The sequence below is a fragment of the Miscanthus floridulus genome, chromosome 9 (genome assembly GCF_019320115.1).
Source record: "Miscanthus floridulus cultivar M001 chromosome 9, ASM1932011v1, whole genome shotgun sequence".
Taxonomy (NCBI): domain Eukaryota; kingdom Viridiplantae; phylum Streptophyta; class Magnoliopsida; order Poales; family Poaceae; genus Miscanthus; species Miscanthus floridulus.
The window spans coordinates 62,623,838-62,695,926 of NC_089588.1; the positions used below are offsets into that span (position 1 = coordinate 62,623,838).

The window sequence follows — 72,089 nt, forward strand, 5'->3', positions numbered from 1 at the left end:
GCAACATTGGTTGGTTGAAGTACTTGCACTTGATTGCTTACATTTGATAGATCACTTGATTGAGATGATGAACTAGCCACTTGTTGTTGATCTTGCACTTTGTCATCACTAGTTCTTGCTTGAACTTGATCATGAGAACCACTAGGTTGCACATTTGAGTTAGAGAGCACTTGATTCTTGTCATCTCCAACATCAATCGCCTCTCTAGGCCTTATATCACCAATGTCCATGTTCTTCATTGCATTGATCAATTGAGTGCCTCTTACATCATCTAGATTCTCATCTTCCTCTTGGGAACCATTTGTTTCATCAAACTTCACATCATGAGCCTCCTCAAGAGTACCACTAGCCAAATTCCAAACTCTATAAGCCTTGCTAGTAGTGGAGTAACCAAGCAAGAAACCTTCATCACATTTCTTTTCAAACTTGCTCAATCTAGTGCCTTTCTTCAATATGTAGCATTTACAACCAAAAACCCGAAAGTATGCTATGTTGGGCTTTCTTCCATTTAAAAGCTCATAAGGTGTCTTCTCCATCATGGGGTGACAATAGAGTCGGTTGCTATAATAGCAAGCCGTGTTGATTGCTTCGGCCCAAAATGAATGACTCACATTGTACTCACTCAACATTGATCTTGCCATGTCAATCAAAGTTCTATTCTTCCTTTCAACTAAGCCATTTGATTGAGGAGTGTACTTTGCCAAGAATTGATGTCTAATTCCAAATTCATCACACAACTCATCAATTCTAGTGTTCTTGAATTCACTACCATTGTCACTTCTAACTTTCTTGATGGTTGTTTCAAACTCATTGTGAATGCCCTTGACAAATGATTTGAATGTTGCAAACACATCACTCTTGTCAACAAAAAAGAATACCCATGTGTATCTAGTGAAATCATCCACAATCACAAATCCATATTCGTTTCCACCAATGCTTGTGTATGTGGTTGGTCCAAATAAGTCCATGTGCATCAACTCAAATGCCTTAGATGTGCTCATCATGCTCTTCTTATGATGTGTGTTACCAACTTGGTTTCTGGCTTGACATGCACTACATAGCTTATCCTTCTCAAATGTGACATTTTTCAAGCCTCTAACTAAGTCATGCTTAATCAACTTGTTCAATTGTTTCATTACAACATGACCAAGCCTTTTATGCCATAACCAACCCATGCTAGACTTAGTGATCAAACATGTTGTCAATTGAGCTTCTCTAGCATTGAAATCAACCAAGTATAGATTTTCATATCTAAATCCTTTGAATATCAAGTTAGAGCCATCTACACTTATAATCTCTACATCATCCACACCAAATATGCACTTGAAACCAAGATCACACAATTGAGCTACCGACAAAAGGTTGAAGTTCAAGCTCTCTACTAATAGCACATTGGAGATGCTCAAATCATTGGATATTGCAATCTTACCAAGCCCTTTGACCTTACCTTTGCCATTGTCACCAAATATGATACTATCAATCCCATTGCTCTTGTTTTCATTGATTGAATTGAACATTCTTGGATCACCGGTCATATGTTGTGTGCACCCACTATCAAGCACCCAATGCCTTCCTCCGGCTTTAAAATTGACCTACAAAAGAAGAGCCATCACTATCCCAAGTGACCACATAGCCTCTACCCTTCTTCTTCTTTTGGAAGGTCATTCTCTTCTCCTTCTTCTCCTTCTTTTCTTTCTTATCCTTCTTGTGCTTCTTCTTCTCATCCTCGTCATTGTCACTATTGTAGGGACAATTTGCTACAACGTGATCGGGACTCTTACAATTGTAGCATCTTCTCACATATTCTTTGCTTTTGGTGTGATCTCTTCTCTTTCTTGCACCATAGCCCTTCTTCTTCATGAATTTTCCCATCTTGTGTACAAAGAGGGCCATAGCTTCATCATCAATATCACTAAGATCATCATCATCACTTGATTCTTTCTTGGACTTGCCCTTGTTCTTGGATGATGATGAGCTAGCCTTGAATGTTATACTCTTCTTCTTCTTTTCTTCTTCTTCCTTCTTGTCATCCTTGTCATCCCCCTCCCTTTCCACACAGTATGTCTCTTGGGTCATGACATCACCTAGTACTTGGTTAGGGGTAATCTCCTTCAATCCTTCTCTTATGATAAGCAATATCAACATCTCAAATCAAGGAGGTAAGCACATCAAGAACCGATGAGAGACATCATCATCCTTGATCTTCTCTCCCAAGGCCTTTAAGTCATTTACAATCACTTGCAACCGATGGAACATTTCTAGAATGCTCTCATCTTCCTTCATCTTGAAGCTTGTCAACTTATCCTTGAGAATGTACAACTTAGCACTCTTCACTGCCGGTGTGCCCTCATATGTTTCCTCCAATCTCCTCCACACCTCATTTGCTCTTTCACAATCCTTAATTTGCTCAAACACCTTGGAATCAATGGCATTGTATATGGTGTTGAGAGCCATTGTATTGCATTGCTTGTTGGTCTTATCTTGGTTGGTGGGGTCATCGGGATCAATGATAGCATAGTCATTCTCGGTCACCTCCCATACTTGATCATTCATTGAACTAAGATACATCCTCATCTTTCTCTTCCAATAATCATAGCATGTGCCATCAAAGAATGGTGGTTTGCCCCCCACATGGTTGAACACAACTTGAGCCATAATTTGACATCGATGTTGTTAAGCCTTCAATCAAACGGTGACCATGGCTCTGATACCACTTGAAAAGGTCCTAATATGGCTAGAGGGGGGTGAATAGCCTATTTAAAATTCTACAAATTAACTAGAGAAATTTGATTAGTAAGACAAATAGCGAAATGCAAACTTGCTCTAGCTCTACGAGGGTTGCAAGCCACCTATCCAACAATTCTAGTTGCAATGATTACTAGACACACAACTTGCTATGGAACTACTCACTAAGAGCTCTCAATCTTACTATACTAAAGAGCTCCACTAGATGAACTTAAATAACAAATCAAGCTCTCAATTCTAATTACACTAAAGAGCTTGCCACAACTAGTTTGCAAGAATATACAAGAGTGAGTAGGGTGATTATACCGCCGTGTAGAGGGATGAACCAATCACAAGATGAAGATGAAATCAATCACCGAGAGAATGCCAAATGGCAAGAGACAACCAATTTTCTCCCGAGGTTCATGTGCTTGCCAACACGCTACGTCCCCGTTGTGTCGACCAACACTTGGTGGTTCGGCGGCTAAGAGGTGTTGCACAAACCTCGTCCACACGATTGGACACCGCAAGAACCTACCCACAAGTGAGGTAACTCAATGACACGAGCAATCCACTAGAGTTACCTTTCGGCGCTCCACCGGGGAAGGTACAAATCCCCTCACAATCACTGGAGATGGCCACGAACAATCACCGACTCGTGCTAATCCTCCACCGTTGCACCAAGCCATCTTGGTGGTGACAACCACCAAGAGCAACAAGCGAATCCCGCAGCAAAACACAAATACCAAGTGCCTCTAGATGCAATCACTCAAGCAATGCACTTAAATTCTCTCACAATCTCACAATGATGATGAATCAATGATGGAGATGAGTGGGAGGGCTTTGGCTAAGCTCACAAGGTTGCTATGTCAATGCAAATGGCCAAGAGACCGAGCTTCAACCGGCCATGGGGCTTAAATAGAAGCCCCCATGAAATAGAGCCGTTGTACCCCTTCACTGGGCACAACGCGGGTGACAGGACGCTCCGGTCCAATCGACCAGACGCTAGCCCTCAGCGTCCGGTCACGTGATACACACCACGTGTCCCCTCTCTTTGAATACTGTTCGCCCAATCTCAATGGTCAATAGTCAACCGAACGCAGCAGCTAACAGTGACCGGACGCTGAACCCCCAGTGTCCGGTTATTTCTAGTAAGCTTCCAAAAATGATTTTCCCGACCGAACGCGTCCGGTCATGCTTGACCGGACCCTGCCAGCGTCTAGTCTCACAGTGACTTTCTTCTGCGCTGCCCGACAATAGGACCGGACGCTGGACCTTAGCGTCTGGTTAGTCCAAGACCCAGCGTCTGGTCGATGACCGACGCTGGCGTCTACGCTGCCACACTTGATCGGACGTGCCGGTTCCTCTGAGACCAGCGTCCGGTCACTCAGTGACCAGCAAGACTAACCCCTTTTCACCTTTAACTTCTTCACCCTTGCTTAGATGTTCCAACCACCAAGTGTATCACCTTGTGCACATGTGTTAGCATATTTTCACAAACATTTTCAAGGGTGTTAGCACTCCACTAGATCCTAAATGCATATGCAATGAGTTAGAGCATCTAGTGGCACTTTGATAACCGCATTTCGATACGAGTTTCACCCCTGTTAATAGTACGGCTATCGATCCTAAATGTGATCACACTCGCTAAGTGTCTCGATCACTAAAACAAAATGGCTCCTACAATTTTTACCTTTGCCTTAAGCTTTTTGTTTTTCTCTTTCTTCTTTTCCAAGTTTAAGCATTTGATCATCACCATGCCATCACCATCTTCATGATCTTCGCCATTGCTTCATCACTTGGAGTAGTGCTACCTATCTCATAATCACTTTGATAAACCAGGTTAGCACTTAGGGTTTCATCAATTAACCAAAACCAAACTAGAGCTTTCAGGTGGCCAACCTTCGAGTCGGGGAGAAGGACGCTCATAATGACGCTCGTGAGGCCAAGGAGAAGCTCGCAGCCCTAATCGAGTGGGCACGCACGGACGCCGTGGAGGCTGAACGGCTACAGAAGGAGCGGGACGATTTGCTCTAGGCTATAGAGGAGCTCCGCGCGGGGACTGAGCTGGCTCGCTAGGAGCACGCCAACGCTCAACAGCAGGTCGGCCACCTCGAGAAGGAGCTCCGGAGGGAGAGGGACTTGAAGGTTGCAGTCGAGGGCGTGTCCGCCGGGCTCACCATGGAGGTCAGGCAGCGCCAAGAGGAGGTCCGGTGCCTGGAGGCTGAGGTGACCCGACAGCGCGATGAGGTGCGCAGGCTTTGGGTGGATGTGAATGGTAAGTCTTCGGTTTCTCTCATTGTCCTTTCTCCCTGGAATCCATGGTGAGCCTTCTGACACAGTCGGTACGTGACTTGGGTAGGTCTTGATGACAAGCTCGAGGTGGAGGTGGTGAAGAGCCATGTCCTAGAGAAGGAGCTTAGCGAGGTGAATGACACCCTCTAGAAGGAGAGCGACGAACACGACAGCCTACATGTTATGGTCTAGCTGGTCTACGACAAGATTGAGCTAGCCCCAGAGCAGGAGACAAGCTCCCTCGCAGTTCACGCCACCTGGATTATGGACTAGGCACATGATATGGCGAGGGGCGCGCTTCGCTTTGGCGTTCATCTATCGTTCACGATCGCCTGTTCTCATTATGAGAACATCGATCTAGCAATGATGAGCTAACGCTTCATGCCCATCTATACCGACCCCAAGCTGGACGTCATCGAGGAGGAGGTGCCCCCCTAGCGCATGACCTTTCTGCCAAGATAGAAGATGAAATCACCCCCTAGGGGTTAGTTTAGTCAAATAGGTCAAGCTGCGTATTTGTAATAAGTGGAAAAGTTCCATCCCTTTTGTTTCGTTTGAACAAGTCTGTTCTTTTGTTTCAGTTGAACAAGTCTATTCTTTTGTTTCGGTTGAACAAATTTGTTCTTTCTCCCTTTTTATGTGTAAAAGGGGTTAAAGCGCTCTGACCCTTCCTATTGTTAAGACTATAGAGCTCGAGGTGTGGGCAAGAAAACTCTGGTCATGCTGGTAAGCAAGGGTGACGTAGCCGCTAGGGCGTAGGTTTCTTGCAGTCCGACCAGTTTTACTCGGCGTTCGTTTTCGCAACCCTTGCCTCTAGTTTTTTAACGTGAGAAACGGTCGGGCACGGCGACTGTTTCAGAAAGGGTATGATAGCGAGGAGATGATAGCGAAATTAGTAGGAGAAAGCATCTCTTGTTTTAGAAACGTTATTCTTAGTTTTCGTACGTACCCCTCCCTAGGATCCGAGCCATCATTCTATGACCGCGCATTTGGTCTCCTTGTGTGTCCAACTTTCCTCGAGCCCCATCTGTGGTTTTTGCAACTGGAGGGGTTGAGCTAACGTCACTTGCCTCGATGGCTCGAGTGTCGCGCTCGGTGAGCTCGCTAACAGGCATGTCCGAGTGAAATCCGGGTCCATCGTTCGTAATGGGGTTGGCATAGCTCTCATGTCGGGGTGCTCTAGATGAGTTATTTCGGGGAGAGCGGCTCTCCTCCGGGAAGCTGCGTCATGACGTTAGCGAATGAGAAGGTGAGGTGATGCAGGTCCTTCTGGGACGGTCGGGGTCCCAGGAAGGCGTCGAGCTGGCGCTCTAGCCTCCCGTACTCAAAGCCGAGGAGCTGGTCGCACCTGGGGGCGCGGGCCTTCGGTGCATGTAGCTGCAACTCCTCAAGCATCTCGGCGATCGCGTCGAGGCCGGCAGAGTGAAGAGGTTGGACGGCGGCGGGAGCCTACGCCAACTCTCCCTCCATCATAATGATGAAGTCCAGGTTCCCGAAGTGCACGTGTGCGCCAGGGACCCAGCTGACGCCGTGACTAGCCATTCGAGGCCTGATGTGGACTTCGAGACACGCAAAAGGCCCCTACCTGGCGCGCCAACTGTCAGTGTTTTTGGACCACCGACGAGTAAATTTGTATCTGCCCGTCTGGCTCGGATGGTGTGCTCGGAGGAGACAAGGGTTTATATTGATTCGAGCGGAACGTCCCTACGTCCAGTTTGCTGCTGCTCGTGTTACCGGCACTTGGTTTGCAATAGAGGTTACAAACGCGCGAGAGAGGGATAGGATCCCAAGTCTCTAGTGGAAGGAGTGAACGGGTGCTAAGAGATCGATTGCTGCTCAGCCGTGTGTTCGTGTCGTGCTCTTGCATTTTCTATCTCGTGGTTCGGTCTCGTGTGGATCTAGATCCCTGGTAGGGGTGCCCTGCTTGCCCTTTTATAGGTGAAGGGAAAGCGCATGTTATAGAGGAGGAAGAGGAGAAGAACGAGAGAGAGAGAGAAAAAAGGCTTCTAGGATCACCGGGTCCTTCTTCTCCTTCATGCGGGTCCTGCCGATCCTATATATGTCAACAGGGACGGCTCCACGTTGCGACCCTGTTCGTCACTAGCGCCATGCGCAAGCGTCATCTGCCGGTCATGACGTTCCATTCCGTCCCAGCGAACGTTGTGGTGAGCTGACGCGTCTGTCAGCGTTCGTACGAGGGTTAGGCAGAACAGCACCAGCACGCCCGACGCTGTTTTTGATGTGAATCCTCAGGTATTGCCCATCATGACCACGGGTTACATCGAGTCGTGCCAATTTCTTCCCTCGTGTCAGAGTTTTGACCCAGGCCCATACGCTTGAACCTGGAGTGGTTGACGACGGTATGGGTCCCTGTCGGACGAGACAGAACCCGCGTCCTTGGGGTCTGGCGAGACGGAGCCCGTACCCAAGGGTCGGGTGAGACGGAGCCCGCACCCAAGGGTCGGACAAGACGGAGCCCGCGTCCTTAGGGTCAGGCGAGACGGAGCCCGCACCCGAGGGGTCGGACGAGACGGAACACGCACCCAAGGGGTCGGGCGAGACGGAGTCCGCACCCAAGGGTCGGGCGAGACAGAGCACGAACCCAAGGGGTCGGGCGAGACGGAGCCCGCGGCCTTGGGGTCGGGCGAGACGTAGCCCATGGCCTCGAGGTCGGGCGAGACGGAGCCCGCGGCCTTAGGGTCGGACGAGACTTTTTAATACGTCTTGCTCCATCCGGGGAAGTCAGCGTGGGCGCTAACTTCCTTGCTTTGGGTATCCCTATTATCGATACCCGAGAGTTTGGCTGATGGTTTTTGCGGCTAATAAGCCAGCTGATGCTGTTTTGTTGTGAGATAAAAACATTGTACCATACTCCCAGGCTGATAAGTTCAAACGAACAGGACGAATGCTACGAAGGTATAGAAGGCATTAGTTTTACTAGATATATACTCACAATCATTACCTGTTCATGTCCAGTTGAGAAGTCGGTTTTGGATGGTTCGTTTCCCACACCTGCAGGCTTTTCATTTATATCCACCTAATTAAAACATGAGAAATCTACAAGACAATTTATCAAAAGCAAGTCCGAGCAACAGCAACAATGCACAGCCCCAGACATATAGGCCATGTTTGGTTACCTCTCCTAAAAGTTTTAGGAGCTAAAATTTAGATATAATTTGCCTAAAGAACCAAACACCTTCTCATAATAGCTTCTAAAAATTTTAGGAGAGATTAAAAACTTTAGGAGCTTTACCCCCTCCTAAAAGCTCCTAAAGTCCATCCTGGACCCTCACTGCCTCTCCTTTATTGCCCTGCCCACTAAAAGCTCCTAAAGAGGAGGGCTGCATGGTCTATTTGCTAGTGAATTTATTGCTTTTAGTCAGTTTTAGGAGACAGAACCAAACACTCTTTTAGGAGATTTTGGTAGCCTCATAAAAGCTCCTAAAACTTTTAGATAAAAGCTCCTAAAACTTTTAGCTCCTAAAAATTTTAGGAGCTTGGAATCAAACAGGACCATAGATGCGTACAATTATCATCATGACCACACGCATGCAAACACACAAAAAGACAGATCTAAAAGGTAGCATTTGTAGGTGAATAGAGCACTGAAAATGACACAGCATTGAGCACCATCATTTTCTTGAGTTTGAGGGGCGGCTGCAGCAGACACCATGCATCATCTGAACTTACCCATCAGATTACCTCTAATCTCGGTATCAGATTTGCTGGGTCGGCCACTGCGGTCACTCTTAAGGCGCATAAAACACAGGAGGCACAGTGTTACCCAGCTCCATTACAGCAAATCAATCGACATCAAATGGTTTGTTACAAACTCGACCAGCAGAGTACAGCTCAATTTGTTTTCTTGCATACCCAGGAAAGTGCCCCAGAAAAACCCTACTCACACCCTCTAGGAGATAATAGTACAGACTCACCAAGAAAAATATTTAGTTGACCAATTACTCCAAAGGACAGGGCTAATTGTCCAAGGTACAGCGAGAGCTCTCTGCACTGGGTACGCCCTTTAATAAGATGACCAATTTCACTCTAAATAGGCTCTGAATTTAAGTTTGTGCCCTTGATTTCATCAGGGATTAGCATTATGATCTTTGAAGTGACATAGTGCAGTCTACTTTTCTGAATTTCCCAGAGTCCACTTGGAGCACAAGCAGACAGCTTGACATGCATGGTTCATGTTCCGAAATGAAATTTGACAATCTTGACAATGTATCCTTCATCAAATCTCACTCATGGATTATAGGCCGGAAACCGAAAAGGAGCGCAGCTGCAGCCACCCAGGTGATTGCCTCAACATCAACACTAGTACAGCTCTAGACAAAGTCTTGAAAAACAAGGCTTGGATGCTGTACCTCACGTCATAGCAGTCTCTGCGACGTGAATTCTCATGAGCGATTGTCAGTGCGTCAAGTCCCTTTCTGGCAGTTGTGCTGCAAGTCCTTGTAATGTCTAGCTGCTGTCCACACAAGCACAAATCAAATTGAAATTCGATGGAGCTTATGACCTGAAATGACTAAATCAAAGATGCGTTAATGGCACGCTGATATGGGAAAATAATGTAGGCGGAAATGTGAGGAGACTGACTTTTTTCTATGGTCAGAAATAAACAACAACAACAACAAATAATAATATTCACTCTGCACACGATTTAGAAAAACAACTTGTCAGACCAGACTATTTAGACCAAATTATAAACTAACAGGAACCAGTTTAATCAGAAAACTAACAGGAACCACTTTAACCTCCCTTGACTATACTGAAGATTAATATATCTTATGAGCAACGGAGATACCACAAAAGTATAAGCTCCTCTTGTCCCAGTAAGTTGTGTACATTCTTTTGCGAGAAAATATTGTAAACTGTTCTTCATATTGTTTTACAATATAAACACCATACCACACCTGTCTAGAAACACACACGAGGTCACACAAGAACTGACACTTTTTGATGCCCAAGCCAAGATTTCCAAGGCCTTGTTTAGATTGCTTCAAAGTTCAAAGTTTTTTCACTCTCTCTCCATTACATCGAATCTAGGGACACATGCATGCAGCAGTAAATGTAGATAAAAAAATAACTAATTACACAGTTTGATTATAAATTACGAGACGAATCTTTTGAGCCTAGTTAGTCCATGATTGAACAATAATTATCAAATACAAACGAAAGTGCTACAGTGCTAAATTTTTCTAACTCTAGCAATCTAAACAAGGCCCAAATCAGTTCCCATGGCAGCACCTACAAAGGACACATAAGCTGATCATGCCGTGTACCTCGATCAGGTTCCCCAGGCCACCTGTGCTTAACCTGTACCTCGATCAGGTTGTAGGACCACGACCACCTTTGTTAGGAGGTCTGGAATGTAAGGTATTCCAGTATTGAAGCCACGAATGTTCTGAACTCTGCCGCATCCTATTCCTTCCGTGGCCTCCTGGACTGTACATTTGTTGACCCATTGCTTTGAAACCTCCTGGACTGAACAGATGGTGTGTAGGATTAGCCACCTGGCTGTCCAGAACAGAATGTTACTTCTATTATGTAAGTTGGTAACCAATGCAACTGAGAACAATGCCTCGACATTAGGATGCACTGCCACCATGAACAATACGATCCACGATTGGCTTCACTAATGCCTTTGTCAACTTCTTAAATGGGCAGTGGCAAGCTGAGAAATTTACAAGGAAATTTTCTTTACTTCATACGGCATATGCAGCTGGATCGGATCAGTGCGAGATCATCCGGGGTACGTCGAATTGGAGTGATGCTACTCTTCTGGATGTTTGTTTTTAGCCCAGATGCCGTTACAAACAGATGTAAGATACCCTAGATCAGCTTCAAATCCGATGCCACAGCCGGCCACAGAAATAACCACGTAGTCAGTGTATAAGAGACTGATAAAGGGGTAAGTTGGACAAAGGCTGCAAATGCAATAGTCCGATGTTTTGGATGAGCAGTTGAGTACGTCCATGACAAGTGATAAAATTAAAGAGCATTGAAGCCTGGTGCATCATGTTGTGCCCTATTGTTTCCCGTTTTCCAGCTTTAGGAGTTTTGACATGAGCCTGTTACCAGGTGTTCTTACTAGTTACTAGTTACCACATACCTAGGTGCCAGTAAACAGCATGCAGCTACAAATTAAAATATAGAATGATGCATACCATGGTTACTGTAGCGAGCTTCAATATTTCAAGTGCCTGCGAAAATGGGTCAAACTAAAAATTAAGCCTTCCTGAAGAGTCTAGAGCTTCAACCATATAGGTACTAGATCGTCAACAACAGATGACCATGAAGGTTTCCTACTTCATTATCCATCAGTTGAAAAAAAAAACTAGATCATAGGAGAAGACTCCCCTATGTCTTTGAAATAAGGTGTCAGGCTTGGAACCCGGGTCGGACGGGAGAGTTATCCATCAGCTAAAACCTGATTAATAGTTAAACGATGCATCCTAGACATGACCTATCAAAATAGATAGAATTAGGTTTCTAGAAACAGTTGGCGACTATCTAAAATGTAAGATCAGTTCAACATTATGGGGATCAACTGATGGATTTCAGAACCTATATCCTCTGAAGAAGCAGAAATCCTGAGTGGTTTAATGATGGCATCCCAATAATGGTCTGATGGATTTCAGCCAACACCTAGTGATCTATGCAACTATGCACAATAATTTTGCATGAGCCCTTTTTGTTAGTTATTAGGTGCAATAATTCAAACTTAATGTATTAATTTTGAATCACATAGCTGAGTTGCTAACCTGCTGCAACCATCATTGTGCACCATGCGGTTTTTGGCCAGGACCATTAGTCCATTACGAGTTGCATCATGACTTCCTAGGTGTTGTTTACAAGAAGTTAGTTTAATGGTTAAAAAACAGTCATTATCTGTGAGTAATTTGTCACCAATATGGATTATTTTCTTGAAAGAAAGTTTGGTTTCTGTTTCTTTCCTCTTCGAAGAAAATCAATTGTGCATCATTTTTTTTAGCCTGGACTCCTAGTGTACAAGTTAGAGCATCTCCAAGAGTTTGCTATCTCAACTTGACATCCATATAATTTTGGCAAAACAAGAAAAAATAACCTCCAACAGTTTGGCAAAACAACTTGGCATCAATAGCAACTTGGCAAATCTTCCCTCCGCACGCGCAAATATACGCGCGCGTATACGGCTTGGCATCCGGGGCTCTTCGTTTCTTAGCGGGGCTCTTCGTTCGCTTAGCGGGCCTCTTCGTTTTGTTAACGGGTTTTTTTATTTTACCAAGTCAAAAATGCCAAACTCTTGGAGATGGATTGTTTTTTTACTTGCATATAATTTTAGGAGTTGGCAAATCACAAGATTTGCCAAGTAAAATTTGATAAACTCTTGAAGATGCTCTTATAGTATCTGTACTCTACACAACACACTCACACCACCACACACACGCACACCCCTAGAAGCTACAACCTATACACCTCAAACGTCCTTCTGGAGATCACCGAAGCCACACGAGCCTCGTAGATGACGGACACGTCATAGTCCCATTGTAGCGCCACACGAGTGTCCAGGACCTGCACAGGAAATTATTTGCTTGCACGAAGCAAGCGGTGCAGAACCGGGGTTCGAACCCCGGCCGGACAGCTCTCACCACCAGAGCTTTGCCACTGCGCTAGCAACATAGAAACATACGGTATGATCTCTATGATGACAGCTAAAAAGATCTAGTTAAACATGGATATGATTGTAGTTCAGTTATGTTAAAAATATCAAGATGCTTCTTTGTTCTACTTCTGCAAACCTCCTATGAGGTTACGTGGCCAAGCATTTTTCATCTAGTACCAGAATTCATCTGGTCGTACATTGGCTATTTGTGTCTCATGCTGATGAAACTTCTTCGAGGCAGATGTGACCTGTGAGTTCCTGTGCGACACTAATAGTGCAAGGCATGAGCATCTTGTCAAATACTACTAGTAGTCTACTATTTCAACTCAACCATAATGTTCTCAAGTAGGAAGGAATGGTTTTACAAGTTTCACCTATATTGAATCAAAAATGCATGATGCGTTTTGCAGGAGAATAAAGGGTGCTAAAGACTAAAGAGCCATAAAGCATCAAATGGATCCTCTAACTTAGTTATTGAAACTTTATTACAATCAAGATCAGATATTACAAAGTAAGTATTTCCTGTAGAAACTGCAGCTAGTAGATAAAAAATAAGCAGGTCCTAAGCAAGTGGATATTTAGAAAAACAGTAACTGCCCTTAGAAAAAATCTTGGATTATTCAAGAAAAAGAAAAAAAATCTTGGAAATTCACATAAAAGAATCTGTAGGCAAAGCATATAGGTGCCCCCTATAACTTCTTTTTGTTGGTGAATAATGCCTGACGGTAACGTTGAGGACTCGAGGTTGATTGCTCATGCAGCTCTGGTGTAACACCCTAAAATTTGCTTATCTTGAAATAGAACTAAAATAATTTAATTTTGTATTTTTATGCTCATAAAAACATGGGAAAATAATAAATTTTCATTACATTAAAATTTATCTTAAGGTAGAAACGTGTTTGTTGCATTCATGTCGATCGCACCTTGTGTTTCTATGTTTAAAATGTGTGTGTTTTTTTTAAATACGTTTTGAAGACGAATATCTATCTCTAGAAATTTTTCAGCTTCTTTCTGGAATTTAATTCCTACCTCATTCACCTTAATCTTTATGTTTCAAGTTCCCAACAATCTTTTCATAAGATCCAAATACTTTATTTGGGTTCATCATGTTCCAAAGTGTCTCTGAGAAATTTTCCCAAATTTTCGGAGGTCTCGGGGTATTTTTTCGGCTTAAATATCAATTCTGGACTTTTCTAGAATTATTTTATTCATGAAATTAATTAATTCTGAAAATAAATAATATATCTAATTTTCCAACCAACTCTCAAAGCCCATGTGCAATAATCCTAATAAATCTCAAAGGTCCATGCATTTATTTACTAATGGGCTTTAATGATTATTTAGGTCCATTAGTAAATGTGGAGGGTGCAACATTAATTAGTACCATATTGCTAGTTGATGTAGATGTTGGGAGTTTTTCTCCCTATAAATATGTACCAACCCCTTGGGTAAAGCACACCAAAACTACCATAAGGGAGCCCCTAGTTTGCGAAATCCCTCGTGTAGTAAATTAGATTTTTCTCCTCCTTCTCTCGCCATCGCCGTCGCTGCCACACTGCCCAGCCCAGCCATCCTCTCATTCGTGCAACAAGTCGAGCCCACCCCTATGTAGCTGCTGTTGCCATGGCCGTGTGGTGGCTTTACGAGAGGCCAAAAGATGAAGACGGGGTAATTATGAAATTACCACCGGTTCATAATATCATTGTCGTATATTCGCTTTAAGTCAGTTTCGATTTATTCCAATTGCGTTAGATTCGTATCGATGTGATCTACATGCTAGTGTCGTCGTTTTTTCATGTCAAGTGACTTTTATATATATGCTTAAATATTAATTTGATTAATATGCATGCAACTAGTTTTTATAAATAAAAGCAACATAATTATATACAATGCTCTTTTGCAAATAAGTTTTAACATGACTAGTTGCTAACATAGATATGTTTCTAAATTATAATATATTTAGTCTAAACACACATCAAATTTGATTAGATGTTCTCACATGTCAGTTTGTATTTGCATGTTAAAGTTGAATTGGCATAAATGATATCAAAATATATTATAAATAAAATATGATTAGCTTCAACTCAGTTTTTAAGTATAAATATGATTTGTTTAATCTAAATTAATGCTACTCACATAGTTTTTTCTAATTAACATAAATCAAGCTTATAGTCTTCTCTTTTCTTTTATAATATAAAACCTTGTAGTCGTTTTTTACAATCGGAGTTCCGATTAGCGTGCTTTTCGTGTCTGTGTGTTCGTAGCGACGTGTAGAATATCTTTAAAACCTTTTACTTACTGTTTTATATGTTTGGTGTACTATTCTAATTTAGTTCTATTATTTGCTTCGTGTGTGATTGCATGGATGCTTGTGTGGTGCTTTATGAAAATGTCTAGTCGGTGAGCTTTGCGTTGGTGATATAAAAGAAGTGGTGATCCAAAAGAAGTCCTTTGGAGGTTATAATTCAGTAGAAGAAGGATCTGAGTTTTAAGGCAAGTATAGCATGGGATCTTTCTTGTTGTCCTATACAGCTTTAATCATTTAATTCATACTGTATGTGTCTACCTTGGCAACCGTAGTAATTTTCCTAGCTATTTAATATCCTAGATTTCTTATCACCTATGGGGTATTACATTGGTTAGTATAATGCCAGTGCTCAACTAGAACCATGATCTTGTAACTTGACTAATGGTATATGCAATAAACACTAAAAGATGCTTTTTAGCAACATGGAACCAGGGGCTAGAGCATTGGGCTATTTTTATGGTGCTCTAGATTCCTCTTCCTAAGGACTTATCTGTAAGTGATCATCCATGACTTACAATATAGCTGTGAGGGCTACATGGCTCTGGCTTTAGCTCAGTATGATGACCTTTTCTAACTTGATAGAGGTTATCTTTATTGGCGTAAGAATGGCTTGATGAATCGGGTATAGGACAGTCTCTGTCCCCTTGTGTATAGGTTGCGTGTCATTGTGCCATTGAGAAGGGGGGTTCCTACATCTATTTGCCGAGTGAATCTAATTGCCCTAACTTGTTAGACGAACCATTGAAAGTCTTCATAGTGAACCCTGTCGACCTTCTTTAAAGTGGGTCAAGAGATTAGCTACATCGGGCGAAAGGATAAATCATGACTCATAGTGAAAGTGTACCACCTCTGCAGAGTGTAAGATTGGTATATCAGTCGTGCTCACGGTCACGAGCGGTCTTGGACCCTTACGTAATAGATGATGAACACTGATGATACTGATGATAAAGATGCTCACTAATGATTACTGTTTATGCTATTTATTATTCATGTTTACCTGATCATGTGTTTATATGGGCTTGTGATAAACTTGTTGCTACTTCTATGCTAAAATTGTGATAATTAAAAACTAATCGTAGTTAAACCAGTGTCAACCTTTTGAGCCTCATGAACCCATGTTATATTTGTTGAGTACGACATGTACTTACGCTTGCTTTACTTTTTAAATCTTTGAAAAAAATCCCTGATGGGTATCAGATTGCTTGAGTTTGGAGGAATTAGGCTAGCGATCAACCAGTCAGTTGTCCCTTTGGAATTGGAGTCTTCACCCGAAGATCAGAGTTGTCTTTTCACTGTTTGTTATCTAAGGTTATATTTTTTATACTAAGTACGTTATATATTGAGCATTGTGTATTGATATTACCCTTATTTGTAGTTATATGTGACATTTGACTTCCTAGGTTCACATATGGAGTGTATCTATTTTTGTCCTTAAAATCGGGTGCTACAGAGTGGTATCAAAGCAATGCTAACTGTAGGACACAAGCCTAGTAGAAAACTGGTCGTTCTAAGGTTTAGAAGTTGCTACAAAAACCCTTGCTCTATGAACCTTGATATTTTCTTCTCTACTATATCTCTACCCTTGCTATTCATTTCTACCTTGGTGCTTATTTTAAAGTCTTTGTTCTCATCTTCACTCCTTGATTTGATATGCTTTTAGAACTGTCCCTCACCACCTTCTTACGTAATCTAAAGATGAGTCTTAGGATTGTTACCCCTAGTACAATGAGGACGATAGTATCGCAAGTTGAGTCAATAATTGAGTTATGCACCTTTATTGCTTTATTGAATTGTTATGGTGCTTATGCTTGTTTTGAATCTTTGTAATGATTGCAATGATCTTGTTGGATGTTCCCACAATTTTATTTAGTTTATAGGCCTAAGGTATAAGGATCAGTGCAATAAATAGTTGGGTTTTGGTTTCTTCTATTTTCTCTATCTTGTCTTTCGGAGCAACCTATCTTTATCGGCTTATATATCTATTCTTGGATGACCAAAAATCATGAGAAAATTTTGTACAATAGTGGACTTCAACATCTTTCTCCGAACATAAGAATTACCCAGATAGCTATGTTGGTTATGGAATTATGAAAATTACAAGATGATGCACCTGTGCTGTCCGAAGCCTGGAGCAGTTTCTGTTGTGCACTATTTTCGACTACCTGAACTACAGAATTTGTAGAAGTGTTCTATAAGGAAGTTGTGGAGGATTTGATAAGCTTTCCAATGGTATAATCTACAACTTTACTCGATTAACAGAATGAGAGTTACGGTGTTTTACTTCACTGCTATTTTTCATCCCGCAAGGAATTTCAGATTTCTTGTCCTTGCCCATACACAAGAGTCTCATTGGGATGTCAGAATGTCTTGATACTAGTTAGCTCATCTAGAAGGAGGTGCAAGCTACCCTTTTTGTATCCCCTAGATGATCTTTTCTTAAGGGAGATAGCCAAGTTGAAGGATTTGCAAGATGAAGTTTCATACGTTCTAGTTATTCATATGGAAGCATCGATTATCTCTTTGTTGGGGTCTTGTCTTGTCTCTCATACTATCAATCCAATTTTGCCATCTCTTGAAGCTACATTTAAGAATGCTATGAATGACTGAGTCCTAATTCATACATGTTGAAACATAGATGGTTGCTACCAGGAGAAGTGCTTCACAAGGTGCTGGAAGGAATCCTGCCAATTCTAATCCACCGTCTTCCAATTCTCCATCTATAGAGCAAGCTTTGATGGTGTAGACTTAGTTATTACAGACTATTGCTTAAAGTGTGTTGAGCAACCCGCATCAAGCGCCACCTATTGACAAGCGTGGTGAATTTATGAAGGGACACCCACCGACAATCTCTCATACAAGCGAACCACTAGAAGCTGATGACTGACTTAGAGCTGTGGAGCAACAATTGAACATAGCTCAATGAGATGACCATGAGAAGGTGTTTTTGCATCTGGCCAACTCTAGGGCACAGCACAAGACTGGTGGGAGTCTTACCAGTATGGACGTCCCAACAATGTTGGACAGATCACCTAGAAGGAGTTTAGCGAGAGCTTCAGGTCGTACCACATTCCCACAGGGTTGGTAGGACTCAAGCCAGATGAGTTATGGGCTCTTAAGCAAGGATCTATGATTGTGTGTGAGTATTGTGGCATGTTCACTCAGTTGTCACGCTATGCTCAAGAAGAAGTGGATAATGATGCTAAGAAGCAGAAACACTTTTTAAAAGGACTGAATGATGGAGTTTAATTACAGTTGATGACTGTTGTGTATCCTAATTTCAAAACATTGGTGGACAGAGCAATTGTAATTGAGAACAAGCGTCAAGAGATGGGAGAGAAAAAGAGAAAGTGTGACCTTCAATGCCAGTTAAGAAATACTCGTCTCCATTTTGTTACACAACCAGAATATCAGTCACACCCTATGAATCTGCCTGGAAGTAATGATCAAGATCAGTATCATCAACCTAATGATGAAGTGTAGCCTTTTAGCTCGCAAGAGCCATGTCTGTCATCTCCCACTATCACTGTGATAAAGACAAATACTTCTACTGGTGAGGAAGATTATGATTGTGGTAAAATTGAACATTATGAGAACGAGTATCTTGAGAAGTTTGCTAAGAGTAATCAAAGCCAGAATCGACAGCAGCAGGAGCTAGAATAGAATGTCCATAAGAAGTAGGTGCAAGAAAATAAATTAAAGTGAAAGTACATCCCTAGAAGTCTGAACAATGTGGATATGATTACCACTCAGGACGTTGTGTATTGTTTGATTACAGTGAGCTCAGCCACTGCTTTGGGGTTGTTGACCCTAGTGCTTCACATTCATTCATCTCTAGGGAATGTGTGGAAGATTATAAGATAATTATGCTTCCAATGAGGAGACCGGTGATAGTTAACTCTCTAGGAGGAGAAAAGAAGGCAAACCGCATATGCCCAAAAGTTAGTCTTAACATAAAAGGGAAGAACTTCGAGGCAAACCTTGTTGTTTTGGAATTAATGGACATTGATGTTATCTTTGGAATGGGATGGTTGTCTGCACGCAAAGGAGTGATTAAGTATGCCCAACGTTCGGTGCTTCTAATAACATCGTTAGGAGAAAGAATTGAGTATGAGGGTATTAAACCTGCACCTGAGGAATATGAGAATGACCTATTAGAAGGTGTATACTCAGAGGACGTATACAACTTAAGGGTTTCATAAGCCAGAGTAAGTATCCTTTGCTCGGTTGATAAGTTATTGGATCATCTATGAGGAATGGATGCATTCATCAACATGTCTCTACAATTTGAGCTATCCTCAGCTAGGAGTCCAATCTTCAACATACCTAGGACAAGTAGGCGTTGATGACATAGGAATGAGATATCTGATAACTATAGATGGTCCTATGGAGTCTTAGGAAATCCCAATGATATACTAAGCATGATAAGAAGGTTTGGATTGAAGCAATCAAGGTTTTATGACTTGGAAAAGTGCTATTACTTGGAGAAGCAAAAGTCATTGCCAATGTCTTTAGCAAGAGAGTTATGCTAAGAAGATTCGGACGACACCATGGACTAAGAATAGTCGTTTGAGAGTTGAGCAACTTGATCTGAGCATCTGAAGTCATTAATGTTTTAAAGTTGGCAATAGAATCTACTTTATACCAAGAAAGTAAGGAAGCTCTGTTGGAAGGTAAATATTTTAAGAAAAAAAATTGATATTATGGACTAAAAAGGAAAGGTGGCCTAGTGATTGGAGTTACCTGAGTATTGTTTAGAGTATCAGTTAGAATCTTGGAATCAGTTTGGCAAGATACTTGGAGTAAGGTTAACAGGTATGCAAAGTAAAGTGGGATCATTATCAAGATCATGGAACTACACGAGGAAGTAGAGAAGAACCCAAAGGTGGAGAATCTGTATCTCTTTTTATCACCATCTTTCGAATCTCGATGACGAGATTCATCTTAAGGGGGGTAGAATTATAACAACCTAAAATTTGCTTATCTTGAAATAGAGCTAAAATGATTTAATTTTGTATTTTTATGCTCATGAAAACATGGGAAAATAATAAATTTTCATTAGATTAAAATTTATCTTAAGGTAGAAACGTGTTTGTTGTATTCATGCCGGTCGCACCTTGTGTTTCTATGTGCAAAATGTGTTTTTAATACGTTTAGGAGACGAATATCTATCTCTAGGAATTTTTCAGCTTCTTTCTGAAATTTAATTCCTACCTCCTTCACCTTAATCTTTATATTCCAAGTTCTCAACAATCTTTTCATGAGATCCAAATACTTTATTTGGGTTCATCATGTTCCAAAGTGTCTCTGGGAAATTTTCCAATTTTTTGGAGGTCTCAGAGTATTTTCCGTGGCTTAAATATCAATTCTAGACTTTTTTAGAATTATTTTATTCTTGAAATTAATTAATTCCAAAATTAAATAATATATCTCATTTTTCAACCAACTCTCAAAGCCCATGTGCAATAATCCTAATAAATCTCAAAGGCCCATGCATTTATTTACTAATAGGCTTTAATGATTATTTAGGTCCATTAGTAAATGTGGAGGGTGCAACATTAATTAGTACCATATTGCTAGTTGATGTAGATGTGGGGAGTTTTTATCCCTATAAATATGTATCAACCCCTTGGGTAAAGCACACCAAAACTACCGTAAGGGGAGCCCCTTGTTTGGGAAATCCCTCGTGTAGTAAATTAGATTTTTCTCCTCCTTTTCTCGCCGTCGCCGTCGTGTTGCCCAGCCCGACCATCATCTCCTTCGTGCAACAAGTCGAGCCCACCCCTGCGTAGCTGCTGTTGCCATGGCCGTGTGGTGGCTGTACGGGGGCCAAAGGATGAAGACGAGGTAATTATGAAATTACCACCAGTTCGTAATATCGTCGTCGTATATTCGTTTTAAGTCCATTTCGAGTCATTCCAATTGCATTAGATTCGTATCGACATGATCTACATGCTAGTGTCGTCGTTTTTCATGTCAAGTGACTTTTATATATATGCTTAAATATTAATTTGATTAATATGCATGCAACTAGTTTTTATAAATAAAAGCAACATAATTATATACAATGCTCTTTTGCAAATAAGTTTTAACATGACTAGTTGCTAACATAGATATGTTTCTAAATTATAATATGTTTAGTCTAAACACACATATCAAATTTGATTAGATGTTCTCACATGTCAGTTTGTATTTGCAAGTTAAAGTTGAATTGGCAAAAATGATATCAAAATATATTATAAATAAAATATGATTAGCTTCAACTCAGTTTTTAAGTATAAATATGATTTGTTTAATCTAAATTAATGCTACTCACATAGTTTTTTCTAATTAACATAAATCAAGCTTATAGTCTTTTCTTTTCTTTTATAATATAAAACCTTGTAGTCGTTTCTTTACAACCGTAGTTCCAATTAGCGTGTTTTTTGTGTCTGTGTGTTCGTAGCGACGTGTAGAATATCTTTAAAACCTTTTTACTTACTATTTTATATGTTTGGTGTACTATTCTAATTTAGTTCTATTGTTTGCTTCGTGTATGATTGTATGGATGCTTGTGTGGTGCTTTATGATCATGTCCAGTCGGTGAGCTTTGCGTTGGTGATATAAAATATGTTGGTGATCCAGAAGAAGTCATTTGGATGTTACAATTCAGTAGAAGAAAGATGTGAGTTTTAAGGCAAGTATAGCATGGGATCTTTCCTTGTTGTCCTATACAACTTTAATCATTTAATTCATATTGCATGTGTCTACCTTAGCAATCGTAGTAATTTTCCTGGCTATTTAATATCCTGGATTCCTTGTTACCTATGGGGTAGCATTGGTTAGTATGATGCTAATGTTCAACTGAAACCATGATCTTATAACTTGACTAATGATATATGCAATAAACACTAAAAGATGTATTTTAGCAACATGGAACCAGGGGGCTAGAGCATTGGGCTATTTTTATGGTGCTCTAGATTCCTCTTCCTAAGGACTTATCTGTAAGTGATCATTCAAGACTTACAATACAGCTGTGAGGGCTATATGGCTTTGAGTTTAACTCAGTACGAGGACCTTTTCTAGCTTGTTAGAGGTTACCTTTATTGGCGTAAGAATGGCTTGACGAATCGGGTATAGGACAGCCTCTGTCCGCTTGTGTATAGGCTGTGTGTCATTGTGCCATTGAGAAGGGGGTTCCTACATTTGCTTGCCGAGTGAATCTAATGGCCCTAACTTGTTAGACGAACTTTTGAAAGGCTTCATAGTGAACCCTGTCGACCTTCCTTGGAAGTGGGTCAAGAGATTAGCTACCTCGGACGAAAGAGTAAATCACGACTTACAGTAAAAGTGTACAACCTCTACAGAGTGTAAAACTAGTATATCAGTCGTGCTCACGGTCATGAGCGGCCTTGGACCCTTACGGAATAGATGATGAACACTGATGATACTGATGATAAAGATGCTCACTAATAATTACTGTTTATGCTATTCATTATTCATGTTTATCTGATCATGTGTTTATATGGGCTTGTGATAAACTTGTTACTACTCCTATGCTAAAATCATGACAATTAAAAGCTAATCGTTGTTAAACCAGTGTCAACCTTTTGAGTCTCATGAACCCCATGTTATATTTGTTGAGTACGACATGTTCTTACGCTTGTTTTACTTTTTAAATCTTTGGAAAAATCCTAGATGAGTACCAGATTGCTAGAGTTTGAAGAAATTAGGCTTCCGATCAACCAGTCAGTTGCCTCTGTGAAATTAGAGTCTTCACCCGAAGATCGGAGTTGTCTTTTCGCTGTTTGCTATCTAATGTTATATTCTTTATACTAACTACGTTATATATTGAGCATTGTCTGTTGATATTACCCTTATTTGTAGCATACATGTGAGATTTGATTTCCTGGGTTCACATGTGGAGTGTATTTGATTTTATTCTTAAAACCGGATGCTACATCCAGAAATCATTAGAGATAATGGGGAACATAGAAAAGTATATGCACACGCTTGCTTGTCGAATCACTTTGAAGGTAAAAAGGAACAATGGTCAATAATCATCGTACAACACAGCAAATCTGTACAAGCCTCAATGACTCTTCCGTCGTTCCTCTCTGCTCTGATGGGGGAAAGTCGCTTCTCTTTTGCACAAATGTAAATTAATCACAAGTATGGTCTATGGACCTAATAAAAAAGAAAGCTCTTAGACTTGAAGTGGGTCATGGACTCATAATGTGTGCTAGCTCTTTATTCACACGCACCTACTCAACTAATGGCTTCCGATTCTCTTTATGTTAAAGGTCCTGATCAGATTCACTTCCACTAATAGAAAGGTCTGGCAACTGTGGTTTGCTCTTCCACCACCACATCGTGTTGTAAGAATAAACATCAGAAGAATCCAGTGAAAGAACAAGCAAATTATACCAAAAAATCAATCTACCATGGAATACAATGTTTTTATGATCTACCTATAGATTGCACTAAAAAATTCCAAATCACTGCATAAACAAGAATATAAGTCCGACGGTGAACAGCTGTCAGTATTTTGCCTTTATTTACACCGAAATATCAATCCTCAGGAGCCTTCACCAAGTGGTTCATGACTCATGAGGGCCCTGTCGCTCCACTCCCACGTGTGAACCTGAAAATGAAAGAACCAGCTCCACCATAGTCAGGACCATCAATAAAAGGAGACGCTAGGTGTCAATGGACATCCTTTTCCTCTCAAAGAGCTAGTTAGCCCTGCTGTCTTTTCAGTAGGTGTAGCTGTGGTGGTTGAGCTGAGCATAGCAAGAATGTTTAACATGCAAACTAGCAATTGGGGAAGAAGAATTATATACGAGTGGTGGGGCCATTGTGCTGTGATCATTGCCAAGATAGATATGATCTTGTGGTGACTCATCCACTCATAGACAAGATAAATGTGAAGTTATGGCCCGTTCACTTCGCTGATAAAACAAGTTGAAAACTGTTCCGGCTGATTTGTTGTGAGAGAAAAACACTGTTCCGGCTGAAAAGACAAGCCGAAAAGTACGAATTATAAGACAAGATCCACAACCAAAATAAGGATTCGATGTTCATGAACTGTAGCGATGGCAGAAAAGACATCTGCCTGGTGATCCACATACATACAGACCATGCCCATCTGTAACTGGCTTGGTTTGGCTGAGGCACTGTTGCAAAGAACAAGGACAACACATACTTGGCAAAGATCTGGATTAAGTATGAAGGGGGGAAAAATCAAGGTGAATAACGTTTAAGAGTGCTTGTAAATTGGGTTCAATAGCTTTCTTTGCCTACTACCCTAGGTTGCGTCCACAAGTGAATCAATGGTGATTTATCGTCCATAATGAGATTTCGTAGTCAGGTATATGTCTTACTCGCAATGGAAATCCTTTTTTCACCGTTGTTATCCTAGTCCCGGCAAAAAGATAAAAATGTCTTTGATAGAAAAAGAATACACAGTTTGTTCCGGCTCAAACAAATAACGTTACACCAACCAGCTTTCAGAAAGAAATGGCCAGCAAATATGAGTTTTTCCATAATAACCAACTGATTGAAACCCACCAACAGATTTCCAAACCCTACCTCAAAGACCATGCAAAGTCAAATGTGACATATTTGTAACTGAACGGAGTAAGTGTAAGTACTCTCAAAGTTTTTCATACAAACCTATCTCAGTGTACTGTAAGAGTTTACGGATCCTGTTTTACTGTAGCTTGTATGAAGGTCGCCGAATGAACCTGTATCCTGATGTACGTCTACCACAGCTAAAACAAGCCATAATATTTTGATGTGCAGACACACACCATAGACTTGAAGGCATATGGAAAGATGTGCCCGAAAAAATGGTTACATCGGTTCTTGGTAACATAGCTACATGCTACTCAAGTATTTCCAACAACAATGTTGATTAGCCATTACTATACTGAAAAAGCAAATTATCTACCATGCAGGAGAATCGCACATCATTGATTAAAGAGAGAAAGCACGGTCAATAAAAAGCCATCACTCTTGATGGAGAGTAAGTGTAAGAAACAAAAAAAAAGAAAGAAAGAAAACACTATGCTGAAAATTTGATCATCTCCTCAGATCTCAACCTGATACAACAGAGCTCTAGGGAGGGACCAAATCAACAAACAATATTACATATTTCTAAGACAATAGTTTCCAAATTAATTAAGCGGTATTTATAATTTTTTTTACTAATAAAACGAATTTATGCACTCCTTTTGGCAAAAGGATAACAAGACCGTGCTTATAAATTGTAAAAGCAGAGTTTCAAATAGCTCTTATACCAGATCGGAATGTTTCAAAAGCAGAGTATCAAATAGTTCTTATACCAGATCGGAATGTTTCAAAAGCAGAGTTTTAGAGGCAAATGAAGAGCAAAGCTCCAAACCAGCATCAAATCATGTCTTGGAGCCCTCAGCTTCACTACTAAATGCTCCAGTAAGAACCACAGGACCACACATATTTACTATTCATAGTGATAAATCCTTACCTAAATAAAAAAATTGCAAAAGCCTTTTAAATGAAGCTTATGCATCAAGAGAGCATTAAATCTGGTCCGAAATGGGGAAAACCTAATAAGCCTGTTCGTCTGGCTGTGGCTTGTCGTAAACGATCGTAAATTTTTAGTCGGAACAGTATTTTTCTCTCACACAAACCAGCCAGCAGTACTTCTTCACGAAGAAGCAACGATACGAACCAGCCAACCGAACAGGCTGAATATTATGCATTGCTATTACTACCGCACATATGCCTATCACTTTTCTCAGCCCTCGAAACCAACACTACACGCACCGGTACAAGCAGATGACCCTACAGCATAGGAATGGCAACATGGCAAATACCCAGAAGTGGGCAGGGAACTAGCCTCTCCACTAATTGCGATCCAGAAGTGAATCACGCCAATATTGTGCAAGCATAATTTTTGGTTAATAAACAATGCAAATCACCAATAACTAGTACTCCCTCCATCCCAAATTATAAGTCATTCCAACTTTCTTTGAGAGTCAAAGCATCTCAAGTTTGACCAAATTTATATTTATATAACAAATAATAATATTTATGATACGAAATAAGCATCATTAGATTCTTTATTAATTATATTTTCATAGTATACCTATTTGATTTTATAAATTTTTGTAATTCTCTCTATAATTTTGGTTAAACTTGAGATGCTTTGACTCTCCAAGAAAGTTGGAATGACTTATAATTTGGAATGGAGAGAGTAGATTAGAATTCATCTGTTAGCTGTTAACATGCAGGCAACCTAGAGTGACTTGTTATGTCTGATGTAACCATCACCACTATCTTGCATATCTATCTTAGGCCAACCAATAGATGACATTTTTTTTACTTCACCCAACATTTGCTGTGTCATACAAAATAAAGAAAGTTATCACACCTCGATGATTGAATCACAGTAGTTGACAACAAATGTTTTCTTATAGCAGTGCTTATATAAATAAACTGCATTAAACTCTCACGGCTATACTCAGAACTGTATCTGTGCTTTTGTGTTTCAGTTCAAATAGATCAGGGTATAATCAGGTTTCTGTGTATCACAAACCAATCATTGGAGGCCATAAGATAGAAAAACACATATTAACATTTAAGTTCATTATTTTTTATTTCAAGCTATTTGTAAATTAACTATATCAAACATTAAACTTACTTTACCGAGGGAAGCGATGCGTGATTTGGGCAGCAGAATTTGCTAGAAAGTATCAATTAACAATTATTCAATTATCACCTGAAATGCAACCAAATTTTAGAAAAAGACACAGCACATATACAGCTTTAACATTTTTATCAGATCCAAAATAATAAGGCGCGAATAAAAAGGCGCGTATCTAATATTGTGATCCTTTGGGTATGTGGATGTTGGTGTAACCGGGATTCTTTACCCTTTTATCCTTCTTTAATATAATGATAGGCAACTCTCCTGCGTGTTTGAGAAAAAAAAATCAGATCTAAAATAGTCAGAGCAGATGTAATACCTCAATGGAATTTCATAAAAACATCATATTTGATTAGGCATAGTATAAGTTTGCTGCGCATGGGAGATCTTTTCAGTAGCAGTACAACTATAGATGAGAGCAGAAAGGTGATAATACCTATAAAGAATGCAGAACTATTGAAGCAACAGTTAAACATCACGAAAAAAAGCTACTAGAGACTAATAACCAAATATTAACCTTCCTGCGGAAATTCAACACAAAATGATGTGACCTGGGCACATTATTCCCAATGAAAACATAGACCTACTTATGCAGTTATTCAATTATAATCATAGCATGGCAGCTTTTCAACTGCTAAACTGGAAGATAAACAGGAACCATCAAATCCAGCTCCAGAATATGATCAAGATTATATTCGTTATCGAGCAACAAACTCCATAGGCAGAGATATAGGGATCTTTTCACACATAGAGGGAGCGAGGGAGGATCAATGAAACTTTATGGCAAGACAGTGTTCGATCAATGAAATTGTATGTGCAAGACAGTTAACACTCACATGTTCACTCTGAAATGCAAGTTGCCAAGTACATACACTTGTTGTTATTTCATTAACGAACAACAAAACTAGATATAGGATCAAGGAAGAATGAATCACAATCACTTGGTTGGCGTACATTAGTTGACCACCACAAATTAAAACCAATATCAGAAACTCTTGTTAGATATGGAAATTATAGTTAATGTACTTCGTTGGTCTACATTAGTTGTAGGAAACAGTAGATAACACTCAGGAAGGTTAAATACTAAAAAGAATTTGGTCACAACATTTGCTGATCATCACAAGGTTCTCAATTGTGATCAGAATTAAAGTTCTATGGCTGAATGAACTGACAGTGTTCCTTGCATAATGCATCTAATGACATTTATATGACTGAACCACAGCTCAACAAACAGAGTAACTTGAATCATAATTCATAAATGTAGAGTTTAAAGGCCCATTGGCTCAACTTGGACCTGTCTGGAATGGTGGCCCGTTGGCCCAGCAGAGTAACCTCACTTTACAGAATGGACAGTTTTGATCCTCAAAATTGACCAAGCTGTGGAAATTCATCTGAATATAAGCAAACATAATAATCAGCTCTTATTCTATTCAAGAACAGCCTTCACATGAAAATTTAGATAAACACTAAGTTATTAATAACAAATGAAAAATACCAAATGTTCTGCTACATTAAATGGCAAATGAGTTAGCCCCATGAAGTTAACAGATGGTAGGGCCTCAGAAAATTCTGAGGAATACTAAAGTGACAACACCATGACAGACTAATCTACATAAGAAATGGTTCAAGGCTTCAAGCAGGTTTTACATGATAGGTTGACGGTTAATTTTCAGAATTTAACACAAAGCAAAATTACTAGTAACTACCACAGCCTTCATTGAGCAAACCATGCTAACACAAACATCCGCATCTCAATCAATTTGACAAAGTTGCACAGTTATATGTAAAGAAATTGTATAAATGCCAGTACCAATTCTTACAGACAATGATATGGTCCCAGAAATTCTACCACTAGATGGTTGCACCACACCCATCATCCCCATATCGTAAGTGCTTTGCTCTTGAAAAACGCAATGAGCTAGCAATTCATTTCCATATATTATTAACAGCACAGCATCCCTACCACATATGTCTCACAATTATTAAAACTTGATTGGTATAATAGCTCGATAAAATCAACAAATCATTGTTAGCATAGAAATAGAATCATAATCAACTACTCCCTCCATTCCAAATTATAAGTCGCTTTGACTTTTTTGGTACATCCATTTTGCTACATGTCTAGATATAATGTATGTCTAGATACATATAAAAATCTATGTACCAAAAAAGTCAAAGCGACTTATAATTTGGAACAAAGAAAGTACAAATTACAGCAAAGAAGATATGATTTTGCTACAATGCATTTAGAGTTGACCATTTAGCTGCAGCAGAGTCATATAGTAGTTTAAGTCATTAAAAAAACCTGCAACTGACAATAACTTCATGGGTCAAACATGACATGAACTCAATTGAGAATATCTAGATCTAGATAGCTCTTTATCGCTGATCATGCCCTAGCAAACATGTCAAACTCACTAACAGCACATGTATCTGACTTGAGTACTTGACACAAGTGTGCCACAAATAAACAAGTAATCATGCATATAAGAATATTATATATTTATAGCCAATTATACAGAACACAAAATAAAACTAATTTGATTATCCATACTAACCAACCAAAATGAATAAAATAAAGGTTCGGTCTGCAAACTTAAGGAGTAGACATTATAATTTATAACTTCACAAATTAGATGTCTTAGAAATTACACGACCACTTCAAGTACCAGCTTAGTTGTATGAAAATATTAAATGGCAGCATCTTTATTTTCTGGCAAAGAGTGGGCACTATTATGCATATTTCAGAAAGTTATTTCTGATTAGCATAGCTGGCACAGTAAACTACGAGCATCGAATTATATCTTTTTCACTAAAAGCCGCTTAAAGAAACAGGCCAGGATCATAGGCTTATAGGTAGAGATCCCCAGACATCTAGGTTTATCAACATAAGATTCTTTTTTTAAGGGACATATATGACTCATGAGTTACCTTCAATACTGGGGCACTACGACCTCACAACTGTAGTAGTTATTATTTCTACACATGGCATACCATTCTTCAAAGACACCATTGATTTGAGAGGTTATGATGCAAAACTCACTACTCTTAGTAGCAATTTCAACACATTTCAGATAAATGATGCAAAACTCACTACTCTTAGTAGCAATTTCAACACATTTCAGATAACTCTTTAAAGACACAACATTGGGATTTGAGAGGCATCATAGCGATTGCATACCAAAGTTAAGAGTATCAAACTGGGTGTACCTAGATCACAGTAAAACTGAAGCTACACAATGTTCTTCACTTGCCAACCATACAGTACAGCATTATTCAAAGTATACAACTTGGATCTAGAAGCATAAAGACAACAATAGTAAAATGAAAGAGAACCCACAAAGAGAAATCACCCAGAGCAGCAAACAGCACTGCTAATACCAACCAATTCCTCAAATGGCTGCACCATTGCTTCTCCTCGCCAGTTTGTTCCATTCTGTGTGGAATGAACCTTGACGGTCAATGCGCTCATAGGCATGTGCACCAAACAGATCCCTCTGTGCTTGGATCAGGTTTGCAGGCAATCGACTTGATCTGTAGGTATCAAAGTACGAAAGGCTAGCAGTCATTCCTGGTGTGCTAATGCCAGCCTCCACCGCCCGTGCCACAACCCACCTCCACGCATTCTGCCGCTGCACCATCTCCCTTGCAAACTCTCTGTCAACAATCAAATTGGCAAGCTCAGGATTTCTGTCATACGCCCTCTTGATCCTATCAAGAAACCTCGCACGGATAATGCATCCGCCCTTCCAAATCCTGGCAAGCTCTGCAAGGTTAAGGTTCCAACCCTTCTCCACACTCTTGGCTCGCAGCAGATTCATGCCCTGTGCATAGCTGCAAATCTTCGAGGCGTAAAGCGCTTGCCTGACCCTATCCACCAGCACCTTCTTATCAACATTAATCGTCTCCAACAGCCCTGCTGGCATCCCCTCTTCCTCGAGCACCCCAGCAGCCACAACCCGTTCATCCTTCAACCCTGACAAGTACCTCCCATCCAGTGATGCGGCAATTGTGGGTGCTGCCACTGCAAGCTCTGCGGCCTGCTGCACCGTCCATTTCCCAGTCCCCTTCATCCCAGTCTTGTCTAGAATCTTGTCAACCAGGGCCCCGCCGCTCCCATCCAATGGGTCAGCCACGGTGAATATATCCGCGGTGATCTCAACCAAGAAGCTCTCGAGCTCGCCCTTGTTCCATTCCACAAACACATCGGCAATCTCCGAGTTGGACAGGCCCCCAACTCTGCGGAGCACATCGTATGCCTCAGCGATGAGCTGCATATCGCCATACTCGATCCCGTTGTGCACCATCTTAACGAAGTTGCCCGCACCACCGGGCCCAACGAAGGTGACGCACGCCCCGTCTTCCGTCTGCGCCGCGGCCTTCTCGAGGATGTCCCTGATGTTGTTGTAGGCATCGACGTGGCCGCCGGGCATGAGCGAGGGCCCGTTCCGTGCGCCCTCTTCGCCGCCAGACACGCCCATCCCGAGGTACAGGATCCCGCGCGCCGCGGCCTCCTCGATGCGCCGCTCCGTGTTCTGGTACCACTCGTTGCCGCCGTCGACGATGGCGTCGCCGGGATCGAGGTAGGGGGAGAGGGCCTGGATCGTGGCGTCGACGGCGGGGCCCGCCTGGACGAGGAGCACGACGGTGCGCGGGCGGGCGAGCGAGAGCACGAACCCGCGCGGGTCGCGGTGGCCCAGCACCGGCAGCGCGCCCTCGTCCTGCGCGCGGGAGAGCGTGGAGTCCACCTTGGCGGCGGTGCGGTTGTAGACGGAGATCGGGAACCCCTTCTCGGCGATGTTGAGCGCCAGGTTCTGGCCCATGGTGGCGAGGCCCGCGAGCCCGATGCGCGGTGGAGGAGCGTTGGCCGCGGCGGCCGCGGTGGACGCCGGCCCCGGGGAGGCCATCGGTGGGTAGGGTTTGGGCGCTGGCGGCGGTGAGGTGATGGAGGAGGAGCGGAGATGGGAGGTGGCCGAGGAGAGAGATTGGGGAACGGAGGTGTAAGCCACGAGAGTACCGTTCGCGGATTTGGTGTACCAGAAAAATATTATTTGTCAATGAATAAGCTATAGTTTATAAATCAAATACGATCCAGCGGACAGTCTTAGCTGGAGAGAGGTGTAGGGGATAGAAATATTGCACGGGTTTTGGCTGGGGTCTCTGGGTTCAGGGTTATTGTAGAAATTGTCCTCTTTATGAATAGGGTTTTAGGAGTAGATCAGATTTTGCTTCCTCTTCTTTTCTTACACGTTGGTTGAGCAGTGAGCAGAAGAGTTGAAACATCTATGACTTCCAATTATTCCACAACAGAAATTAAAAAAATTATGATTAACATGTGCATGATTAAAGGGCGTGAAGAACAAGGTTTTGGGTGCAATCAAAGGTAAGCTTTGTTCATATGTTAGTAGCAACCAATATCTTGCATCCATGTTAAACACAAGGTTGTGACACACTAACAAATATTGGTACGGAAAGGTAAGGCTTTTTTTAGATGTCATATTTGTTGTAATAAAATTAATGGTCCTCTTCTATTCATCTACTAAAAACACATCAATATCAACATACCTCACTTTGCCTGAGATCGCGGGACAAACACCTACAATGATATAGCATTATAGGTGTTAGATAAAAAGATCTTTTTTTTGCTAGAGATAATAGATTCTGACGCAATGCAATAGCAAGGTGCCTACACCTTAACTATTTTGGGCCCTGTTCGGCTTACCTCATATTCAGCTTATTCGGCTTCTTTTTTCAGTCGGAACAGTGTTTTTCTCTCACAACAATTCAACCGGAACAGTGTTTTTTAGCCAGTTTCAGCCAAGTTTCAGACCAGCGAATAGGGCCTTGATAAGGGTCGTAGAATCTGAGCAAGATGCACCATGCCCCACCTATTGGTTTCTTTATACCAATGTTTTAAGTGTTCGATAGATCATAAGTGTTATGAATACAATCCTACTGAGCCAAAATTGATTATCATGCACTTGTGCATAGTATCTGATCCTACTTAAAAGTTCCATTTGATCCTATAAACATCAATAGGATATATCAATAATCGTAACAAAAATCTTTCTAAGCCTGAGTCCTATATTAAGTTTTATCTGTTTATTCTGTCATACGGTTTCACTCTTTAGGATTGGTATATACATTAACTTTTAAATGATTTAGTGGATTGAAAAAATTCACTTGTTATAACATATGTATTACCGTTATACATCTTTGCTGGTGTGAACAAATTCATCCGAGTTCGTATGATTTTAACTTACAAAATCATTGTTGTAGGATTTGATTACAAAATGTCACAAATCTTTTAAAATATACAGACTTTATAAAATATGTTAGGACTCCAATCATTTATGAACAAAAAAAACGTCCTACCTGCAAGCAAACAGTAGCCTACGCACGTAGGGGCATAAGCCACGGATAAAAAAAATATAACAAGAAGCAAAATTTCGAAGGGACTTGAGGTGCTTCCTGCAAAGGGCCCCACCTCCACCTCACTCTCTTCCGTTATTTCGCCGCACCCGCCTACTGTGGTGGCTGCCTCACGGGCGGACTCATCGAAGCGGCCAAAGGGTTACTCAAAAAAAAAAAAAAAAAGAAGAAGCGGCCAAAGGGTAGGGGCGGGCTCTCCACGGAGCACTTCAAGAGAATTTTGTCCACAGGATACTCATAAAGAGTGGATTTGTGTGTAGCACACTGTACTCATTGAATTAGTCACAAACATTCTGCAAAAAACATTGTTTTTGTCCACAACACACCACACCCAATTAAAGGACCATCTTGCCCTTAACTCTTTCCCCGTTCCTGCCCTTCCACTCATTTCTCAAGAATAGATTCCTTTTGATCCATCTACAACTGTGCTAGGTATTAAATTAGTGGGCTGAGAAGTTTTGTTGATTAAACTTTATCAAAATTTTCTATCACTTTCCACAATTTTTTTTTGTTAATCACGAATTGGTGTTATGTAGGAAACAAGCGCCTCAGGAAAATGATCACCTATGCACACCAATAGAACAGGCCACATCAAATCTTTAGATTGATAAATCTCTTTCATCCAAGTTGAGCTGTTGTCTTTATTTTTTAAGTGTAAATTAGACTATTATTTTCAAAGGTGACAAGCATTCCAGTCAAGAACTCGAAGCCTTGTAAAATCTGTGTGCTGCTCATACGTTTTATACTCTCCTTCTCCACTTATAAATACAAGCCGATGACGGATCTTTTGATGAAAAAAATAGAACAGTGGCTTCTTGTTAAGTCGGACTGCAGTAGCAACAGCGTGCCGCCCTCAATTGGAATCTAAGAGTTCTTGCTGACGTACTGTACTACTCCTTATATAGCAATCAGCAAATCAAAGTTGGCCCGGCAAAAGTCACGCTTGCTCGTATACGATCGTAGATTATAAGCTAGAACAGTATTTCTCTCACACCAAATCAGCCAGCAGTAAATAATCCACGATCGTTTACGACGAAACGACTTTTGCCCAACCAACTGGGCAAGAACTCAACTTTGATTCGCTGCACATGTGGAGAAGACAAGGAACCCAACTTTGATTTGCTGATTGCTATACAGGCTCCGAATCTCCACGGGAAGTGCTAGGAGCGATGGAAAGGCTCGTGGCTCCCGCCGAGAGGAACCAGGAATCCAAGCCTGATCAAACTTGACTCATCAAGAAAAAGAAAACCAGTGAAACAGCGAGGTCAGCTCTACAAACTTGCTAGGGCCGCATCATCCTACTCTTTCAGCATCTTCGAGCTCAACTGACTGCACAGTTGCAGGATTACTAATGCTGACGAGCTGCACCTGCACCGCACGGCTCCAAATCTAACACCTTCGCTGCAAGTGAAGCACTTGAACCCGTCTTCGTCATGCACAGCTCTGTACTTTCTACACCCCAGCAGCACAGCACAAGAAAAATGCAGCAGATTGGACTCTTAAAAACCTACCAGAAGGCCGTTATGTTGCGCCCAAACTGGAAACTGAAATAATCAGGGCACGCAAATAAGGCAACCGGATACCAAACAGTACGGAGCTCTACCAGGTACACAGCAATTTCGGTTACATGATTCTCACGTGGCAGTGGTGCAAACGTCACAGCCTCACAGGGGCACACACCAGTAGGCCCTTGCAACAGGGTATGCCCAGATCATCTCACTCGCAATCGAGTCATCAACTCGCTCCGGATAAAAGGGAGCCGGTTTTGTAAAGTTCACTTAGTGACCAGAGTACACAATCGCGACTAATAAGGGGAGAAACATCTCCCACAGAACATTCAGCACCATCACCAAAAACAAGCAGTGCGATGTCCAGTTAATTTTTATGTAGTACCAGTCCGACTGATTTCACCCACCGAGTCCAAAGGCTGGGGCTCCAGCTAAGCCACCTGTAAAAATTAATAGAGCAAAACGTGAAGCAACTAAAAAAAAAATAGAGCCTATATGCATTTAGTTCAAAGGGCAGGCCTGATGCAGTGGTGAGATCTGTCTCACTGAGTCACCAGGTCACGGGTTCGAAGAAGCCTCTCCGCAGATTTGCGGGGGGAAGGCTTGCCTCGGTTTTTCCCTTCCCCAGACCCCACTCATGTGGGAGCCTCCGGCTATATGCATTTAGTTCAAGACTCTGCAGTGGCAAATCGATGAAAAGACCAGTGCATGGTCCCAGCACAAAACTGATGATATCAGGGACAAAAAGAGCAGTATCATTGTGATTGACAGATAAGGTTAATCTCAGCAAAATGCATACTAACAGCCAGCACTAGATCTCTGTTTTGTGCCAGCGAGCAAGTAAAACTTGTAATGACCAAAGATAAGGGCAATCCACCAGGAGAAATGATAGAAAATATATTACCATTACACTGCCATTTTCATCTCTAACCTCTGGTGAGGATCATAGCTAACCAGCTTGAAGTCTGATGCCATGAAAGAATCTATATTCTTTTTTGAAGGATTTATCTTCAAAATCTGCACATAAGGCCCCACATAGAACTTAGAAGATGCATGGTCACAGAAAGTACACAAAAAGAAACATCGAAGCATTAGTTTATATATGCAGATTTCATATTTTTGATAAAATAGTTCTATTAGGAGTGGCTCACTGGAAATGGTTTAGGCATCTTCTGAATTTGCTCCTCCAGAGCTCGAACATGAGTTCTATAGACATGAGCATCCCCTATAACATGGACAAAATCTCCAAGAGAAAGATCTTGCAAGATTAAGACACAAAGGGTTAATGTTAAGACATAAAGGGTTAGAGTTGAAAAACAGACTACTAGCTTCTATCAGTTAGATACAAGAAACATCAAAAGAAACAAAGGGACAACATACAAGATGGCATCACAAATCCAACAAATTATTCACAAGTTGTTACAAAAATATCTAGAATATAGCCCCAAGACTTGTGTGTGTGGTATGACAAACATGGAAGATTTGTTGCTACACCTAAAAAAGAAAAATCAAAGTGCGGAATAAATGGTTCCAAATGAAACTAGTCTAAACTAGAACACTGATATACAGTACATCCAATAAGGTTTGTATTAAGGTGCACAATAAACATTGCACTAAGTGGAAATATTACAGTAAGGCATTAAGAACCTACCACAAACTTGAGCGATCATGTATGTCAGAAGAGAATATGATGCGATGTTGAATGGAACACCAAGCCCCATGTCTGCAGAGCGTTGATACATCTGGCAGGATAGGTCCCCGTTTTCGACGTAAAACTGGAAGGTGAGGTTGAATGCAAATGTTGTTAGTTGACAAAATTATCAAAAATAAGATGCAAGCAATGTTAAAAACATAATTATCAAGGAACGAATTTCTGTTCACCAATCTACTGTAATTTAAAAGTAAAAAAAAAACTAATTTTCAACTTACAATGGATTAGTACAAGGGTGCCCATCACGGAAAAGTCAAAACAGGCCAATAGTTAACTCTAAACTTAAATCAAGCTGACAAATTATACTAACTTGTGCAAACATGTGGCAAGGAGGAAGAGCCATCTTCTTAAGATCTGAAGGATTCCACGCTGACAAAATTATCCGGCGGTCGTCAGGATTATTCTTGATCTTGTCAATCACATCCATTAGCTGATCAAAACCTTTTCCAGTATAGTCAGCATGCATGTCAGTGTATCTGTCAAATATGTCAACTTTATCAAAAAACATGAACACGAGAAAAGAGACTGTACGAGGAGAGGAGGGAAGGAGAGGTATGCAAGCTTACTCAGCACCAAAGTGACGCCATTGAAATCCATAAACTGGACCTAGATCACCTTCCTCCCTGTGTGCCAAGCCAACACTAGAAAAGATGGCCAGGTGGATTAGATATCAAGAACGGAGATATAATTTATTTGCAGCTTATATCCAATAGATAGATACCTGTCAGGATACTCTCTTGAAGCATTGCCATCCCAGATATGAATACCCTTCTCTTGCAAAACCTACAAATTGAAGGGCGTGTTTAGAAAACAGGACCTTTCAAGAAATAGTTTAATCCACTCAAGATTTGGTGAAGAATTCTGTCATTTCTTTTTTCTCGAACACTCAGCAGAGCTGCACATCATTTCATTAAGGGCCTGTTCGGTTCCTGGGGTTCTGAGGTCAAGAACTGTTCTGGCCAGGAACACTTATCTAATTTATATACACTGCTCTCAACCAGGATCTATTCCTGCCCAGAACCACCCTAAACGAACGAGCCCTAAGGAAGAAAAGAGAGTACATAGGGAAGAGAATCCCCAAACAAAACACTGCACCGCATGTGCATGCGACCACACGCACACACGCAAAGAATTCTGACATTTGAAAAGGACCTAAGTAAATAGTAATAGTGGCTTTCTGCTCCCCAAAAAACCCTAATAAGGTTGACATATGAACCAAACAGAAATGATACATGACCTTGGTACAAGTATTGTTGGAACTAACCCCTCAAAGAAAATGAGGGCAATCTGTTTCAAGTCCAGTGGATAAGATTAAGGCATGTGAGTTGTGAATACACAGCATGGTTAAAGACCCCTCACAGCAGGTATCAACACAGCATGGTCTTTAAGCATCATGGCATGTGAGTTGTGAATACAGATTAAGGCAAATACCTACAATAAATCAAAACATTGGCTAAAGACAGCACTAGACCCATTTTAATCCTGCGCACCTTTGCATTTGTTGAGCCACTGATGAACCAAAGGAGTTCTTCGACAACACCACGCCAAAATACCCTCTGTTAAAGAGCACATGTTATTGCATTAGTCAAGAAATGGTAGCTAAATATATAGTAACATAGTTCTTCAAACTTTCTTTTGAACTTTGGATTGGACTCTTGATGTTTAACAGATGGTGGCCTTAAGGCTCTCTATTCGCATGTTGAGGGGAATGTTTTACAGGTAAGCAGGTACGCATAAAAAAGAGTTACAGAGTGGTAGAATGTTTGAAAAGAATGTTGCACTGGATCTACATATCTGTGTCTAGATAACAATAAATGTAGCACACAAGAGCTCTATTAACACAATGAACTGTAGGATAAAATGTACTCATGGTCTCGCACAATATGTCTATCTTAATAACATATCAATAAGTGTATAGCTATCTCAGATAAATAATAACTAAACTATAGTAGATTATTCAACAAAAACTGAGAATTCAGAAAAGAGAGTATGGGGGTCATAATAATAGAAGAAAATTAAACCAGCATCAACTTGATTGCAAATACTGTAATAAAAGAAAATGAAAGGACAGTACAAATTTAATAAACATGCATTTGAAAATTAACAAGCACAAAGCATTAAAGACATACAACTTTGTAAACACTGATTTGCCTTTGTTTCTTCTCACATATCATAAAAAAACTAAACAATTTGCAGCACATTCCTAATGCAAATTTTGACTCACTGTTAAATCTGAAAATTACAACATATATGTTTGCATACCTTTGTTGTCAGCAGAGGAAAATTTTTCCTTAAGTTGAACCGCATCTAATAAGAAAATGAATGACAAATTAGTTTTCCTGGTTGATCAAATTGAATATTCAAAGTTAAGGAGAAATACCTGACACCCAAATTTTGACAATGTTCCAGTTCCTGTCCTGTCATTTTTCTGAGCACCAGACCTTATAATATCTTCAACAAGATTGAGGTATTGATACTCCTCATGGCGGTCATATACCATCTTGGGGAGAAAAGAGAAATTCTCTATTTCAAATTTGTCATTCTTGGTATCAACCTCAGTTGAATCCTTGCCATTTGACTCATGAGTTTCTGCCACTGACTTTCTAACACGAACAAAAGTCACAAAAGAATGCCTAATGTTGCTCTCTACCACTGGGAAAGATGAATACCATGGCTGGAACACTGAGAAGTCAACTGGAGGGATGAAAGTGTCACACTCAATGCTCGACTGAATGTCAGTTAGATGGATAGCCTGACATGCAGGTCCATTAAGATATTCTCTACATAAAAATATTGCAGAAGGGTGAATAGCATTGCAACACAGTTACATGCAGCAACAGAATACATGTAAATATGCTGTTCCAAAAGGTAAATTACTCACCTCAGTACCTGCCCACCTCCTACAACAAAAACTTTCTCAATTGATAAGCAGTATGGAGTTGATGCTAGCAGTTCTAAGGCAGACTTCATACTTCCACATATAACAACATTCTCTACTGTTGCAAAATCAAAACTACCAGATCGAGTAAGTATGACATTCAAACGACCAGGCAATGGCCTTGACTTAACAGGAATGCTCTCCCATGTTTTCCTTCCCATTATAACTGCATTCTTCTTGGCAGGATCAGATGTAGTTAGTGTAAGCTCTTTGAAGAATTTAAGATCACCAAGAAGCTTCCATGGCAAGACCCCATCCTTCCCAATGCCCATGTCACGAGTGGCAGCAACAACAACCTGATAGTTCCTCTGAGGACCACTCTGTGAATCACCATTGGCCGGAGCTGCAGCCATTGCCATCAGTCGGGAATGACTAAAGTGGTATGGTCTTGATTTGGTGCTCAGGTACAGAAATTGAGGTTTTCTAAATTGAGAAATGGGTGAGCAAGCAGTGCTGGAAAATCTTGCAACCTGAATTTGAGGGAGCATTAGCTAAGCCAGCAATTTGATTAACCATTAAAAAAATAAAGTATACAGAAATATAATCATAATTGAACAACAAAGGCCCAGGATTTCCCAGTGTTCAATACAACCAACTGTAGGCAGATAAATTAAACTCTCAAGTACTTCTAAGAGTTCAATAAAAGAAACTGTATGCATTATGTTTTCTAAAAGTCAACTATTTTTCTTTAGAAAAGAAGCGGTACATAACAGAACCCTCACAAGTCTGAAAGTTTCTATAGAACAAGCATGTAGTTTCTACTGCAACTTGTTCAACAAAGTACAGTCCGCAACCTCTGTTGAGGCAAGAAACTGCATTTTGTCAGAACTCAAAAGCCTTTAGATGCAAAATGCTACCGCAATACAATACATTTCACTAGTAGTGTATACTTTGCATGCATGTCGAGAAAACCTAGAGATGTACGCTCCAGCTCTGAGCACCTCTGCAACTAACATCTGGATCCAGAACTACAAATAACAAACGTTATCTTGGTTGCAGCAAATGGAATAATATAAAACTGTTAAAAAAAAGAGGAAACAGAAAAGTGGCATGACATGTGGTTCCCAAAATGCTGAAACTATTATTACTATGTGACACAATCGCTTCAAACCAGTGTACATGATTACAAGTTTATTGTAAATTGTGGAAGGAGTTGGATTTTCAAAAAGGCCAAGTTACAATAAAATCAAACAGATAAAATAGAGCACACAATTCCCTTACTAGTATGTACTTAGCATGCAAGGGAGTAAGGGCATGACATTGCACCCCCTAACAATTAACAGTGAAGTATTGATAGCAGCAGCAACTACATTGTTTGGTGAGAACCAACAACAGCAATGAGTTTGGTTGGTGTGAACCAACAAAAGCAATGAGTAGAACAGTTGGTGCAACACCTTGAACGATCAAAAAGGCAGGAAGAAGAAAAACTGAACCAACCAGACAAGCTTCCGGATTTCTAAAAAATGCAGGAATTTCTACTGCTATATATGCTGAGAGAACAACCTGGCTACAGAGGGGAAAAAAGAGATCGAAGTTTGTAGGCATAATACATGCATACTACACACTTGTAAATAGGTCAGATCAGATCGGAATACAAATAGCCTATACGTTAGGGTTTGGGCGCTCGGTTCCGCACAGCATGAACAGGAGAGGAGGGGTGGGGGTACCTGGTGGATGCTCGTCGCCGGCGAACTGGCGAAGGGCCCGAAGATGGGGACCTGGGCACCTGGCGTACGGCGGTGGCGGCGGTCCCCCGACCCCCAGTCGTCGCCACCAGAGTAGACACAGAGAGCGCAGGGCTGGTAGAACAAAAGGCAGGTCGGCGGCCTGCAGGGCAAAGGCTGAAGGGCCAGGCCGGCGCTGTACAGCTTTGTAAGGCCTCCTTTCGAGGCCGACGAATTCAATTAGGGCCTGGTTTAGATCGCAAGTTTTTTCACTCTCTTTTTATCGCATCAAATTTTTGAATATATGCATGGAGTATTAAATGTAGATAAAAAAAATAACTAATTATATAATTTGATTGTAAATTACGAGACGAATCTTTTGAGTCTAGTTAGGCCATGATTGGACAATAATTGTCAAATACAAACGAAAGTGCTACAGTGCCAAATACTGATTCCTAACCTCAATCTAAACGAGGCCTAAAAGAGGCCGTTTGTATATCTAGAATTGGGCTAAAATAATATCATAATTTTTATTAGGCCGACAAATGTCATCATAATTTTAGTTATGGCCCATTTGGATGCGGTAATGCTAGGAAGCGGGCGTTCGGATGGACGACCACGGACGCTCGCTCCCTCTGTCTGGGCTAGACGGCCAGCAACCCAACCGGCTACCCCACTTATTCCCTCCCTCTTTCTTACACACAGGCCTGAACGTTAGCTTTTCTCCTTCCTACAAACCGGAAACACAGCAGTTGCCTACTTGTATGAGAGCACGCGTAATGCTTCCTACACCCGCTCCTCAACCCGGCCCAAACAGAATCCCCGTCGCCCACCCTGACAGGCCATTGCCGCACGCGTCGCTCCCTGTCCCCATACCTTGCCGCCGCGCCACAGTCCCTATCGCTCCTCGTGGGCATCCTCTCCAACCTCGCGCGAGATCAGTGGCTCCTTCCAGCTGAAAGGATCAAGATGCCCAAGAGGGGGGGTGAATTGGGCTAATTCTAAATTTTCTTGCAATAATCAAATCCTACGGATAGCCCAATTAACCCCTTGTGCCTAGAAAAATGTTTCTATCAAACTAACGCACAACGGACTTGCAACCTATGTTCCAAACTTACTCTAGCATGGCAATTCTAAGTATGTAAAAGCAAGTATTGAATTGCTCAAAGTAAATACTTAAAGTAAATGCTCAAAGTAAATAGAGAGAGAGGAACGCGGCGATGTTTTGCCGAGGTATCAGAGAGTCGCCACTCCCCACTAGTCCTCGTTGGAGCACCCGCGCAAGGGTGTAGCTCCCCCTTGATCCGCGCAAGGATCAAGTGCTCTCTACGGGTTGATTCTTCGACACTCCGTCGCGGCGAATCACCCAAAGCCGCTCACAACTTGAGTTGGGTCACCCACAAGCTCCGCCGGGTGATCACCAAGCTCCCAACCACCACCAAGCCGTCTAGGTGATGGCGATCACCAAGAGTAACAAGCATGAACTCTCACTTGACCACGCGAAGTCTAATGAGAAGATGGATGCACACTTTGCTACTCTTGATTCACTAATGAGGCTACTCTCTTGGATTCTCAAATCTCAATCACCTCACTAGGACCTTGCTCTTCTTGGCACTCACAAACGTGTTTCTCAGCTGTTGGAATGAGCAAAAGTGACTCCACACACGAGTGGAGCTTCTATTTATAAGGCAGCCTGAAAAAACGAACCGTTATGAGCTTCTGCGGGGTGATCGGACGCTCCGGTCGTGTTGACCGGACGCTCCGGTCAGTTCAACCCGCGAACTAGTGAAAATGTGTTGACCGGACGCTAGCAGGGTCCGGTCACCACTGATCGGACACGTCCAGTCGCATTAAACCCTTACTGGAACCTTACTGTACTCGACCGGACGCTGAACCCCCAGAGTCCGGTCAGTACTGACCGGACGCGTTCGGTCACAGATTCCCTTCTCTAGAACCTTACTGGAGTCGACCGGATGCTAGACTTCAGCGTCCGGTCAGTTGACCTCTCCAGCGTCCGGTCACACCGAACACAGTCTCTTGATCAAATGAACTGACCGGATCCTGCGGCCAGCGTCCGGTCTCACCGCGGCCAGCGTCCGGTCAGCATTTGACCCTCCATTCACTTCTAACTCTCGATCATATGTGAATGAAGTTTGCTCCAATGGATCTTAGGCATTCGTAGGAGCTACCTAGAGCTAGTTTTAACAAGTGTGCACCACACCTAACTCACTAGACTCACCTAGGTCAATCTACTCGTCCATACCCCCTTAATAGTACGACCAAAGGAGAAACAAAGGCCTAAACTACTCTAAGTGTTACTCCAACTCCAATCGACACTTAGAACTAGTCATCCTTAACCTTGTCGTCCATCCTTTGAAAACCGAAACGATTTCCATCGTAGGGGCATGACCACCTCGATTGCCCAATCGATCTCCATTACCATGACCTAACTTAATTGCCTCTGTAAAATACATGTTAGTCATAGTAATCTTGTATTGTCATTAATCACCGAAACCCAACTAGGGGCCTAGATGCTTTCAATCTCCCCCTTTTTGGTGATTAATGACAATACCACCTCGAGTATGTAAAAGAGTGAGGTTTTTGACGGGCGTGGTTCATATAAGCTTTTGACAATAAGAACAAAAGAGTTAGGCAAGCTTATATGACCCAAGCCAACACAATGTACTTAAAGGATATGAATTAAGCATGAGTACAAGTAATAAAGCTCATTTGCATCGAAGTATAAACGCGGAAGCAAGGGCAAATGAGCATAACACAAGTGATATGACATTTAAATAATGCAAAGTAGAGAGCACACATGTCATATATCACAATCACGTAGATAGCACTATCACATAGATATAATAGTATGCATGAAAGTAACACACGAATGCATAATAGTAATAGTGTATCACACACATAAAACTCCAAATGTATATAGTAAGCTAATACTAGATAACTAGCTCCCCCTGAGTCTACATACTCGAACCCTCTCCCCCTTTGGCGTCAAACACCAAAACCTAAGGGTTGGTCGGTGGGGCTGCAGCGGACGAGCCGGGCGCTAAAGTACGTGGAGCAAGATGAAACTGAGTGCCATCATCATCTGACCCTGAGCTTTGTACTGACTGACCCTCTGTAGCAGGAAGTGTCACTGAAGCGGTCTGGGTCTAAGCTGGGGCAGGTGCGGCCTGTGATGCTGCTAGGACGTCTGTCGTAGGATCTGACGAGGTGACAGATGAGGGGAGCCTTTGAGTAGTCACTGCGATAGGGGCTGCTGTCGAAGGACCGGCGGTATGCATATGAGGCGATGTAGGCATGCCGGTCAACTCGCTGAAGGATGCTCCAAGACTCTTGGAGACTGACGTGTAAGGCACAAAAAGCGAGGGTAACTGCTCTGGTGAGAAGCCCGTGTGATATGGAGTGAACTTGCGGGGCAACCACTGGTGAGGACAACCACTGGGACACCTGAACTGTGGGTGAAGCAAATGGAGCTGGAGGCTGTCCCTGACTCTGAAGCCCACTGGGCTGTACGGCTAGAGTCATCGAAGTGGTGGCAGGCTGAGCTAGCTGGGGTGAAAGCTGTGGCTGTGGGGCCCCAAGTGCTGTAACTACATGCTACATAAATCCCATGAGCTGCTGCTGCATAAGTAACTGCTGGTGCTGAAGGAGTTGCTGCTGCCGCTGGAACTCATCCTAATGAGCCTGAAACTGTGCAAAGTTGGCAACTGTCTCCTGAGCCTGTCGTGCCTGCTCCTGCTGCATCCGCTCAAGAATGGCAATCAATGCGGGGTCCGTCTACAGTGCGGGTGGATCTGAGCTGGAACTGCCGGCCTCTGCATCATGTCTGCGTGGAGGCATTTGAGGAATCGGCTAATAGTCATCATCTGAACTATCACTGGACTCGGTCATCCCCTGCTGTGCCTCAAGCTGCTCCTCCTCTGTAGCGGCTATGCCTCTAATGATCTCGTCCTACTGAGCTGCTGACTTTGGAACATCTGGACGACGACTGGGCTGTGCGGGTGCCTGTGGAGTGTTGTGCCTGATCCTCTATGCCATGTTATATGCTGGAAACTTTGTGGTGGCACCCTTGTACTCTGCAACCATCTCAGGGGTCCAAACCTGCATAGACTGGAGCATTAGGAATGTAATCCAATGTGCATATGGAAGCTGTCTACGACCCTTAAAGCCCTCAGCTATAGTATCCTCCATCTCTGATAGAAGGAGGTCCCAAATGTCGAACACGGTCTGCTGTATCAGGGCATTAAGGAGCCAGAGCTGTAAGCGAGTCAGACCCTCCCTGTATCCCAACCTAGGAAGTAGTGTCCTCTTGATGATAGCCTCAAGCACTCACGCAGTAGGGGTAAGATCACTAGGGTTCCTCCTCGACCCCTCACCAAAGGGCTCCTTGAAGCAATGTCGGACCAGATCTGTAGGGGGCACCAACCCTCCATGAGGACGCCTGGGAGGCTCCTGCTGTCCATAGCATACCTCATACAATCTGATAGGCTGATCATGTAGCCTCAGTATCTCTCAGGTCCTGAAACTCATCACCCTGTAATCTCTGCCATTGAATGCAAAGTGAATGAAGTTGTGATGCGGATCAACGTAGAGTGAAGCATAAAACTGCCAAACCCAAGATGGTACATATACTCCTGTCCGACCAATCAGATCTGCGAGCCCCGGCAAATATGACAAGTAGGGGCGGATATGCTCTCTAGCTGCTGCCACAATAGACTCTATACTGCATACCCGCTGAGATCTAAACACTGCCCCACTGTTGAGATAAGCATTATAGAAATCCTCCTGGAGCGGCGTGTAGAACCCCTCTGCTGCTCTCTCATCCCTCCTCGGAGGGAACCACACATCGAACTCAACAAACCTTAGCTGGCGAACCTGTCTGGCTGTGGCGGCCCTCAAGTCAAGATGTACTACTGGAGGCGGACCCTGTGGTCTGGGCAGTGGGCGTGAACCCCTGCGTTGTGTAGCTGGCCTTGCTGGACTGTAGCACTGGTACGACCAGAGCGGCGTAGCTGGGGTGCCGGCTCAGTCTCCTCGGCCTGCTGGCCCTCCTAAGTCTCCTGAGCTGGCTGAGGCTCTGCTGTTGGGGGCTACTGCTGTGGCTCCTGCTGAGACTCCCCCTGACGCTGAGGCTCCTCGATAGCCAGACGACGTCCTGCCATCATGACAGTCCCAGGTGGACTACCATGAAGTCGCTCAATCTCCCTCAGTCTACCCTGCGCATCTAGTGCCAGATGATCTGCTATGACAACTCCACTGCGTGCACCGCCTCTCTTGGCATGCTCTGCGGCCTCAGCGACTGCAGCTGCTCTCGCTGTCTCTGTGTTGGGGTACTTGCGCTTCTTGGAAGTCACCTACTTCGTTGCCTTGCCTTTTGGTCCTACAGGCTAGCGAGGCGGGGGCCTCCGATCATCATCACCTGGACCACCACCAACGTTCTTAGTGCAAGCCATCTGATCTGACAAGAGGATGAACTACCGCTGATGAAGATCAACTATCAAACTGACACTCCCAAGGCTTGGCCTCGATCCGTACTCATGAGCTTGGCTCCGAGTTGACTGACAACTGCCACAAGAACCTCAACGGCACCGACTCGCTGCACGATAGAATAGATGGATATTCGAATAAATACAATATATCTAATAGATGCGAAAACCTAGGAAGCAAGCAATGTAGATACGAAATTGAGACGACGGGCAAGCTACCTGACGATCAGCGATCCAGGAAAAGAAAAGACGTCACGTGGGGGAACCTCGGAACTGACTAGGGTTAGGGTAGATCGAGAGCCCTGAATGCGATTTGAAATCAGTGCATTGTAATTTGATCTAGGTCACAGGCAAATCAAATTGGGAGCAAAGGTCTGGCCTTACCAACGAATGAGGAGGCAAGAGCTAGGGCTTGGATGGCGCTCAGTGGAGCTACTCGCTAGCTGGCGGTGCTGGGCGAATGGGCTTGGCTGCAGTGGCGCTCAGTCGCGGGAGGCGCGAGGTGCTCGGCGTGCGGTCGCGGAGCAGGCGCAGGGGTGAGCGTGGGCTTTACTCCGACGACAAGGAAGCTTGGCGGCGTGGTGGAGTTGTGGTGGCGCGGCGGCTAGGGCATGGAGGCTGCTGCGGCGAGCTTGCAGTGGCGCTGGTTCAGGCTCGGGAAAGCTGCGGCGGCGAATGGGTTAGGTCAAGAAAAAAAACGCGATGGCTGCGGTTAAATGAGGACCCCCAACACGACAGAGAAGGAAACGGAAGAAGAGTCCTAATGCCGCACGAGATCCACTGACCGGACGCTCCGGTGGTAGCGACCGGACGCTACCACCCAGCGTCCGGTTGATTCCAGAGAGGTCCAATGCCTCTAGAATCATGACCGGACGCGTCCGGTGGTCCATGACCGGACGCAGGCAGGGTCCGGTCAATACAGCCTGTTCCTTCTTCGAATGACCAGATGCTGGAACCCTTCTTGACCGGACGCACAAACGCAGCATCCGATCACTCCTTCAGCAGCAGTTCACCTCCTGTGAACTGACCGGACGCTGGACAGCAGCGTCTGGTGTAGCATCCGATGCACTTTTTCCAGCAAATCTTCAAAGTTCCTTCGCGCTGCCTGTTCCCAATCAAGTCCCAACTTGAATAAGATCCAAATAAACACCAATTGGGACTGATGTGAGTGACCTCTCTCAAACCCTCATATTTTTTAAAATATTTTGCCTTAGGCTATAATTCTTTTTAAGAAAATAGGCAATAAGAGGGCAAATGGAACAAAACGACAAAACAACATTCATGCATATGCAATACTTGTAAGTAAATCTAGTTGCTTGTCAAGTTTGATCCAAGGTTAAGCTTCTTCACACGCTTTTCGGCGGTTATCTTAACCATGTTAGACAAGCCCTATATGCATTGCCAAAAATTAAACATGTTGTATATTACAATGAATGCAAGGGACAACATAAGCTCAATTTTTAGTGAAGTTACTAAAATCAAGTACATTGAGCTCATTCCGCAATCTACAAAATGTAGCCTCATCTAGCGGTTTAGTGAAGATATCCGCTAATTGATCTTCGGTTCTTACACCTTCTAGTGATATATCATTTTTAGCAACGTGATCTCTTAGAAAGTGATGGCGGATATCTATGTGCTTGGTGCGAGAGTGTTGAACCGGATTATTTGCAAGTTTTACTGCACTTTCATTATCGCACAAAAGGGGTACTTTTTCTAGAACTACACCATAGTCTAGCAAAGTTTGTTTCATGTATAAAATTTGTGCACAACAAGCACCCGCGGCAATGTATTCCGCTTCGGCGGTGGACAAAGCCACACTATTTTGTTTCTTGGAGGACCAAGACACAAGTGATCTACCAAGCAAATGGCACCCTCCGGATGTGCTTTTTCTATCAACTTTGCATCCGGCGTAATCCGAATCGGAATAGCCAATTAATTCAAATATAGCTCTTTTGGGATACCAAAGGCCAATGCTTGGTGTGTGCTTAAGATACCTAAGGATTCTTTTTATGGCAATTAAATGTGTTTCCTTAGGACTAGCTTGAAATCTAGCACACATACACACACTAAACATGATGTCGGGCCTAGATGCGGTTAAATATAACAAGCTACCAATCATAGAACGGTAGAGAGTTTGATCAACCGGGTTACCTCCCTCATCTAGGTCGAGATGTCCATTGGTAGGCATTGGTGTCTTGATTGGCTTGCATTCATCCATCTTGAATCTCTTGAGAAGATCTTTTGTGTATTTCTCTTGAGAGATGAAGATGCCTTCTTTCATTTGCTTGACTTGAAAACCAAGAAAGAATGTGAGCTCACCAATCATTGACATCTCGAACTCCTTCGACATCAATTCACCAAATTCTTTGCATGAGTCTTCATTTGATGATCCAAAGATGATATCATCAACATATACTTGACAAATGAAGATATACCCATCAAGCTTCTTGGTGAATAGTGTGGTGTCGACCTTCCCAATGGCAAAGCCCTTCTCAATGAGGAAGTCCCGAAGGCGCTCATACCAAGCTCTTGGGGCTTGCTTAAGCCCATATAGTGCCTTGGACAACCTATAAACATTATTAGGATATCTAGGGTCTTCAAACCCGGGAGGTTGATCAACATAGACTAGTTCATTAATAAAGCCATTTAAAAATGCACTTTTCACATCCATTTGATATAGTTTCATTTCATGATGTGATGCATATGCAAGAAGGATACGGATGGCTTCTAATCTTACAACCGGTGCAAAGGTCTCTCCAAAATCCAAACCTTCAACTTGAGAGAACCCCTTTGCAACTAGTCTTGCCTTGTTCCTCACAACAACACCTTGATCATCTTGCTTGTTGCGGAACACCCACTTTGTTCCAATGACTCTTGCACCTTTTGGTCGCTCTTCAAGAGTCCAAACTTCATTGCGAGTGAAGTTGTTCAACTCTTCATGCATGGCATTGATCCAATCCGGATCTTTAAGAGCTTCTTCTACCTTGGTAGGCTCATAGCAAGAGACAAAAGAGTGGTAAGCAATAAATGAAGCAAGTTTTTGAGATCGAGTCATTACACCCTTTGATGGACTCCCTATGATGAGATCTTGTGGATGATCTTGTAGGAGAGGTGTATTGCTTCTATTGACCACTTGAGGAGGAGGTTGTGGAGCATCAACATCTTGTGCTTGCACCACCATTTGCTCATGGGAGATATGAGTATCTTCATTTTCTACTCTCCCATCTTTTTCACCATCTTGTGGTACACTTGATGAAGAAGGTTGATCAATGATTTGTACATCATCTTCATCATCTTTTGGCTTGATGTCTCCCATCAGAATATTCTTCATAACCTCCCTCAATGGTTCATCACCTACATCATCAAGATTCTCATGTGCTCCTTGGGAGCCGTTAGATTCATTAAATTCCACATCATATGTTTCTTCAACCAAGCCGGTGGCATGATTAAATACTCTATATGCTTTGGACTTTGATGAGTAACCAACAAGAAAACCAATATCATAACATCTTTGGAACTTCCCTAGGTGTTGCCGCTTCTTGTAGATGTAGCATTTGCAACCAAACACCCAGAAGAATGAGATGTCCAGCTTCTTCCCATTGAGCAACTCATAAGGGGTCTTGCCAAGAAACTTTTGAAGGAATAGACGGTTGGATGTATAACATGCGGTGTTGATAGCTTCCGCCCATAGAGCTTCGGGTGTATTGTACTCATCAAGCATTGTTCTTACAAGAGTGATAAGTGTTCGGTTCTTTCTCTCTACTACACCATTTTGTTGAGGAGTGTATGTTGCGGAGACCTCATGCTTGATCCCTACTTCATCACAATATGCTTCAATGTTTGTGTTGTCATATTCTTTTCCATTGTCACTTCTTATCTTCTTGAGCTTCACTTCAAATTCATTCTTCTTGAGTATTTGTAACTTGCTTGCCGGCTTGACATGCACTACAAAGCTTGTCCTTCTCAAACTTCACATCCTTCAACCCTCTCACCAAATCATTCTTCATTAGCTTCTTGAGTGAGCTCATCCCAACATGAGCAAGTCTTCTATGCCATAGCCACCCAAGTATTGTTTTGGTGAATAGGCATGTCTTCAAGTTAGCATCTTTGGAGGTGAAATCCACTAAATATAGGTTGTTGTATCTAAATCCTTTGAATATCACTTGATCATCATCCTTCTTAGATGCAACAACTTCCTTCTCGGTGAACAAGCATTGGAAGCCAATATCACACAATTGTCTAACGGATAGCAAGTTGAAGCTCAATGAAGCAACATAGAGCACATTGGAGATGGAATGATTATTTGATATTGCCACTTTGCCCAATCCTTTAACCTTGCCCTTTGAATTATCTCCAAATGTTATTTTCTCTTGTCCATCTACCTCTTCATCTAGTGAGGTGAACATACGAGGATCACCGGTCATATGTTGAGTGCAACCACTATCAATAACCCAATGATTTCCACCGGTCTTGTAGTTCACCTACACACAAGAGATTCAAGCTTTAGGAATCCAAACTTGTTGAGGGCCCTTCACCTTCTCAACAAGTGACTTAGCCACCCAAATCTTCTTAGGCCTACTCTTGTTAGGGGGTCCTAAGAACATGACTTTCATCTTTCCACTAGAATCTTTTCTAAGCATGTAGTGAGCATTGAAAGCAAAGGGTCTAGCATGCTTGGGCAAGGGTTGTGGCGGTGGAGTTTGACACTCATGAGCAAAGTGGCCTTCTTGTCCACACTCAAAACATCACTTTGGCTTTGGCTTTGATTGTTGTTGTTGAGCTTGAGCCTTCTTCTTCTCTACACTTGCCACATATCCAATGCCACTTCTATCCATCTTCATGACGGTGTTCATGAGTAGCTCACTTTGAAGGTGCTTGCCTCTAGCAAACTTGCTCAACCCAATCTTGAGATGCTCTTTCTCCAACTTAAGCTTCTTATTTTCTTCCTTTAGAGCATCATCTTTCTTCTCTTCCTTGAGCTTCTTGTTTTCTTCTTTGAGCTTCTCATTCTCAAGAACCAACTCTTTGTCATGATCAAGAGTTTCTAGCACAATGATGTTGTGGCTTTTCATTTCTTCAAGATCTTTCATAAGCTTTTCATTTGTGTTCTTGAGCTTGACATATTCATCATAGTCATTGCACTCAACCACTTGCTTGCCTTTGCCACTAGATCCTTGCTCAATGCTCTCATCAATCAAATCATCACATGATGTAGCTATATCAATCTTAACAACATAGTTAGTAGCATCATGTGGCTCATTTGGTAAAAATTCTTGAGCAATAACAAGAGTATCATGATTGATCTTAAGAGTAGTGTATTCATCTTTTAGCTTGTTGTGACTAGTGATGAGCTCATTGTGCACCCACTCAAGTTTATCATGTTTATCTTTAAGCTCTTTCTTAGAAGATTTGAGCTCCTTGAGTTTGGATGATATAGCATCATTAGTTTCTCTAAGCTCATCATTAGCCTTTTCCAATGTATCACACTTAGCTAAGAGTGAATCATTTTTAGCATCAAGCTTTTCATTTGTAGCTCTACTCTTTCTAATGATCTTAGTGTATTTTCTTAGTATTTTGACAAGATCATCATATGTAGGTGAATCATCATCATCGCTATCGCTATCATCATCACTAGCTTGCTCATCATCGCTACTATCATCATTCTTAGTTACCTTGCGTTCACCCTTGGCCATAAGGCATAGGTGTGTAGAGGATGATTGTGATGGTGGCGGTGAAGATGCAAGATCAATAGCAATGGCGGCCACCTTCTCATTGTCACTATCATCATCGGATGATCCACTTAATGAATCAATGTCCGTGAGCCAATCACCGACAATGTAGGCCTTTCCACTCTTCTTCTTCTTGTAGAAGTCTCTCTTTTTGCCATCTCTCTTTTTGTATGGCTTGTTCTTTTTCTTCTCATCTTCATCTTCATTGCTTGAGTCATCTTTCTTTCCCTTGTTCTTGTTCTTGAACTTGTCTTTCTTGGGCTTTGTGCATTGATGAGCTAGATGGCCAAGTTCACCACAATTATAGCAATCCATCTCGGAGATTGACTTTCTTCTTGAGCTAGTGAAGAACTTCTTCTTCTTGCCGTCAAACTTGATGCCACTCTTGTTTAGCTTCTTTAGCATCTTGGCGGTTGTCGACGAAATATGGTCGGTAGTCCACCGAGGGGGTGCCCGTGGTGGTAGATTATCAGTAGACGGTGCGTGTAATCAGGAACCAGATGGTGACACAAGGCGTAGAGACAGCGATTTAGATAGGTCCGGGCCATCTAATCGACGTAATACCCTACGTCCTATGTCTTTGGTGTATTGTATTGAGATATATACATATTAACCTGTCCTCTAGGGGACCCTTGTCTCTCCTTATATACTCCGAAGAGACAAGGTTACAAGTAAAGTATCCAATTTGGTACTATTACAATATCTAGTACAACTTGTAATCTTGATGTGTACGCCTTGATCTTACGGGCCGGGCCACCTCGGATGGTGCGGCCCATGTACCATCTTGTGGTACCCGGGGGTATATCCCCCACAGCTAGTCCCCGAGCGCCATGTATTATGATGCGACACGCCATTTTAACCTTCTCCGAACAGTGAGGCTTGAGTTCTTGACATCTTCGACCACCATTGTCGTCGGAGAAGTAGGTTGTCCGAAGAATGTATGGTGCTCTTAAGAAGAAAGAAAAAGATTTCTGTCCCAGGAAGTGTGCCCACTTGTATTTCTGAAAAGAAATGTAAGTGCGTCTTGAAGCGTAGCATCTTTGATCATCAGAGGCGTAGTGGTCGAAAAACAAGCACATTCACCACAAGGTGAAGTGTGCCCACTTAGTCCCCGAGCCTAGTAGTAGGTGACGTAGGCACATGGTGCCAGGGTCTAAAAAGAATTCCTAGTTAAGTTGAGAATCCAATCGTCGTACAGGCGATACGAGATGCACCGGTAGGTGCATCGTACCGATGTAGTCCCTGAGCTTGCTAGAAGGCGAGGTATGAGCCTTGTAGCAAGGTCTAAACGAGAAAGAATATCCCAACTGTATGCGAGTCGCCAGTCGCATGTAGTTGAGACGCAAAGTCCCCGAGCTGTGGTTGGAGAGTGGTCGAGGTAGTCCCCGAGCACAGGTCGAGGAGCGAGCGACAAAGTCCCCGAGCTGTGGTCGGAGAGTGATCGAGGCAGTCCCTGAGCACAGGTCGAGAAGCGAGCGACGAAGTCCCCGAGCTATGGTCGGAGAGTGATCGAGGCAGTCCCCGAGCGTAGGTCGAGAAGCGGGCGACGAAGTCCCCGAGCTGTGGTCGGAGAGTGATCGAGGCAGTCCCCGAGCGTAGGTCGAGAAGCGAGCGATGAAGTCCCCGAGCATAGCTCGAAATTCCTGCAATATAAATATGTAGAATGGTAGTACATGATGTACAAAATAATAAATTATGGAGAAAAATCAGCGGTGAAGAAATAGCGTATGACGCTCAGCAGTCATGAGCATGATGTGATAAAGCAGTTGGTGCTTTGTAAACATCAGTGTTAATGTGAAGTTTGTGTTTATACTTAATATAAACCGCCCGACTAGTTAGTATGTAGCTGAGTCTCCAGCCCTAGCTAGCCCATTAGCCATAATGCGGGGCGCGGAGCCCGTGCACGTGTAGGAAGAACGAAGCGTCGCTAAGGAGCCACTGCCGACCACCCATAACACAGAGGGCAGACGCTCGTGCACGTGTAGGGAGGAGCCGGAGATAGGGCTGTCTCTGTAGGCATCGAGCATCAACATGACTGGTCGAGGATTTGCATTAAGTATAGCTGTATGTTATATTTAAGATGGTATACATGGACAAATGTTATTTGAAGAATAATCATGACAAGGACGTTGTGGAGAAATGTCGTAATGAAAATTGTGTTAAATATAAATATTAGAAGTGTACTTATCTTTGATAGAAATCTGGTCGGCGGTGATGAAGTCGTCCGGTCCTCGAGCTTTTCGACCTGTTGTGACGGTAGTCACGGTTATCATAGCGCCGTTCTTCATGGCGATCATCATTGCGACGTGGTCTGGTGGTCGGGTGGTCGGAGCTCGGCGGAGCCGCTCGGGACGTGGTCTGGTGGTCCGGTGGTCGGAGCTCGGTGGAGCCGCTCGGGACGTGGTCTGGTGGTCGGAACTCGGCGGAGCCGCTCTGGACGTGGTCTGGTGGTCAGAGCTCGGCAGAGCCGCTCTGGACGTGGTCTGGTGGTCGGAGCTCGGCGGAGCCGCTCTGGACTTTCTTCATCATCTTCTTCATCACTTGAGCTCTCATACTCAAGTCTTGCTTTGCCCTTATCTTAGCTAGCTTTGAATGCTAAGTCCTTCTCTTTCTTCTTTGTAGAGGATGAGCCATCTTGTGGCGTGATGTGCATGTACATCTCATGAGCATTGATCTTTCCCAAGATTTGTGTTAGTGTAGCGGCGGAAAGATCACCTTGATGTAGCACGGTCACAATGTGCCCATATTTGTCAATGGGGAGGACACTCAAGATCTTTCTCACAACGTCGGATGGTGACATTTGAGTGAGTCCAAGCCCATTGACTTCCTCTACAAGAACATTTAAACGAGAATACATCTCATTAGCACTTTCTTTGGGAAGCATCTCAAAAGAATTTAGCTTTTTAATCACAAGATGATAGCGTTCCTCACGCTCACTCTTGGTTCCCTCATGGAGCGCACAAACGTCTGACCATAGTGCATGGGCGTCTTTGTGGTTCCTTACACGGTTGAACACATCTTTGCAAAGGCCTCTAAAGATGGTGTTGCGAGCCTTTGCATTCCATTTTTCATAATTAACCTCATCGCCTTGTAGGTTAGTAGCATCCCGAGGTTTTGGGAAGCCTTGTGAGGCGGCTCTAAGAATACCAACGTCTAGAGCTTCTAAGTACGCCTCCATGTGGATTTTCCAATATGGAAAGTCATCTCCCTCAAAGATAGGAGGAGGTCCATCCCCGTGAGACATCTTGCTCAAAGCGATTAAGCTTAAAACGTGAGCACGAGGCTCTGATACCAATTGAAAGGATCAAGATGCCCAAGAGGGGGGTGAATTGGGCTAATTCTAAATTTTCTTGCAATAATCAAATCCTACGGATAGCCCAATTAACCCCTTGTGCCTAGAAAAGTGTTTCTATCAAACTAACGCACAACAGACTTGCAACCTACGTTCCAAACTTACTCTAGCATGGTAATTCTAAGTATGTAAAACCAAGTATTGAATTGCTCAAAGTAAATACTCAAAGTAAATAGAGAGAGAGGAACGCGGCGATGTTTTGCCAATGTATCGGAGAGTCGCCACTCCCCACTAGTCCTCGTTGGAGCACCCACTCAAGGGTGTAGCTCCCCCTTGATCCGCGCAAGGATCAAGTGCTCTCTACGGGTTGATTCTTCGACACTCCGTCACGGCGAATCACCCAAAGCCGCTCACAACTTGAGTTGGGTCACCCACAAGCTCCGCCGGGTGATCACCAAGCTCCCAACCACCACCAAGCCGTCTAGGTGATGGCGATCACCAAGAGTAACAAGCACAAACTCTCACTTGACCACGTGAAGCCTAATGAGAAGATGGATGCACACTTTGCTACTCTTGATTCACTAATGAGGCTACTCTCTTGGATTCTGAAATCTCAATCACATCACTAGGACCTTGCTCTTCTTGGCACTCACAAACGTGTTTCTCAGCTGTTGGAATGAGCAAAAGTGACTCCACACATGAGTGGAGCTTCTATTTATAAGGCAGCCTGAAAAACGAACCGTTATGAGCTTCTGCGGGGTGACCGGACGCTCCGGTCGTGTTGACCGAATGCTCCGGTCAGTTCAACCTATGAACCAGTGAAAATGTGTTGACCGGACGCTGGCAGGGTCTGGTCACCACTGACCGGACGTGTCCGGTCGCATTAAACCCTTACTGGAACCTTACTGTACTTGACCGGACGCTAAACCCCCAGGGTCCGGTCAGTACTGACCGGACACGTCCGGTCACAGATTCCCTTCTCTGGAACCTTACTAGAGTCGACCGGACGCTAGACTTCAGCGTCCGGTGAGTTGACCTCTCTAGCGTCCGATCGCACCGAACACAGTCTCTTGATCAAATGAACTGACCGGACCCTGCGGCCAGCGTCTGGTCGCAGGCATTCGTAGGAGCTACCTAGAGCTAGTTTTAACAAGTGTGCACCACACCTAACTCACTAGACTCACCTAGGTCAAGCTACTCATCCATACCCCCCTTAATAGTACGGCCAAAGGAGAAATAAAGTCCTAAACTACTCTAAGTGTCACTCCAACTCCAATCGACACTTAGAACTAGTCATCCTTAACCTTGCCGTCCATCCTTTGAAAACCGAAATGATTTCCATCGTAGGGGCATGACCACCTCGATTGCCCAATCGATCTCCATTACCATGACCTAACTTAATTGCCTCTGCAAAACACATGTTAGTCATAGTAATCTTGTATTGTCATTAATCACCGAAACCCAACTAGGGGCCTAGATGCTTTCACCAGCCACTATGTGTGGCTAGGCGGCCAAAAGAGGGGGTTGTCGCTGGCTGGGCCCAAGCCAGCCGCAAGCGCAGCAGGCCGCGCCACCATCCTCACCCCCCCGGCTAGCCGAAATCGACCATTCCCTGCTCTGCTCTGCATCGTCCGAAAGAACGATAGGGTGAAAACGCATGTTGCAAGCGTATGTTTCAAGTGTTTAAGATGTTTTGGTGGTATGTTGCAAGTGTTTCATATGGATGTTGCAAAAAGTAGATCGGGATGGTGCATATGTTATAATGGTTGTACACGTATGTTGCAAACTTGTGTTCTCAATGTTTCATATGTTTTTCTAGATGTATGTTGCAAGTGTGGTTATTTGGATGTCGCATATATTTCACACATATGTTGCAAGTGTTTTATGTGGATGTTTGTAAGGTTGAGATGTCGACTAGAGGGGGATGAATAGTCATTACTAAAACTTAATCACGCCGGCTAACCGAATAAGTGCGGAATTAAAACTATCGGTATAGCCAAGACTACACCCATCTATCTATGTTCTCTAGCACCTCGCTAAGATCCTAATTAAGCAACAAAGGTGCCGGGCTAGCTAGAGCTCACCTAACCAATTCTAGGAGCAAGGTCACACAAACCTATGCCACTAGTACTTCAAGCAATGAGGGAGCTCCTACACATGCTAGTAAGCAAAAGCACAAAGCCAACTAAGCTCACTAGCAATGCTCAATAATAAGGCAACCAATGCCAAATTAGAGAGTGCAAATACTTAGCTACACAAACTAAGCAATGTGACTAACAAGGTTACACAAACCAAATTAGGCATGCAAGGGAGCTACTTCTATGCTACACAAGCAAGAAGGTAACTAGTGAGCTATACAAGCTAACTAATTACAAGAGCAACTACACAAGCACAATGTATATAAAAGTAATCACAAGCTTGTGTAAAGGGATTGCAAACCAACGGGAAGAACAAGGTTGGCACGGTGATTTTCTCCTGAGGTTCACGTGCTTGCCAACACGCTATGTCCCCGTTGTGTCGACCGCTCACTTGGTGGTTCGGCGGCTAATTGGCATCACCCGCCAAGCCCGCACGTCGGGCACCGCAAGAACCTACCCCGAAAGTGAGGGTAGCTCAATGACACGCTCAACTAGAGTTGCTCTTCGCGGCTCCTGCGGGGCGAGCACAATGCCCCTCACAAAGCTCTTCTCCGGAGCACCACACAAGCTTCTTGCGAGCTTCGACGGAGACCACCACCAAGTCATCTAGGAGGTGGCAACCTCCAAGAGTAACAAGCACCACCGGCTTGTAACTCGATCGCCTAATGCCACTCGATGCAACCTCACGATGCAATCGTACTAGAATCGCTCTCTCACATAATCGGATGATCACTATCAAGCATATGTGAGATGGAGGGCTCCCAAGCACTCTCAAGCATGGACACAAAAGTCCCCCGAGGTTCTCAGCACAAGCCATGGCCAAGACCACCTTCTATTTTAAGCCCCATGGGCTAAACTAGCCGTTACCCCTTCACTAGGCAAATTTCAGGATGATCGGACGCTCCGGTCAAATCGACCGGACGCACCCAGCCAACTTCTGGTCGCTCTACGCTGTCCACGTGTCGCTCTGCATTCAACCAGAGCCACCCGATCTCAACGGTTAAGTTGCGACCGAACGCTGCACGGTGAATGACCGGACACTGCTGCGCCTGAGTCCGGTCGTTTCCAGAGAGCTCCCCAAGCCTCTGTTTTGCTATCGGACGCGTCTAGTCCACCATGACCGGACATAGACCAGCGTCCAATCAGTTCTATGAACACGCGCCTAACTCTAGCGCCGCCTACGTCACCATATGTCAGCACTGACCAGACGCAGACCCTGAGCATTCGGTCACTCTTCGTGCCAGCGTCCGATCACGAGACCGAGACCATGCGCTCACGAGACCGAGACCGTGCGCTCACGAGACCGAGACCGTGCGCTCACTACCGCCACTGACCGAACGCGTCGGTCCTACCGAGGCTAGCGTCCGATCAGTTCTGTGAAACCTTGTCTTTTCTGTACAGGGCGCCGGTGGCACCGTCAGACTGTCCGCACTCTACGGGTGAACACTCCACCGGTGGAGTTTTAAACCTTTCTCACCTTTGTTCCTTCGCCGAGTTGATCCACATCAACTCCAACTTCATCTCCTTTATAAATGTGCCAACAGCACCAAGTGTACACCACCATGTGTATGTGTGTTAGCATTTTCACAATCATTTTCCAAAGGATTAGCCACTCAACTTGCCACGCCACTCAATCCTAGCGATGATGCAAAGTTAGATCACTCGAGTGGCACTAGATGACCGATATGCAAACAAGTTTGCCCCTCTTGATAGTACGACCATCTATCCTAAACCCGGTCATAAACTTCTCTATACACATATGACCGGTGAAATGAAATGCCCTATGTTATACCTTTGCCTTGCGCATTCCATTCCATCTCCTCCAATGTCGTTGCAACACATGCACCAACACAATCAATAATGATATGATCCACTTCATATCATCACGTGATCATATTGGTTCATCGATCTTGACTTCACTTGCTTTTCACCGTTGCCTTGGTCCATCAGCGCAAGTCTTGCTTAAGCTTCACCGCCACGCGGTCCATCGCTCCAAAGCCTCCAACTTGCCCTTCACGCTTGGAACCGGTCCATCAAGCCAAGTTATGTCTTGATCTTCTCCACTTTGATCATATGACTCAATGTCATGTCTCATGTGCAAAGAGCTCCTTCATCATCACATGTGTGAGCTTTGCAACATCTCCACGCCATTTTCACCTTCATGACATATGTTGCTCACACACATGTACCTGTGGACTAATCACGTGTGTATCTCACATAAACACAATTAGTCCACCTAGGTTGTCACTCAATTACCAAAACCACACAATGACATTTCAATGTTGCGTATGTTTTACAATGGGTTTCAAGTATTTTTAGGTGTTTTTGCAAGTGTTTCAGATGCATGTTTCAAGTGTTTTATCTGCCTTTAGAATTATGTTGCAAGTGTTGCATCTGGATGTTTCAAAAGTGATCGGACGTTTCATCTCCATCCTCGCTTTCTGCTACCTTGCCTCGGTGTCTCCTCCTTCTCCCATCACCAGCTGGGCATCCGTCACCCCCTCCCCATCTTCTCAATGGTGCTGATGTTTGGGACGATGCAGGCCCCACGTGGACGCGAGAAACAAACGGTAGGCGTAGGCGTGCGGATGCCCGTCTGTCCGAATGCCCAAGTGCTAACAAGCACGTTTTGGATATCTTGAATTGGGATGAATTAAAATCATGGTTTTTAGGCAGTCTGATTGGAGACTATGGGCCTATTTAGAACACATGAATTTTACAACAACGATATAGAAAATTCACATGGATCGGTTCACTTTCACAGGAAAACGCATGAATAAAAAAAAATCGACCATTCCAAACATGCGTACATTTGTGTAACTTGTTTAATAAAACTATGAGACTACTTATATTTTAGAATAATCCATTATATATATGAATTACGCGACTAAATAGAAAACATGCAAAAAAAATTATTGATGGTTTCTTACTGACCGCACATATTAACACAAAGAACACTATATTGCTGGACGTAGGGCTCAGAAGCCCGAGCTAGGATAGATCGCCATGTCCCTCTAGTGTTTTTGAGTGTCCAAAGCCACCGGAGACCCACACATCAACTTCCAACGAACAATGCTCATTATGATGCTCACCGCGATTACGAACCCACGACAACCCCTATTGTACAAAAGGTTTCATGTGAAGAGACAATGAGCTCTGAATTTGGTTAGGTTAGTTAAGCAATTTAATGTACTTTTGTAGTTTGATTTGTTTGCTTGCCTATTGCAATTCTATTGGATGATAGGACATGCTACAAGCCTACAACCTGCAACTCTTCAAACACTTTATTTTTTTCATGTGTCTGTATCATCGATGGATAAAATAGTTAATGATTTGGAGTCAAATTTGATTCTTTAGAATACCATATTGCCATTCTAGTCCATGTTTTGCTCTCCTGAGACATCTTGTGTTATACCTGGTTCTTTCCGAGTAGGGTTGTAATTTTGATTTTTTTAAATTAACTGAACCGTGTTTACTGGAAGCACAAGTAAAATGTTGTCTCTCTCATCAGCATTTTATTTGTTTGTTGTTCTTTGTCTACATCTTCTTTTAGTTATCATGTTAACTGTGTGTATGTTAAGTTATCATTTGAACTGCTATCCTGTATATTGTTTGCTGGTACCTACAACTTTTTTATATATGGGAACATTGAATCAAATGGTAGTTCACCATTGTGAAACTGGTAACCTGGATTGAAACGGACCAATATATATCTAAAGGAAGTAAAAGCTTACTTGATAGAAGTTCCCATGTATCAGTTTGTTTCTGTTAATTGATGGTAGAGAATTATGTGCCAACAATCAATTATATGTGACGAATGCAATGTCATTATCAATAATAAGTTATAATTAGTATTTGTGATATGAACTTTTTAAAGTGACGATATATACCTATTGTGCCCCTCTCTCACATAGTTTTTTGGATTTTGTGTTATTTTTGTATGCTATCGTCCAAGTTTTACATTATTGATTTATGAGAAGGAAGATATCTTTGAGAGGATATTTTCACCGTCTTTTAAGTTCAACTCTTATATTTACACAATATCGGACCATATGGAGTCATTTTGTTTTTGGACTTTTATCCCATTGCCCATGGAGCCTTTATTCTTTTTTTTCGATATATATTTGCTAAAAGTTACATAAACTCAGGGTTCCTAAAAGCTGAGTAAACTTGTAGCATTGATATAATAAGATGAACTCATCGATTAATCTATAAACTTTTGTAATTGTATAATGCAATTTTATTTTTTAGACTTTACTTTCACATTTCATCTCTGTTTTCATGTGTGTACTTCACCCTTGTTTAAAGTTCTGGATCTTTTTATCTCAATTCTTCAACACAAAATCGGGGTGGGGTGTCATGCACTGTAGAACAGTTGGGTCTCAAGCTTTTTACCCTAAAGGAATTGTCATTAGCCACATCCGCTTTAAACAAAAGGACTCATGCCATAACATGGGAACTCCATTTACGAAGGAAAAGATAGAAATAGAAAGGTGAGCCATCTTTTTTTACTATACAATATTGCAACTACATTAGCATTAATTGTTTCTACTCAGTATCTTATTGCTGTGTATACTGGAGCTTATGATAAAATCGTATGACAAATTGCATATCCTAGAGAGGAAGGAGGCACTTCTAGCCCCTATAGGGTACACTGTGCCCTAGCAAGACTTCTTGGAGCGTCATTCAAAGAGGGGCCAAACTTGTGGTTATTTTTTTTGAAAGCAAAGACTTGTAGCTTTAGTACGTTTCAGGTGGATGATGAAGATTACAAACTGCTAAAGAAATTACAAACTCTGAGATGGGATCAACCCAAACATAGGATTGATCCGGGTCCCATAACAAACCATAGTGAGCTAACTCATGTGCACAAACACTGCAAGAACGTGGAACATAATTTACATCAAAAGAAATGAACTAAGTGTCTAGAAGAAATTTAGCTTCTCTAAATAGAGTATCTCCAGCGGAAAGATCATATTGAGAAGATTTATGGGCCATTACCATGCATTGTGGTTGGTTTCTGACTTCAACTATGAAAACAATATGAAGGACTGTTGGTGTAGCCAGCAAAAATGAGAGAGCAAAGGAGAGAACAAGGGAGAGAGCCAAACGAGTGATTGGCCAAAGGTGCCTCTACACCTTTTATAGGGAAGGTAGGAAGGAATGTTTTCATTATTCGCCTGGTGGGGTTTGTATTTACAAGAAAACCACTAGAGGCTACAAATGGGCCCCAATTATTATTACTGCTAGTGCCCGAACATCCAGACGGACGAGGCATCTGGACGCCCGTGTCTACAGTCCGCTTCTCACGCCATTTCATGCACCCACGTGGGGCCCACGCCACTCGGAGGCACCGTCCAAGAGCTACCTCAAGCCATCGATGACCACCGCGACAGGGGCGTGGTATGCCTACCGCCACTAACTACCATGGAGGTGAGAAACACCGCCAAAAATCTGATCCACACCAACCAGATGGAGATCCGCTACACTCGCCCGATCTACTTTTAAAACATCCAGATGCAACACTTGCAACATACAAAATTAAGAAGACAAACGAAACACTTGAAATATGCTTTTAAAATGCTTGCGAAACACCTGAAAAGCACTTGAAAACCATTGCAAGGATACGTAATATCGAGATGCAACACTTGCAACATATTTGCAAAACGTATACAACATCTAGGAAAACACATTCGCAACAATATGTCCAAAAACACAGGTGAAACATTGGGAGCAGACCTTTGCAACATATAGTACAACCATTGCAACATATGCAACATCCATCTAAAACACTTGCAACATACCTCTAAAACATCTAAAACACTTGAAACATGCGTTTTCAACACATCGCAACATCTCCTTGTTGCTTGGGAGAATGGAGAATTGTCGGCATGTGGAGTTCGCCAGAGGCAGCAGCCCGACGACGCTTGTAGGCCATGGCTTGGCGACTACGCAGCACGGCAGGGAGGCAGTGGCCACACGCCACGCCTGGAAGGGCCGACAGCCAAGCGCCATGACTCGTAGGCGGCTGCGTGCCCCGCTTGGCAAGACTAGTGCGCCGAGACTGGGAGAGGGCAGCCACGCACTGCGTGTGGTGGTGGAGCAGAGAGAGGCATGCAGGAGTGATTTTTTAGAAACAAATGAGCATATAATGGAGAGGGTTGTTGGGCGACCGGTGCGTGCGGGAGTGAGCGGAGCGAAGCATCCGTATGGATGAATGTCTTAATTGTATCGTTATCATATTGCAAGCCCCCAAGTTACGTGGAATCAATTTGTAACATGGCTTAGGTGTGATTTTGGAGATCCAACGACACAAAACCTCCTTACCTTATGTATAAAGGGTCAATGAAAATTGAATACACTAGATTTATGTCTTTACGCTTACGAACCAAGTTCATTTGGCGTATGGTACTTTTATTTTAAGCATTTGTGTCCTATAATGATTTTGGTCTGATTCCTCGCTTGTGGGGATGAAGCCAGAGATGTTCTTGCACAGGAAAATTGAATACTCCAAATTAAATCAAATCGATCTACTTTATTTTTTACCTACTTTTTCTGTAATCTCTTTTAGACCCCATATTGTTATTGATCACTTATGTCCATGACCATATATGGCGTGAGCCCTGCTAGCTGACCTAGGACTTACTACCAACGTCTGTGTTCTGACATGTGATCCTTCGTGAATTGTAAACTAGTTATTCTTCATCACATTAGCATGATGTATGTCTTCTGCTTATTCGCTTGTAAACCTAGTTGTTGACGGTAGTTAACAACCATTATAAACCGTCAATATAACTTGTATAAGGGCATAAAATAATCACCAACAAAGGTTTAGGGGTATAAACTAACAAATTCCATGAGTTTTGGTGAATTTGTGTTTTCAGTAGGGTTTATCCAGAAGACCATCAAGGTGGACCCAAACGTCAGAATTAATCGCGCTTATCCACGACGAGAACAACTCCAAAAGGTTCCAGAGGATACCAGAGAGCGAACCACCAAAGCAGAGAGGAGGTGGCCGCCAGGTGGTGCTGGCATGTCGACCGGCCCCTGGGCCCACCTATCAGCCTTTGTTTTGCTACGTTGGTTCTCCACCGCCTTAGGGTTTGCATCTACGCTATTCTTTCAAGTCGGTTTGATCCGAGGGCTTAGGATTGATGCTTCTCCCTATATATACTAGTCACTGCCACCCTCCTGGCATCAATAACCCTAATCAAGTCATTCAAGAAGTTAGAAACCCTGATCATCCTCAGAGCTCCACTATATTCTAGGGCATAGCTAGCTAGATTAGATCTAAAGGGAGGCAAGCTTCGCTTGGATTCTTGATCTTGTCAAGAGCGTGGCTTGGTATAGCCCCTTGTATCCTCCTTTGTATATTTCATTATTCATATGTTTGCTACAATTGATTCGATATTGTTCTTAATATTATTCATGTTCCTAGTTATCATGTTCATCGTCTACTTTGATTATATACTTAGTATAGTTAGATTATCATCATGTTCAAGCATAAGTTCATATAGCGCTCACTCCAAAGTACAAGGGGTGAGTGGTCGACATTGTGTAAACATGGTGCTTATACGTTGTTTACCTACGAATGCACCCTATATTCCATGCCATGTGGTAGATCATGGGTGTGACACTCCTGTTGAGTCCTTTGTAGTCCACTCCCCGAATATAGGTCAAGTGGGATCTAGTTACGAAGGAAGTCATGCTTTGTTCTTGATCTTCCTTAGTAATATCCCTTATGTGTAGATATGGAGTTGATCTTAGCAATGACTACTATGTGTAATTGCACTAATCATAGTATGCTTTGACTTGTAATTAAGAATGACTTAGGAATTATTTCTCTAATATCTACTTAGCCATGGTAATGTCATAGAAAGGAGTACTCTGAGTGATCAATGCTCAGTTATCATTTATCATTACTTAGGTTTATCTCTCCATCATATGTATAAGTTATCAATATATTCCATATGCCCGTCCTTCCCTGTGGTAAAAATATAAATAACGATACATGGAATACTCCTGGATGAAGTGCTATAATGGTATATTATCTGTGTGCTTGCAGATCCCTTTCATTTATATATATATTCTTTCTAGTCACATAAAATACTAAAGTACTTCTTAGTGTCATTCTAGAAGTGGCACTAGGTAGTACCAACAAACAATTCTGGCATCACAGCTAGGGATGACAACTTAGCAAAAGTGATATTAAGAAATGTCAACAACATTAGGTGGCTACTTAAACAAGTGACAAGTTAATAAATACCAACACTAGTCATTCATCCCCACGTAATGGTGAGATCTACCCCTTGTAGGGAGCAAACTGAGAAAACCGAGTTATCCGGTTTCAAAAACATCTTGTTTGGTAAATTTCACTGTAATGTTGTATGTGTAATGACCATGACGCCTAAGAGGGGGGGGGGGGGGTGAATTAGGCAACTTAAAAATCTACTTCTAACTATGGCCTCTAATTCCACCTAGTCAACTCCTATGCAAGAAAGTAATCTATCTAAATGTGCAACTAAGTTTTTGCTAGGTGTGTTGCTATCTCTACCGCAAAAGAGTTATGCACCCTAGGTTCCAATCCTATCAAATAGCCAATCAAACTAAGCTAGGAAAGTAAGCACACAACCAAGGTACATGATATAAATGCGGAAGGTAAGAGAGCGATAGAGATGCAAACTCCCATCATCGACTCTGGTATTTTTACCGAGGTATCGAGAAGCGCTCAAGCTTCCCCCTATTCCTCGTTGGAGCCCTCACAAAGAATCCCTCACAAGGGCCAAACTCCTAGTTAGGTAACTCCGTGGATAGCCCCGGGCCTTCCCCGCATGCAAGTGGGTCTCCGGTGTGCCTTTCGGCAAGCCTCTCCTAGACCACTCCCCATCGTCTTCACTATCAAGCTTTTGGCTGAAATATCGTGGGCCTTGCTTCCTTTGTGTCGACAAAATATGGTCGGCAGTCCACCGAGGGGGGTGCCCGTGGTGGTAGATTATCGGTAGGATGCGTGTGATCAGGAACCAGATGGTGACACAAGGCGCAGAGACAGCGATTTAGACAGGTTTGGGCACCCCCCTCGGTGGACTGCCGACCATATTTCGTCGACAGTGGTGCGCCAGGTAGGGTTACGATGAACTGACGTCATGGTTCGTAGAAGTAGTGGCCGATGCCAAATCTGCGGTAGTAGATTCTGAACGCCCCTTTCAATGACGCTGCTGAAGCTGGGAAGCAGACCCGATCTCGTTGAAATCTCGGCTTGCTTCCCAGGTATACGACGCCAGAGACGACGCCGTAGATAGCCGACTTAACGACGAGTTCGCACAGCGACGTCAAGCCACTGCAAGAGCCTCAAGACGACGACTCCATCGTAGGTGAAGTACGCCGCCGCCAGAAGCTAAATTGCCACGGATGGCATTGATCTTCAGATCCCATCTGGTTCGCCGTAGATCAGCGCGCACGATCCCCTAAAGGGGTCCCCTACCTGGTGCGCCACTGTCGACGAAATATGGTCGGCAGTCCACCGAGGGGGGTGCCCGTGGTGGTAGATTATCGGTAGGATGCGTGTGATCAGGAACCAGATGGTGACACAAGGCGCAGAGACAGCGATTTAGACAGGTTCGGGCCGTCTGGTCGACGTAATACCCTACGTCCTGTGTCTTTGGTGTATTGTATTGAGATGTATACCGATTAACCTCTTTGGATCTGTCCTCTAGGGGACCCTTACCCCTCCTTATATACTCCGAAGGGACAAGGTTACAAATAAAGTATCCAATTTGGTACTATTACAATATCTAGTACAACTTGTAATCTTGATGCGTACGCCTTGATCTTACAGGCCGGGCCACCTCGGATGGTGTGGCCCATGTACCATCTTGTGGTACCCGGGGGTATATCCCCCACAGCTAGTCCCCGAGCGCCATGTATTCTGATGCGACACGCCGTTTCAACCTTCTCCGAACAGTGAGGCTTGAGTTCTTGACATCTTCGACCACCGTTGTCGCCGGAGAAGTAGGTTGTCCGAAGAATGTATGGTGCTCTTAAGAAGAAAGAAAAAGATTTCCGTCCTGGGAAGTGTGCCCACTTGTATTTCTGAAAAGAAATGTAAGTGCGTCTTGAAGCGTAGCGTCTTTGATCACCAGATCGAGCACATTCACCACAAGGTGAAGTGTGCCCACTTAGTCCCCGAGCCTGGTAGTAGGTGACGTAGGCACGTGGTGCCAGGGTCTAAAAAGAATTCCCAGTTAAGTTGAGAATCCAACCGTCGTACAGGCGATACAAGATGCACCGGCAGGTGCATCGTACCGATGTAGTTCCCGAGCTTGCTGGAAGGCGAGGTATGAGCCTTGTAGCAAGGTCTAAATGAGAAAGAATATCCCCAACTGTATGCGAGTTGCCTATCGCATGTAGTCGAGACGCAAAGTCCCCGAGCCGTGGTCGGAGAGTGGTCGAGGCAGTCCCCGAGCATAGGTCGAGGAGCGAGCGACGAAGTCCCCGAGCCGTGGTCGAGGTAGTCCCCGAGCATAGGTCGAGGAGCGAGCGACGAAGTCCCCGAGCCGTGGTCGAGGCAGTCCCCGAGCACAGGTCGAGGAGCGAGCGATGAAGTCCCTGAGCACAGGTCGAGGAGCGAGCGACGAAGTCCCCGAGCCGTGGTCGGAGAGTGATCAAGGCAGTCCCCGAGCATAGGTCAAGGAGCGACCGACGAAGTCCCCTTGACGTGGTCGGAGCTCAGTGGAGCTGCTCGAGATGTGATCGACGTGGTCGGAGCTCGGAGTGGTCTGGCGAGAAGTCCCAGAGCACGGAGTGGTCTGGCGAGTCCCCGAGCGTGGTCTGGCCAGAGTCCCCGAGCACGAGCGTGGTCTGGCCAGAGTCCTCGAGCACCGTAGTGGTCTTGGTGAACCCTGAAGCATGAGCTCGCTGACCGAACTGTGTTCCTGAAAAATAAACACGGAGAGCGGTAGTACATGATGGTGTACGAAATATATTGACCTCTCTATAGGAGGTGAAGTAAACACTTGGTGTTCGGTTGGCGATGAATTATACTTGGTGTAATATTCGAAAAATAACATTAGCTGTTTTTAGCCCTTTTGTTATGTAGAGGCGTAGCGCGATGTATTAACCTGTCCTGAAGGATGCGCCAGCCCTGGGCTGACCAACATCTCGTAGCGCGAGGTACGGAACGCTGCCGCGCGTAGAGTGCTAGTGTTACCAGGGAGCGACTGCCGACTACCCGTAGCGCAGAGGGCGGACTCTCATGCACGCGTGGGGTGGAGCCGGAGACAGTGCCGGCTCTGGGATTCTCAAGCAGGAAGGAAAACGTATCGGCGAACCGTTGTAAAAACTTATACATGTTTTGGATTGTATGTATGGAGAAAATTCGACGCGGGGCGCACCCTTAGGGTGGTTGGCGGAGGTGTACGATGATCGAAGAAATTTTCAATTAAAAATAATACTTAGCTTTATTGACGACCGGTGGGTGTAGTCGGCGTGTTGCGATGTTCGAGAGATGGCTTGACGTGTCGTTGGCGATGAAGTTGTCCGGTCCTCGAGCTTTTTGACCTGTCGTCTTGACTGTGGTCATGATTGTCGTAGCGCCGTTCATCGCGGCGATCATCATTGCGACGTAGTCTTGTGGTCGAGGTGGTCGGAGCTCGGCGGAGCTGCTCGGGACGAGGTCGACGTGGTCGCGGTCGACGTGGTCGGAGCTTGGCGTGGCTTGCTCAGCGGCTCGCTCCGCGGCTCGGCGTGGCTCGCTCAGCGGCTCGGCGTGGCTTGCTTGATGGCTCGCTCAGCGGCTAGCCGTGCTTGGAGTGTATTCCTGTATATGTATGCACGATAGATACATACGTGCACATGCATGTGCAAGTATCCTAGCTGTTCGTAGTTGGCTTGCATGTCCGACTGTGGATCCTTGTTCGTGTTGATACAGACATGCAGATGGCCAGCATCGCCTATCATTGCGTGCCGAATTTGACGAGTCCGTTGCTGATCGGACTTCGGGTAGATCGCGGCGACTTGGTTGACTTGCTCCAGGGAAAGCCTCATGTTGCTAGCTTGCTGCAATCTACAGCGGTAGCGCTCGTTGCTGGGCTTGCTGGAGTCGGAATCCTGTGCGGATGCCGCGTTTGGGGTCGGGCACTCTGCATCCAGCGCTGAACGGAGTAGGACCGATCTAGATGAGGTATTGGCCAACTTCATGATGAAAGGCATCTAGATCGATGTAGTCGGCGAGTTGATGTCGACTTCATGTTGTCGACGAGTTGACCGTGTAGAACGGCGGGGATCAGCACGAGGAAGCTGAGCTGCCGTGGAAGGATGTCGATCTTGAATTACGCCATCTGGTTCGCTAGGGATCAGCGCGCACGTCAAGCCACTGCAAGAGCCTCAAGACGACGACTCCATCGTAGGTGAAGGACGCCGCCGCCAGAAGCTAAATTGCCACGGATGGCATTGATCTTCAGATCCCATCTGGTTCGCCGTAGATCAGCGCGCACGATCCCCTAAAGGGGTCCCCTACCTGGCGCGCCACTGTCGACGAAATATGGTCGGCAGTCCACCGAGGGGGGTGCCCGTGGTGGTAGATTATCGGTAGGATGCGTGTGATCAGGAACCAGATGGTGACACAAGGCGCAGAGACAGCGATTTAGATAGGTTCGGGCCGTCTGGTCGACGTAATACCCTACGTCCTGTGTCTTTGGTGTATTGTATTGAGATGTATACCGATTAACCTCTTTGGATCTGTCCTCTAGGGGACCCTTACCCCTCCTTATATACTCCGAAGGGACAAGGTTACAAATAAAGTATCCAATTTGGTACTATTACAATATCTAGTACAACTTGTAATCTTGATGCGTACGCCTTGATCTTACGGGCCGGGCCACCTCGGATGGTGTGGCCCATGTACCATCTTGTGGTACCCGGGGGTATATCCCCCACACTTTGGTACACAATGGAGGCCACACCATAAGCACAATTGGTGTGGTACATCTTGCAAGACTACAAGCTCTGCCAAGTACAAGCACAGTGCACGTAAGCACCTTTGGTTTAGAGGTATGCAAACCTCACTTAGCAACTAGACCTAAGCCTAGAGCAAGTGCATATGTGCGTGGTCTAACTAACCTAAGCACTTCATAAAGCACCTACGCGAATCATGAAGTGATCTTTAAGCCCTATGCATGTAGAGAGCACAAATGTGGTGTAGCAACACCCTTCCTATCCTTTCCTTACTCCCTCACACCTTATTTGGCCAGTTGCAACTCATATTTATAGCCTCCATTGCAAATAGAGCCATTGGAGACCAATTTGCCGCTTTCTGTAGAGCATCAGACGCTACAGTGCTAGCATCGGACACATCCAACCATTGGGAAATTAGCCGTTACACTTCTTTTCTGTGAGCATCGGGTGTTCCTATGGGCATCAGACGCTCAGCACCAGACTCGACGCTGCCACTGTACACTTCGGGGCTTATTTTGTGAGCATCGGACGCTCCTATGGTCATCGGACGCTCAGCATCAGACGTGCCCGCTGCTGCATTTTTAGCATGTCAGGATTTCGTATTTTGGGCATAACTTTTAGCTCTGAGCTTCGATTTTGATGATCTTTGACTTTTCGGAAAGCTAATAAAAAGATCTACAGCTTTGAGCTGGTGTCATGTCAATTTGAGCAGATCCAAGATCATGAGACAATTCCCATTCATCCATCTCTTTGTCTTGGCTTGAGCTGCTTCAACTTTGTTTGTGTCTTCGCATCTGGGCGTCTACTTATTGCATCTTGGACTTTGCTTGATCTTTGTAGGTCTTCAACACATCTTCTAAGGTCTTTCTTGAGGTGTTGATCATTCAGATCATCACATCGTCTACGTCCAAGTCCACTTTGCATCCTTTGAACTATATCCACAAATACCAGCAAACGTTGTTAGTCTAACTTGGTTGTGTTGATCATGAAACACCAAAATCTTAACTCAATGGGCCAAGATCCATTTTTCCTTACAATCTTCCCCTTTTTAGTGCCTAATGACAACACGACCAAAGTAAGCAAATAATAATAAATACAGAAATAAAAATCTATCTACTTGCTAGGATGCAATGCAAAGGGAGCAAGTTTATTTGATGCTAAAAGATAACACTTGTATGAATCTTTGTAAACTTATCTTACCCTTGCAAATGTCCCCAAGTGGCATTATGGACTTAAGCCTCCCCCTAACTCCATAATCCACTATCCTCATTTTCTCAGACCATTTCCAAAAAGAGTTCTCCCCTTTGATCTATGGATTGGGATTGCTTTTGGTTCTATAATTTCTCCTCCTTTGGAATCAAACACCAAAAAGGAAGACATTAGTAGCACAAGGGATGGTCAAATTTTGTGATCCTTTATATGTGGAGTGGAATTGATCACAAAACTTGACTATCAAATTACATAGACTAAGCTCCCCTTAAATATATGCATACATATGGTGGATAGGAAAAGCATATGCATAATTAGCAAATTAGTGCACAAGGGAGTTTAATCTATATAATGCATGGAGAAAGCA

At 43.3% G+C, this 72,089-nt stretch overlaps 2 protein-coding genes across 7 annotated transcripts; both read right to left on the reverse strand.

Annotated features, from left to right (window-relative positions):
- Nucleotides 1-29,780: 29,780 nt before the first annotated feature.
- LOC136482050 (6-phosphogluconate dehydrogenase, decarboxylating 2, chloroplastic-like) lies at nt 29,781-31,665 on the reverse strand. The gene has a single exon (XM_066479299.1). The coding sequence runs from the start codon at nt 31,551-31,553 to the stop codon at nt 30,039-30,041; it is 1,515 nt and encodes a 504-aa protein (XP_066335396.1). The 5' UTR covers nt 31,554-31,665; the 3' UTR covers nt 29,781-30,038.
- Nucleotides 31,666-33,924: 2,259 nt separating this feature from the next.
- Nucleotides 33,925-41,076, reverse strand: LOC136483752 (bifunctional dihydrofolate reductase-thymidylate synthase-like). 6 transcript variants are annotated; one of them, XR_010765619.1, is made up of 14 exons: nt 40,903-41,076; nt 40,126-40,203; nt 39,179-39,705; nt 38,678-39,077; nt 38,560-38,604; nt 37,788-37,853; nt 37,019-37,080; nt 36,864-36,938; nt 36,608-36,773; nt 36,238-36,361; nt 35,738-35,844; nt 35,491-35,603; nt 35,106-35,262; nt 33,927-35,026 (listed from the first exon to the last, which is right to left on the reverse strand). XR_010765619.1 is itself a non-coding variant. In XM_066480913.1 (13 exons), the coding sequence occupies exons 2-12, from the start codon at nt 40,189-40,191 to the stop codon at nt 35,493-35,495; spliced, it is 1,749 nt and encodes a 582-aa protein (XP_066337010.1). In that variant the 5' UTR covers nt 40,192-40,203; nt 40,903-41,076; the 3' UTR covers nt 33,926-35,026; nt 35,491-35,492. The 6 variants fall into 6 exon arrangements, 1 of the variants encoding a protein (XP_066337010.1); XR_010765618.1 differs by having other exon boundaries at nt 35,106-35,311; XR_010765622.1 differs by having other exon boundaries at nt 33,925-35,026; nt 35,106-35,603; nt 40,903-41,066.
- Between the last annotated feature and the right edge of the window lie 31,013 nt (nt 41,077-72,089).

Excerpts from the sequence above, each read along its gene's own strand:
- LOC136482050 (XM_066479299.1), bottom strand. The coding sequence starts at position 31,553 with ATGGCCTCCCCGGGGCCGGCGTCCACCGCGGCCGCCGCGGCCAACGCT.
- LOC136483752 (XM_066480913.1), bottom strand. The coding sequence starts at position 40,191 with ATGTTAGTTGCAGAGGTGCTCAGAGCTGGAGCGTACATCTCTAGGTTT. Across the intron at positions 37,854-38,559 it reads TTCCTCTGCTGACAACAAAG|AGGGTATTTTGGCGTGGTGT; the intron begins GTATGCAAACAT and ends GCTCTTTAACAG. Across the intron at positions 35,845-36,237 it reads CATGATCGCTCAAGTTTGTG|ATCTTTCTCTTGGAGATTTT; the intron begins GTAGGTTCTTAA and ends TAATCTTGCAAG.